Below are 55,184 nucleotides of genomic sequence, written 5' to 3'. Positions count from 1 at the left end.
GGCAGTTATCAAGGAACATTCCTTCAACATTCTCAGAAGCAGAACTTTTTGACAGGCATGTTCTGCGGTTTGACATCTTTATAGTCTACTGTGCCATGACACAGGGTTAGTAGTGCCTGGAAGGAGAAGCAGCATGATCCCTGTCACATAGTGTAGATGTAGATCACTGCCCCCCTCCAGCTAGTAAGCACCCTCCTAGGCACCCTTCAAATAGGGAACTACGGAAGTTTATGGCCGATTCCTCAGGATGACATTTTAAGTACTGTGAAAGACAAATATATTAGTCTACTAATGCAACCACCACCTGTGTCCTATTATCAATATAGGTTGGTAATGTGAGCATTTTAACAGTTCGGAATGTAGCTTAGAATGTGTTTGACAACATGTCATGACGTTTGTGAACTTGGGTTCCTGTGATAGTGAGTGACCTTGATGAAGTCGCTAGGTGTCTTCATTACGTCTTCAGAAAAGCACATTGTGTCAACATCTGTAGTCTTTCTGGTCTGTTGCACCAAACCTGGTACATCTCATGGGAAGATTGTTAACCTTTTCAGCTGGAGCAACCCCTCTTTCTCAGACACTTTTGATTTACGTCGTCGGGAGTTGCATGAAAACCCTTTCGGACATGTCTCTGTGCTGTGATGTTTCTTTCATATTGCAGTCATCCAGATGAGGTTTGGTGCTTGCTATTCTATGAACTTGTGGGGTTGCTACTTGGAGTGGGTCCAAGATGTTACTCAATGGTCATCGGTCAAGGATGTTTTCATCCTATTCCTTTCCTTTAACAGATCATTCACTCCATCCCTACACTCTTAGAAAAAAAGGTGCTATCTAGAACCTAAAAGGGTTATTCGGCTGTCCTCATAGGAGAACCCTTTGAAGAACCCTTTTGGGTTCCAGATGGAACCCAAAAGGGTTCTACTTGAAACCTAAAAAAATAGTTATCCTCTGGGGACAGCCAAAGAATCCTTTTGGGACCCTTTTTGTGCAGGAGTTGGGTGACCTACATGTACTCCAGACCTAGGTACAAATCATAACTGAAACTCTTGAGGTGCACATTACTTATTTAGTTTGACCAACATACAAGATGGGCCGAGTTTGCACTTTTGGGATTATTACATTGGTTTCATTTTAGGCTAGCCTACCGGGCAAGCTAAATCAAGTGCACCTCCAGTTTTTTTAAGTATTTGACTTACAGTAAGCATTTGATCCAGGTCTACAGTACTCATGTGTTTTAACCCGTAAGTCATATTTAGTGCCATATTGGCCCTGTTGAGTTTTAGTAGCATGTCGGTGACTCAATGGATCATGCTAGAAACTCAATAACTCTGAACAGAAACCTCTAACTTGATCGTTCAGATGAGTTAGTTGAACCATGCAATGAATGATGGATGAGTAGGTGCTCACATTAAAATCTTCAAAGAGCCCACAAAGGAGTAATAAAACCCTTCAGTTATTGGGGGATGGGGGGGAGGACAGAGGTTCATCATGACTGTCTGTGGGTTCAATGAGACTCAATTGCCTACAGCTATGAATATAAACATATACAGTAGTCCCACTAGGGTTATATATTTGATTGTAACATATTAATACCATTAGGTTGGGTGGGAAGGATGTTGAAGGTTGATAGGCCACAACATGCTTTGTGCACAGGGCCTATCAATATCTATTATAGACCAATAGTTGGCATGAATGATGACTGAGAAAACAAAGGTGGTCTGACCTCAATAATGTAGAGTGAAAAAAACGGAATTACTATTGATGTTATCAATATGAAAAATGTGCAATAACCTAAACTCGTATTTTTTTCCCATCAATCTGATAATAATCAGCCCTGTAGCTTTATAAAACACTGGTAAAGGGAGGCATCCCCGTGCCATTTGACAACAGTGCGATGGTAGGTGCGCTTCATAAATATTCAGTGTTCCCAGTGCAGCCCCCTCGTGCAGGTTTGAATCGATTCGTGCGGTTTGATCACCATTGCTCTCTCTTGCTTTAGGACTAAACCGGGGATAAAAATCTCGCCCACCGGATTATGTAATTGAGACCAAATGAGCTGACTATTACTGTGATTGATTGTATTTAAATGAGAATCAAGGTAAGTTTAAATTGATTTGAAACTATGTTATGTAACACATTCGTGTCAAGTGTAGGCTATTTAACATGTAGAGAGAACATTTTTGTAGACAAACCAATGACAATCGCATTTGTTGCATATTGTATTCCAGATTGAAATATATTTTTTAAATAAATAGTGATAATAATGATGAGTTCAGGGTTGTCTGCGCTATTAAATCAGTCAATCCGTTGATTTGAGAGCATTAACTAGTTCTCCGAATAATTATCAGGAATTATGCATTTATAATCACATATTTACAACGAAATATTTGCAGCTAAATATTATGAATAAGGCTGAGACCAATTCCAATTCAAATAAATCAATTGAAATGACCTTTCATTTTCTGAAGAAAAAATGGTGTCTGACCATATCCTGAAAATTTCTGCTATAAACGCAAAAGGTAACTGGCAATAACTTTGGTAAAATAAACAAATGATCTGAAACATAGAGCAGTGGTTCTGGTCCCCTGGGTAGTCATTTTGATGTTACACCTGCAGCTATTCCCTCACTGGAGGCTTCATGTGCACCCTGTTCCCTTTGCATGCAACCAAGTTATGATACCACATTGTCCCAAATGGATCTAGCGTCATTTATTGTTGTGTATTATGGTGTTGCTGCCCTCTAGTGTGTACAGAAGTCATAGCACTCTTACATTTATAAAAACATTTTTAGTCATATAGCAGACGCTCTTATTCAGAGCGACTTACAGTTAGTGAGTGCATACATTTTCATACTAGTCACTCTTCTGTGACTAGGCGTGTGTGTGTGTGTGTGTGTGCGTGTGTGTGTGTGTGTGTGTGTGTGTGTGTATGTGTGCATGTGTGTGTCTGTGTCTGTGTGTGCTGTGTGTATGCTGAATTAGGAGAAGGAGTCTCAAATTTGTGTTTGGTTGGTTCTAGGCTGAGCTGCTGGACAAGAGATCAAGATGAGGAAGTTTGTGGAGCTGTTGCTCCTCATGTTGGTACTAACACACACAGCCAGGGGCCAGAGCAGGAGGAGGAAGGGCCAGAGAGACGACAACCAGGTCCTCCAAAATGAAGGAAAAAGTAAGTGGGTTTCATTCATTAATTCATTCATCGATTCGTTCATTCTTTCATTTATTCATTCATTCATGCATTCATCCATTCATGTATTCATGCATGTATTCATTCATTCATTCACTCACCTTTAATCCTCTCCACCCTCTCTCTTTCCATCCCTCTCTCTCTCTTCCCCCTCCCCAATAGTTCTGATCTGCCCGGTGGAGATCATGTTCATCCTGGACAGCTCAGAGAAGGCCAAGGTGCTGCTGTTTGAGAAGCAGAAAGACTTTGTCCTGCGTTTCAGCACGCGGCTCATGCAGATCCAGGCAGCAGGCTGGAGACTGAGGTTGAGGCTGGCCGCGCTGCAGTACAGCAGGTTGGTACTGTAGAGGTTAGAGGGATGAGGCAGACTGTGCTGCAGTACAGCAGGTTGGTACTGTAGAGGTTAGAGGGATGAGGCTGACTGTGCTGCAGTACAGCAGGTTGGTACTGTAGAGGTTAGAGGGATGAGGCTGACTGTGCTGCAGTACAGCAGGTTGGTACTGTAGAGGTTAGAGGGATGAGGCTGACTGTGCTGCAGTACAGCAGGTTGGTACGGTAGAGGTTAGAGGGATGAGGCTGACTGTGCTGCAGTACAGCAGGTTGGTACTGTAGAGGTTAGAGGGATGAGGCTGACTGTGCTGCAGTACAGCAGGTTGGTACGGTAGAGGTTAGAGGGATGAGGCTGACTGTGCTGCAGTACAGCAGGTTGGTACTGTAGAGGTTAGAGGGATGAGGCTGACTGTGCTGCAGTACAGCAGGTTGGTACTGTAGAGGTTAGAGGGATGAGGCTGACTGTGCTGCAGTACAGCAGGTTGGTACTGTAGAGGTTAGAGGGATGAGGCTGACTGTGCTGCAGTACAGCAGGTTGGTACTGTAGAGGTTAGAGGGATGAGGCTGACTGTGCTGCAGTACAGCAGGTTGGTACGGTAGAGGTTAGAGGGATGAGGCTGACTGTGCTGCAGTACAGCAGGTTGGTACTGTAGAGGTTAGAGGGATGAGCTAACAACCAGAGAGTCTCCGGTTCTATCCCATGGCAGCCGGGACAAAAATCTGGGCGGGAGTGGGCTGGCAACTAGTGGGTTGCTAGTATTAGTATCCCACTGTAGATGTAATCTTCTGCCCTTGTGCTCTCCATCTAACTGCTCTAGATTTAACTGCTCTCCATCTTCTTCTTCTTCTTCTTCTTCTTCTTCTTCTTCTTCTTCTTCTTCTTCTTCTTCTTCTTCTTCTTCTTCTTCTTCTTCTTCTTCTTCTCCTAGCTCTGTTTCCCTGGAGCACAACTTCCGGGACTGGCAGGATGTGGATGTGTTCCAGAGCAGAGTGGCGTCCATGGCCTACATCGGACACGGAACCTACTCAGCCTACGCCATCACTAACGCTACACAGGTCTGCATATCATTATCTGGTAGTGCTTTATTTGGATAGTCCCCTACAGATGGTTGATGGATGTTAAACTAACCATCAACTAACCGTTCAACTAACTATCCACTAAACCTAACCCTAGTCCTAACCCCAAGCCAATAGGGTTGCATATGAAAGTTTGTTGATAGTTTGATTATCTATAGAGGACTATCCAAAGAAAGTAGAACCAATTGAGAACAAAGTGCACCATACAAAAAACAAGTATGAGACTCAATACCAAAGTACAATCAAATGATTATAACACCCAGATGTTTAGCCGTGAGACAGCGGCCAACAGCCTGAGGGTGATGTTGCTAATGACCGACGGCGTGGACCATCCCCGCAGCCCCAGTGCTGTGACCGCCGCGGCCGAGGCTAAGAACCACAACATTCGTCTGTTCACCATCGGGCTATCGGGTCTACCCTGGGACGGGCCCACCAATGCCAGGCTACGTTCCATCGCCAGTGCCCCGCCACAGCAGCACGTCCTCAGCCTTACAGACAACCTGCTGGAGGATAAACTCTTCAGAGAACTGGTGAGTGGTGATGGGAGTGAGCTGTCCTCAAGGATACCAACATGTCTTGACATTGCCATACAATTCTAGATGTTTATGTTTTCCTTCAGCCCCTAAATCCCGATTCAGTAGGGCTCATGCTGTGAGTTACCTGACCAGGATTAAAATGGCTCAATTTAAACATATACATTACTGAGCACCTGAGTGTGAGCTATCAAAATATAAATCACCGTTTTTTTTTGCTATTTCTTCTGTTTTTAGAACGCGCTTGTCAACACAGGGGTAAATATGTCCCTTTTTCTTTTCATTTGGAATGTAAATATGATTATCTCTGAGGTGTATACTCAAATGTTGCTTCTCTTGGTTTTAGTGCCCACAGCCAAAGTCCTGTCTGTGTGATAAAGGAGAGAGAGGTCCCCCTGGAAGCCCAGTGAGTCCACTTCTGTCTCATTGTCGAACTTGTTCTTGTTTTGGCTCAAAAGCATCTTCTAGTAGCTAGTAAACACTATACGCTATAACTCTTCTTCAGTTTTAATTTTGTTGTCTTTTGTCAATTCAGTCAATTCAGGAAGTACACTGACATTTAAATTCCAATTTTCCTCATTGAAAAGCACTGACTGGTTTGATGAATTGACCTCATGTGTCGAGGTTGATGTGTCCAAATTGACAGTGGTTTACTCTGCAGTACAGAGGAGCAGTAATCCTCAGACAGGCCTGTGTTATTGCTGGCAAGTTCACCAGTTGGACAACCATGGGCTGTAACCCCCCTACATATCCCTTTGTATGCAACCAGGGGCTTTCCCAGTCATAGCACCCAGTCCCTAACGCACCCTAACTGCTCAACGCCCCTCTAACACCCCTGCATACCCCACTGTATGCTCATAGCAGGTGCATCTGGCCTCTTTGTGAATAGGATGAGTTGTATCTGGCCTCTGTGTATACAAGAGGGGTCCTGGGCATCACATCAAAGAGTAGGAAGTGTTTCCCACACTGCAAGTGTAGCAGAGCTGTACTGTGCGAGGGGCGAAGGGTCATGGCGTAAAATAAAAGAATAGCATAGAGGGACTGTGTTTTGACTAGCAGGCCTTTTGAAGAGCGACTTTTGGCTGGAAGCAGAGGTCAAGGATAGGAGATTAGGTGTGGGCAAACACACAGGGAGGGGATGGGCCCCTGACACTATTGAGTTTACTGAGGCTATACGGCACAGTGGCCCCTGACACTATTGAGTTTACTGAGGCTATACGGCACAGTGGCCCCTGACACTATTGAGTTAACTGAGGCTATACGGCACAGAGGCCCCTGACACTATTGAGTTTACTGAGGCTATACGGCACAGTGGCCCCTGACACTATTGAGTTTACTGAGGCTATACGGCACAGTGGCCCCTGACACTATTGAGTTAACTGAGGCTATACGGCACAGAGGCCCCTGACACTATTGAGTTGACTGAGGCTATACGGTAAAGAGGCCCCTGACACTATTGAGTTTACTGAGGCTATACGGCACAGAGGCCCCTGACACTATTGAGTTGACTGAGGCTATACGGCACAGAGGCCCCTGACACTATTGAGTTAACTGAGGCTATACGGCACAGAGGCCCCTGACACTATTGAGTTAACTGAGGCTATATGGCACAGTGGCCCCTGACACTATTGAGTTGACTGAGGCTATACGGCACAGAGGCCCCTGACACTATTGAGTTGACTGAGGCTATACGGTAAAGAGGCCCCTGACACTATTGAGTTTACTGAGGCTATACGGCACAGAGGCCCCTGACACTATTGAGTTGACTGAGGCTATACGGCACAGAGGCCCCTGACACTATTGAGTTAACTGAGGCTATACGGCACAGAGGCCCCTGACACTATTGAGTTAACTGAGGCTATATGGCACAGTGGCCCCTGACACTATTGAGTTGACTGAGGCTATACGGCACAGAGGCCCCTGACACTATTGAGTTAACTGAGGCTATACGGCACAGAGGCCCCTGACACTATTGAGTTGACTGAGGTTGTATAGGCTACCACAGGGTTTGAGGCTGATAATACATAGAGAGGTCACAGGAACAGCATAGACAGGGACATGCACCGAACGACCACGGTCACCTACACACGAATCTACACACACTACAGGGATGTTATGGGAACAACCAGGGATGAAAATTGGCCCCGAAAAATCACATTCTGTCCAATAATCTGTCCATTCTGTCCTCTGATGGAATGATCTCTCCATTCCTGTGTAATCTGCAGGGGAAATCAGGCCAGCCTGGATCTGACGGTACTCCCGGTCCTAAAGGATTTAATGTAAGTTCTTCGTTTTGCCCTGAGATAATCCCACCAATGTTCGTTTGTTGTGACAGAAAGAATGCTGTTTTCTTTATATACGTTGATGTTCGTTGTAATGTTTTTATATATGTTGATGGATGTATGGATGTATTCACTGTCTGGTCTCTGGTGTCACTGTAGGGGGAACCTGGTATCAATGGAAGGCCTGGGATGGAGGGTATCGAGGTACTGTAGCATAGATGACTAAGCCAATCTATACAGGTATATTGTTGACTTATAACTGATGTATCGATTTTTATTGAGATCTCTCCCATTGTTTTAGGGTCAGCCCGGCACTAGAGGGGGAAAGGTGAGATACCAGTACTACTTGCTGACCATAAATGAATGACAGTACATTACAGCAAATCATTAATTACAGCAAAGAAAACTGACCCATGATGGATTGGATGCTGAATCATAGTGAAACAGCTCGTCAAGGTCCCAATGCTACTCTGACAACAAACACTAGCTAACACATGCTAGCTAGATACCATCAGTTTGAACCAGTGCCATCGTCCTCTGGCACGCCACGGTTTAAAAGGCTCAGTGCAGTCAAAATTCTGTCTTCTCTGCTTTTTCTGTTTTCCAGGGGGAAAGAGGCGAGTGCGGCACCCCCGGGATGAAGGGAGATCATGTAGGCACGCCTCTGCTCTGTTCATTGTAAATGGCTATCCCCCACGCTAACTGCTACTCAGTGAATTCAGATGCCTTGCTGACTTTGGATGAATTACATTGTGATGTGAAGAGATAAAAAACAAAAAAATGTATGCACTCACTAACTGTAAGTCGCTCTGGATAAGAGCGTCTGCTAAATGACTAAAATGTAAATGTAAAGAGATAGCTATACGCTAGACTCAACAGCTTGTAAGCTTGTAACTCTGAGTTAGAGTTGCACATGTCCTTTTTAAAGTTCTTGTGACTTTTGGCTGCACCCTCAATGGGTTGTTTTGTCCCTCTTCCCCTCCTGACTGTGACCTGTTCCCACAGGGGCCAAACGGACCTCCAGGCCCTCAGGGACCCAGAGGAGAGCAGGTGACTCAATAATATAATATAACTTTATTGTCCATATGTTACAGCGAACAATATGGTCAATATGGTGGTGGCATGGTCATTTTGGAGACATGCAGATCAATGTTTTTTCCCAGAGGCCTCAGACAATGTTTGCTTGGTTATTGTCATGTCGATACAGACTTGGGGCCCTACAAAATAGATCAAAATAGATAGCCAAGTCCCAGGGATAAGTCAAAGTCATTATTTCTGTGCTGCAGGAGTGACTGTTTTGTGCTTGTGAAACAAAAAGAAAACTCAACTTCGTATCGATTCTTTCTAACACACTTTATCACTGTACAGGGAAAATGTTATATTTGACTTACCCTGGAAACAAGAGGAGGCTGGTCGGATGAGCTATAGGAAGACGGCTAATTGTAATGCATGGAATGGAATCAATGGAACAGAGTCAAATATGTGTGATGTGTTTGACTCCGTTCCATTTATTCCATTCCAGCCATTACACTGAGCCTGTCCTCCGATAGCTCTTCCCACCGGCCTCTGCTGGAAACAGGAAAACAACTAGGTTTAATTGAATAAGGCCCTGAGTATCTTTAGAATCCAGTATATGTACTTACATGTGTTCTAAATTATAATGTCTTCGATTTACATACTGAGGAGAAATCCCCATGGCCATAACAATTTTGAAAAATCCCACTCCTCACACAACACTTTGCCCATTCATACCTGTGTGTGAATGAGTGAGTGGTCAAATTGAACGATTCCTGTGACTACACCCCCACATCCGACCCTCCACTGGAACCATCAGTATCTCATGGAGATGCACACTGAGTATGAAGCTTTTCTCCCAGTCTGCACTTATGGAATGTGAGTCCTGGATTAGTCCTTATCCCGTCCTAATGGAGCCTATCTAAAGAAGGGAATCCAAGCCTGCAGTTTATTGTCTTTATCTCCCACCAGACTATTGTCCTGCAGCATTAGTGTTTCTGCACATGTTATCCACCCCCCCTTAATTCCTCCTTAAACGCTTTTCACGCCCCTCCTGCATTAGCATGACAACAGCAGTCCATCGTCTGAATACGGTGGTGGTTTTTAGATTTTAGTTTTAGGCCTGGTCCAGACCATGTTCCCATGGGGACTGGGGAGTACCTATGCGAATAATTGTAGAAATATGGAGGATGATCAAACATAATTTGATTGACCACACCCTGACCCTCCAAAATATACATGACCTGTTTGCCATACCATAACATTGACCAGAGAATTTGAAACTAAACATTGCTGCTCACACGCATTTTTGTAAAAAAAAATTACAAAGTAAGCTTAGCGGGATATAGAGGGAATTTTAAAGAATTTAGAACATTCAGTTGATTTATTGATTTATTGGTTTTCTTGTTTGGGATTATACAGTATTTGTGTATGTGTGTGTGTGGTGGGGAGGGGTTCTAACAAGGAAAACTCAAGGCCCTGTGAATTTAGCCTACTGCAGATTATTTAAATTCAGGCATTGACCGAAGTGTTTGTCTTGTCTCTGTTGCAGGGTCTTATTGGAGGTCCTGGGGACCAGGGCTCTGAAGGACCTGTAGGACCCAAAGTAAGGATGACGCTAAACTTCCTATACCTCCAGAAATGTTCTAGATAAAGATACAGCTAAAATGTACTGAGGAAGTTGGGGAAAGGTGAATGATGCCCCTCTCTTTCCCAGGGTGACCGTGGACCTGGTGGAGTGATGGGACCTCCAGGGGATACTGGCATCGGCTTTCCTGGACCTAAGGTTAGTTTAGATCTGTTGTTAGGGGTGACTTCTACCTCTTTTCTGTCATACGATCTCTCTAGTGATCCCTCTAGTAATCCCTCTAGTGATCTCTCGGATTCTAATCCTAGTTTCTCCTGTATCCTAGGGCAATAAGGGAAATCAGGGAAGGCCTGGACCCAATGGTCCCATGGGTATGGGTGAACCAGGACTGCCAGTAAGTTCACAGTGTTTGTTAGGTGTTATGGCTAGATATCTTTCTTATGTCAATGCTTGCTTGACATAGCCCTCTTGTAGAATTACCCTGCAGTGTGTCAGGCTATCCACTAGGTGGAGACATATTGTAAATAATTGAGCTTTGCTCTATGCTGAGGAATATATGCTATTTTTATCCTCTGTATTATGTCTACTAGGGTCCGATTGGTTCTCCAGGGGTTCAGGGAACACAAGGGTCCCCAGGAGAGGGTCTACCAGGGCCTAAGGTGAGACACCATCACTAGCTGTTCAACCCACTGAATAGTCTAGCTTGAATATGTACTGTATGTGAGATATGACATGTAGGAATCACATATCTTTCTTATTTATACAGTAAAGTGTGTACCTAGCTAATGGCTCAGTGTCCTTTATGTGTTTCAGGGTGACAGGGGTTACGAGGGTCCTAAGGGCATCCGCGGCACCCAGGGTTCAGGGTTCAAAGGTGACAAGGTATGTTAGCCCTAACCCTGACCTTAAACTTAACCCTAAACCATCTCAAGATGGAAGGTATTGAACAGACATCATGAATTGCTGTGTGTCTATGTTGATGATGGTCATGAAAACATTGTGTACAGTAAGGCAGGGGTTCTCAAAGTGGGGAACTGCAGAGGGTCCGCGGCCAAATTATTTTGTCTGCCTCAAGGCAACATTTGTAGAATAGCAGGAAATGTGCTTTAAAACTTCAAAATTGTCTCTCTGATGTCAAGAGGGGGGCCTTTTAAATGTTAATTCCCAGGGGCCGAGACTTGATATGTCCGGCCATGCACTGCAGAAGTCATAGTAAAACTGCTTGTATGCTATTTTTATCACACTCTAAAGTAGGAGTTGTGTTCTGATATTATGACAGTCCCTTATGAAGTTGCTATCATAAAAGGGGTACCGACGCAAAAAAAAAAGTTTGGGAACCCCTGCACTAAGGGATTACCGCTTATCCCCTGATCCCTCTAACCTCTGACCTCCAGGGAAACACAGGAGCCCCAGGTTTGCCAGGATTGGTGGGTTTTCCAGGTGCAGGGATCCAAGGAGAAAAGGCAGGCCTATCAAATTATTCCATTATTTGTTCTACTGTTTCCACTCTGTTCCACTATTTCAATTTGTATCCCACTGACATTCTGTTTGTTGGATCACTCACGTATAACTGAACTGACTCTTCTCTGCCCCTCTCTCTCTTTGCAGGGAGACAATGGTCCATCTGGGTCTTCCGGCCCTCGGGGGCCACCAGGGTTGGGAATAGTTGGTCCAAAGGTGGGTGGAACTAAATATGGTGGTGGGTGACATGGTACATTGCCCCCTTACTCAAATCCAGACCTCGATGTCTGTAGTACTGCTGGTTTTCATTCAGGGACTGATTCAGTTGTCTTCTCCACAGGGTGACCAGGGTTTCCCAGGAGAGCATGGACCACAGGGAGAGAGAGGAGTCGGGGAGCCAGGGTCAAAGGTGAGTGGATGGCAAAAGTCCCCAATGCAACATACAACACAGGACATTATATACATGTACTGTATGTACCAGTGGAGGCTGCTGAGGGGAGGACGGCTCATAATAATGTCTGGAACGGAGTAAATGGAATGGCATCAAACACATGGAAACCATGTGTTTTATGTATTTGATACCATTCCACCCATACCGCTCCAGCCATTACCACGAGCCTGTTCTCCCCAATTAAGGTACCACCAACCTCCTGTGGTATGTGCAGCTGAGATGAGCAGGTGTTGAATGTGGAGGTGTGTGTCTGATCTTTGGTCGTCTCCAGGGTGAACCAGGACCTGACGGATCCTCTGGGATACCTGGTATACCTGGGGAAGATGGAGCGGTCGGACCTAAGGTAAGCAAGGGGTCAAAGGAGGTCAAAGTTAATTTAGAGGTCAAAGTTAATTGGGCCCCATTGTATATTTACTAGAGTGTAAAGTTAGGAATGATTTGCTCTAAAGTTTAAGTAATCTTTATTCGTCCAACTGCTTTAAAATGCACACGCAAATGCACAGAGCACAGCCATTTGAAATAGTTAACTTGCTAACTCGTTCATTAACCTTTACGGACCAAATAATGATGATCCACACTTCTTTGACAATATATATAATTAATGATGAACTCTGCAAGCAATTCAAGACTCTATTATTATGGTGGGAGATTATAATACAGTTTTAAATAGCTCAATGGACCGTAAAAGAAATCACACTACAAACAATCACCCTCATGCTCTTAAGGAAATCATGAATGTCATGGATACATTAGAACTAGTAGATATATGGAGGCTTAAATATCCTGATCTAGTGAGATATACATGGCGGAGACTCAATCAAGCTAGTCGTCTTGACTTCTTTCTTATGTAATTCTCGTTGGCACCAAAAGTTTAAAAAGTGTTGATAGGGGAGAGAATGCGGTCGGACCATCATATAATTGGCATATACATTACTCTTACTGAATTTCCACGTGGGCGAGGATATTGGAAATGTAATCAAAGCCTATTGGATGATAACTTATTTTTAACTAGGACAGAGGAATTTATAACTGATTTTTTCCGACATAACATAGGTACAGCAAATCCCCTTATTGTATGGGACACCTTTAAATGTGCCTTTAGAGGCCATGCAATTCAGTACTCATCTCGAAAACAAAAGCAATTTAGGTCAAAAGAGTCCACACTAACAAAGGAAATAGAAGGTCTAACAGAACAGATAGATAGCAATAAAAACTGTAACATAGAGGCTCAGAATAAATGAGAGGAAAAACAAAAATAAATGGAGAAACTTATTCAAGAAAGATCAAGTGTAATATATTATAAAAATAAACCAAACTGGATGGAATATGGGAAAAATGCACCAAATTCATTTTTAATCTTCAACATAGGAATGCTACCAAAAATAATTTATTGAAACTGGTTACAAATGACGGAGTCACCCATGATTCACCAAATTATATTTTGAAGGAGGAAACAAAGTACTTTAAGCATATGTTTTCGTTTCAGTCGCCTCCATCTCCTCTAACTGAAGCAAATTGTAGAGATTTTTTTTCTATTGATAATGTAAAATGAATAGCCATACAGAAAGACTCATGTGAAGGTGAAATTATAGAGGAGGAACTTCTGGATGCAATTAAAGACTTTATGTCCGGGATGGGTTGGATGGCATACCAGTCGAGGTATACCAAACCTTTTTTGATATACTCAGAGGACCGTTATTAGCATGTTTTAACCACTCCTATGTAAATGGTAGATTATCAGACACTCAAGAAGAAGGTCTGATTTCATTATTACTGAAACAGGATACAAGTAGAAAATATAAAGATCCAGTCCATAAAAAAAATTGGAGGCCCCTTACACTTCAGTGTTGTGATGCAAAAATTCTAGCAAAATGTATAGTGCATAGAATTAAAAAGGTATTGTCAGACATTATTCATTCTAATCAGACAGGTTTTTTACATGGGCGATACATTGGAGATAATATAAGGCAAGTACTGGAAACAATAGAACACTATGAAAAATCTGGGAAACCAGGCTTACTATTCATAGCAGACTTCGAAAAGGCATTGGATAAAGTATGACTGGGGTTTATATATAAATGCCTGGAGCATTAAATTTTTTGACAATCTCTTATAAATTGGGATAAAATCATGTATAGTAACCCTAGGTGTAAAATAGTAAATAATGGCTATTTCTCAGAAAGTTTTTAACTGTCAAGAGGAGTGAAACAAGGTTGTCCACTATCGGTATATCTATTTATTATTGCCATCGAGATGTTAGTTATTAAAATCTGATCTAACAATAATAACAAGGGATTAGAAATCCAGGGCATAAAAACAAAGGTGTCATTGTACGCTGATGATTCATGTTTTCTTTTTTTAATCCACAACTTGAATCCCTCCACAGCCTCACAGAGGATCTAGATATATTTTCTAACCTCTCTGGATTACAACCAAATTATGATAAATGTACTATATTACGTATTGGATCACTAAAAAATACAATTTTTACATTACCATGTAGTTTACCAATAAAATGGTCTGACGGTGATGTGGATATACTCGGAATACATATCCCAAATGAAATAAATGATCTCACTCCAATACATCTTCATAGAAAGTTAGCAAAAATAGATAAGATCCTGCTACCATAGAAAGGTAAATACGTGTCAATTTTTGGAAAAATCACCCTGATGAACTCTTTAGTATTATCCCAGTTTACCTACAGTGGGGAAAAAAAGTATTTAGTCAGCCACCAATTGTGCAAGTTCTCCCACTTAAAAAGATGAGAGAGGCCTGTAATTTTCATCATAGGTACACGTCAACTATGACAGACAAATTGAGGATTTTTTTCCCCAGAAAATCACATTGTAGGATTTTTTATGAATTTATTTGCAAACTATGGTGGAAAATAAGTATTTGGTCAATAACAAAAGTTTCTCAATACTTTTTGTATATACCCTTTGTTGGCAATGACACAGGTCAAACGTTTTCTGTAAGTCTTCACAAGGCTTTCACACATTGTTGCTGGTATTTTGGCCCATTCCTCCATGCAGATCTCCTCTAGAGCAGTGATGTTTTGGGGCTGTCGCTGGGCAACACGGACTTTCAACTCCCTCCAAAGATTTTCTATGGGGTTGAGATCTGGAGACTGGCTAGGCCACTCCAGGACCTTGAAAGGCTTCTTACGAAGCCACTCCTTCATTGCCCGGGTGGTGTGTTTGGGATCATTGTCATGCTGAAAGACCCAGCCACGTTACATCTTCAATGCCCTTGCTGATGGAAGGAGGTTTTCACTCAAGATCTCACGATACATGGCCCCATTCATTCTTTCCTTTACACGGATCAGTCGTCCTGATCCCTTTGCAGAAAAACAGCCCCAAAGCATGATGTTTCCACCCCCATGCTTCACAGTAGGTATGGTGTTCTTTGGATGCAACTCAGCATTCTTTGTCCTCCAAACACGACGAGTTGAGTTTTTACCAAAAAAGTTATATTTTGGTTTCATCTGACCATATGACATTCTCCCAATCCTCTTCTGGATCATCCAAATGCACTCTAGCAAACTTCAGACGGGCCTGGACCTGTACTGGCTTAAGCAGGGGGACACGTCTGGCACTGCAGGATTTGAGTCCCTGGCGGCGTAGTGTCTTACTGATGGTAGGCTTTGTTACTTTGGTCCCAGCTCTCTGCAGGTCATTCACTAGGTCCCCCGTGTGGTTCTGGGATTTTTGCTCACCGTTCTTGTGATCATTTTGACCCCACGGGTGAGATCTTGCGTGGAGCCCCAGATCGAGGGAGATTATCAGTGGTCTTGTATGTCTTCCATTTCCTAATAATTGCTCCCACAGTTGATTTCTTCAAACCAAGCTGCTTACCTATTGCAGATTCAGTCTTCCCAGCCTGGTGCAGGTCTACAATTTTGTTTCTGGTGTCCTTTGACAGCTCTTTGGTCTTGGCCATAGTGGAGTTTGGAGTGTGACTGTTTGAGATTGTGGACAGGTGTCTTTTATACTGATAACAAGTTCAAACAGGTGCCATTAATACAGGTAACGAGTGGAGGGCAGAGGAGCCTCTTAAAGAAGAAGTTACAGGTCTGTGAGAGCCAGAAATCTTGCTTGTTTGTAGGTGACCAAATACTTATTTTCCACCATAATTTGCAAATAAATTCATAAAAAATCCTACAATGTGATTTTCTGGAAATGTTTTTCTCAATTTGTCTGTCCTAGTTGATGTGTACCTATGATGAAAAGTACAGGCCTCTCTCATCTTTTTAAGTGGGAGAACTTGCACAATTGGTGGCTGACTAAATACTTTTTTCCCCACTGTATTTGCTTATGGTCTTGCCTACGCCTAGCGAACAGTTTTTTAAATTATATGAGAAAAAAATATTCCATTTTATTTGGAACGGCTAGCCAGACAAAATTAAACGGGCCTATTTATATAATGAATATGAATTCGGAGGAGAGAAATTATTAAATATTAAAGCATTAGACCTATCACTAAAAGCTTTAGTCATTCAAAAGTTATACTTAAATCCGAACTGGTTCTCTAGCAAATTAGTAAGATTGTCTCACCCAATGTTGAAGAATGGCCTTTTTCCCTTTATTCAGATTACAACCTCTCACTTTAAGTTATTTGAAAAGGAAATAATCTCCCAAATATCACCATTTCTAAAACAAGCCATAGAAAGTTGGTTGCAATTTCAATTTAATCCTCCAGAAACGACAGAACAAATAATGTAACAAATATTGTGGTTAAACTCAAATATACTAATTGATCAAAAAACTTTTTTTTTTTTACAAAATGTTTAATAAAGGTATAATCTTCGTAAATGATATTATCGGTAGGACTGGTGGAGTTATGTCGCACATGCAGCTGACAAAAACATATGGAAATGTCTGCTCTACCCAAAATTACAACCAAATAATTGCAGCATTACCGCAAAAATGGAGAAGGAAAGTGGAAGGGGGAAAAAGTAAGGAACTTGTCTGTCGGCCTTGCATTAAAGACCATAATTGGTTAAAGAAAATTGTAATAAATAAAAAAGTATACCAGTTTCATTTAAGGACCAAAGGATTGACAGCCGTCCCATATAGATTGCAAAATAGTTGGGAAGAGATTTTTGACGTACCGATTCCATGGCATAGTGTTTATGAACTGATACGCAAAACGACGCCGGATTAAAAAATTATTATACAAAATTCTTGCTACCAATATAATGTTATTTATATGGGGGATACAATCTTCCCAGCTCTGCAGATTTTGCTGCGAAGAGACAGAATCATTAGATCATTTGTAGCTTGTTTTTGGACACAGGTCCAGGAATGGTTAAAGGATTGCAATATTTACCTGGAGCTAACCCTGCTGATAGCACTACTGGGTGATCTGAAAAGTCATAGTCAATTGATCAATAATATAATAATACTTTTAGCAAAAATGTTTAGTTTCAATTTACCATCTGTAGAAACAATGAGAATAGAAAGATTCAGAACTTTTGTAAAACATCACAGTACAGTTGAAAAATATATGGCAAATAGAAATCCAATATGGATGGTGTTAAGAGATAGATGGGAGGTGTTGAATGGAGCTGAAGGATGGGACTAATAACAACAAGATAACTAATGTAAAGCATACTGTGTCCATAATAAGTATATAGGTTATAGGTTGAGAGCTTTTGTGAAAGAGCACAAAATATGGCATATAGAAGCAAACCAGATGGACATCATGAAAATGATCTAAGGAAGTTCAGGAGTAAAAACAAACAAAATATAGTTATTGTAGAATTTGACTGTGTCCATAAAATATATATAGTATGTATGGGCTGGAAGTAGAGGTCTAAGCGTTGTTGTTCACTAGTTTACTCCAATTGGGGAAGGGGTGGTGGGGTTGGAAAGTAATGAAGGGAAATATAATTTAAAAAAGGATATGTGTGTGTGTATGGATGTATGTATATATGGATGGATGGATGTATATATATGTGTGTGTATGTACAGTTAAAGTCGGAAGTTTACATACACCTTTCTGGATTTTGTTGTTGTTATTCTGTCTCTCACTGTTCAAATAAACCTACCATTAAAATTATAGACTGAGCATTTCTTTGTCAGTGGGCAAACGTACAAAATCAGCAGGGGATCAAATACTTTTTTCCCTCACTGTACACCTTAGCCAAATACATTTAAACTCAGTTTTTCACAATTCCTGACATTTAATCCTAGTAAAAATTCACTGTCTTAGGTCAGTTAGGATCACCACTTTATTTTAAGAATGTGAAATGTCAGAATAATAGTAGAGAGAATTGTTTCTTTCAGCTTTTATTTATTTCATCACATTCCTAGTGGGTCAGAAGTTTACATACACTCAATTAGTATTTGGTAGCATTGCCTTTAAATTGTTTAACTTGGGTCAAACGATTCGGGTAGCCTTCCACAAGCTTCCCACAATAAGTTGGGTGAATTTTGGCCCATTCCTCCTGACAGATCTGGTGTAACTGAGTCAGGTTTGTAGGCCTCCTTGCTCGCACACGCTTTTTCAGTTCTGCCCACACATTTTCTATAAGATTGAGCTCAGGGCTTTGTGATGGCCACTCCAGTACCTTGACTTTGTTGTCCTTAAGCCATTTTGCCACAACTTTGGAAGTATGCTTGGGGTCATTGTCCATTAGGAAGACCCATTTGCGACCAAGCTTTAACTTCCTGACTGATGTCTTGAGATGTTGCTTCAATATATCCACATAATTTCCCTTCCTCATGATGCCATCTATTTTGTGAAGTGCACCAGTCCCTCCTGCAGCAAAGCACACCCACAGCATGATGCTGCCACCCCTGTGCTTCACGGTTGGGATGGTGTTCTTTGGCTTGCAAGCAACCCCCTTTTTCCTCCAAACATAACGATGGTCATTATGGCCAAACAGTTCTATCTTTGTTTCATCAGACCAGAGGACATTTCTCCAAAAAGTACGATCTTTGTCCCCATGTGCAGTTGCAAACCGTAGTCTGTCTTTTTTATGGCGGTTTTGGAGCAGTGGCTTCTATAGGACTCGTTTTACTGTGGATATAGATACTTTTGTACCTGTTTCCTCCAGCATCTTCACAAGGTCCTTTGCTGTTGTTCTGGGATTGATTTGCACTTTTCACACCAAAGTACGTTAATCTCTAGGAGACAGAACGCGTCTCCTTTCTGAGCAGTATGACGGCTGCGTGGTCCCATGGTGTTTATACTTGTGTACTATTGTTTGTACAGATGAACGTGGTACCTTCAGGCGTTTGGAAATTGCTCCCAAGGATGACCCAGACTTGTGGAGGTCTACAATTTGTTTTCTGAGGTCTTGGCTAATTTCTTTAGATTTTACCATTATGTCAAGCAAAGAGGCACTGGGTTTGAAGGTAGGCCTTGAAATACATCCACAGGTACACCTCCAATTGACTCAAATGATGTCAATTAGCCTATCAGAAGCTTCTAAAGCCATGACATCATTTTCTGGATTTGTCCAAGCTGTTTAAAGGCACAGTCAACTTAGTGTATGTAAACTTCTGACCCACTGTAATTGTGATACAGTGAATTATAAGTGAAATAATCTGTCTGTAGACAATTGTTGGAAAAATGACTTGTGTCATGCTCAAAGTAGATGTCCTAACAGACTTGCCAAACTATAGTTTGTTAACAATACATTTGTGGAGTGGTTGAAAAACGATTTTTAATGACTCCAACCTAAGTGTATGTAAACTTCTGAATTCAACTGTATGTGTATATGTGTATGTGTATGTGTGTATATATATATGAATATGTATATATATATGTGTATATTTATGTGTATATATATATTTGCGAGAAGAAAAGCATATGGGGGATTGGAAGTGATGCAGACAATTACATTGATGGAAGTTACAATCTATCTGCAATATTAAAGTTGATCTACCCCTAAAAAAATAAAAAAAATAAAGAAAACTTGTTAATTGTCTGCATTTTTATATTCTCCTTCGTGTCTTGAAACAGGGTGAGATTGGTTTGTCAGGACTGCGAGGGACAGAGGGTGCGCCTGGGAAAGGAATTCCTGGAGAAAAGGTAGAGTTCTTTTTTTGAAGGTTTGGGATCTAGAATGTTTACCCAGACAACCACCCACAGTCCTATCGAAACCTTTGGCACTGTAGTGCTAGCACACCTGCAAACACCTACGTTAAACACAGTGTTACCTGCATCCAGTATAGGAGTCCGACCGATTATTAAATTCCACCTTAAGCAATACAGGCAAGGACATCCTGAATGGTCAACCTTCAAAGTACAGGATGGACATATATTGCGCTGGGCCTTACACAATTGAATTGAGTGAGTTTACTGGTCAAAGGGAGGGTGTGACGGCAGAGAAATCTGCATCATTAACGCCATATTGAACATGCCGTATACATCAGGCTGGATGAATAAACATTTACTGAACATTTTCACAAAGTCAATATCCAATACAACTAGACTCCCTGACCGGTGCTTCACCTTTGAAAGGAAATTCCAAGCAATATTATACGTCAAAATAATAAGACATGAATGGCACCTGTATTGGTAACGGAAGCTCAAACACAGTATTGGTGCATTCCAGAGAATCCTGACAGTGTCAACGTCCCAAATAGCACCCTATTCCCTATATAGTGCATTACTTTTAACCATAGCTCTATGGTATGCACATCACAGGTTGGTACATGCTGTGCTCTGTCTTTGTGTGTACAGTTCGTTTTTTGAAGGATTTCACGTGTGTTTGTCTACAGGGTGATCGAGGTGACCGGGGGGTGAGGGGACTACCAGGAATGTCAGGGGCTGTGGGACCTGCAGGAGCCAAGGTATGTTAAAGCCACACTCCTCAATTTGTGCATACCCTTAAAGAGTGGTCCACTGCACTCTCATCAAACTGGGTCCTTTTTATGACTTCTGCCGTGAAACGTTTTGACAATAAAGACCAAAATGGTCAAGAATTTCTTCAGGTCCTAGTTATAGCTTAGCTACCTGAGCAGGTAATATGGGGAATGTTAGGGTTAACGGCTGGCTGGTCACAACTGCTGTGGAAAAGTATAGACTGGAGTCTTTCAGCCAAGGTCCATGTTCACATGATTTCCTTTTATGATGCTTTAAATCAGGGATGGGCAACTTGGTGCCTGTGGACCCCCTTTTGTAGGCTCGCGGACAAATTTCAGCAGTCAGTCAATTAGCCCATGTCAGCTAACATTTTTTAGATTGGTAAGTTAGTCTAGTGGCCAGCTATCTAAACTTGTAGTAAGCATGGTCGAATTACCGACCGGGGTGGGGCCCATTGATAATCAGTTATCATATTAAAAACATTTGCCTCCACCCTATGGCAAAATGTGTAGAATTGCAGCAAATTAGCTGTAAAACTGTATATTTTGCTCTCCACCCCATGGCAAAATGAGTAGAATTGCATGAAATGTGTTATAAAATTGCTAAATCATATCACCTCCCCATGGCAAAATGTGTAGAATTGCAGCAAACTTGCTTTGAAATGGCAACATTTTCTCTATGTCCCATGGCAAAATGTGCAGAATTGCAGGAAATGAACTTTAAAACTGAATTGTATGGATGTGGGTATGCAGACCCACGAGTCACTGGGGCCCCTTATGATGAGTTCTGTTTTTTTGTGGACCCCATGTCACAGTTCCCTCAGCCAGAACCCAGAAGCAGACCAGGACAAGGAGAGTTGAACGAAAGTGAGGGTTTATTCAGATAACAAAAAGGTGCAGAATAATCCAGGGACAGAGCGGGCGGCGTGGTTGAGTAGTTGGGGGTGCAGTCTGGGTCCAGTGATGGCTCGGCAGCCGCCGACCATCAGGCAGAGGTGGGGTGAAGGTACCGGACGTGTGACTGCAGGTGGAACAAAAACGGAGGTAAGGACACAAAACTCAACAAAGTACAAAATAACAAAACTCACGCTAGAACGCTCAACTGATACACAGAACACCTACTGTTCATGGCTAACGATCCGGCAGGAACTGGATGTTGGGCCAGAGCCTAAGAAAGGTGCTGATTAGGCCCAGGTGTGCAGATTGCTAACAGGAATCAGGTGCGGAAACCAGAGCGCTCCCCGGAGCGTTCCCGAACCCTCGGGAAACTGGAGATTACGACCAGACCCCGACTCAGACAGCCGGGATCGTTACACCCCACCCTCATCAAAGTTGCCCATCCCTGTTGTAGTTAGTTAGATGTTAGGGAATGTTAGGGTTTAATAGAGGAGGCATTAGGGTTTATACCTGGCTTGGTTTTAAGCATTTTTAAAGGGAATTCTAGGGGCTAATGTTAGGGTTCGATTATATGGCTGTTATATGAGTGTCGTCTGAGGTTCTCAGTCAAGTTACATGAGTGGAATGCTGCTTGGAATTCTTCAACTTGATGTTCAGTCTGGGTGGTATTCTGATTTGAGATCTTCACACTTAACACACATTTTTAAGCAAGTCTCCCATTGACATTAAAGAAGTCTGAGTTGTACCAAGTATGTGCGCTGTTTCCTCCAGGGTTCCCAGAAGCATTGACAAGAAGCCAACAACCATTGTTTTCCATCAATGCATTTTACAGCCTGGTCTTATAGACTAGATGTAACACAGTAAATGTAAATCCGGGGACACTCAAATTAGTATGATATGTTACGTTTGGTATGGTTACATAAGAAAGAAGGTTAGTTAAGGCAAAAATGAAAGGAGGGTGGTTGGTCGGAGTGGATGGGTCGGCGTATAACGCGAACATCTAGCAATCCAAAGGTTGCGTGTTCAAATCTCATTTAGCATTTTAGCTAATAGCAACTTTTCAACTACTTACTACTTTTTAGCTACTTTGCAACTACTTAGCATGTTATGTAACCCTTCCCCTAACCCTAACCTTAACACTTTTGACTAACCCTAACCCTAACCCTTTAACCTAACTCCTAACCTTAACCCCTAGCCTAGCTAATGTTAGCCAGCTAGCTAACGTTAGAATTAGCCACCTAGCCACCCAGCTAACGTTAACCACAACAAATTGGAATTCGTAACATATCATACTAAATGGATGATGGACATCCACAAATTAATACATACCATACGAAAACGTAAGATATCATAATATACTGAACAAAAATATAAACGCAACATGTGTTGGTCCTATGTTTCATGAGCTGAAATAAAAGATCTCAGAAATGTCTCTCAAACTATTTGCACAAAGTTCTTTACATCCCTGTTAGTGAGCATTTCTCCTTTGCCAAGATAATCCATCCACCTGACAGGTGTGGCATATCAAGAAGCTGATTAAACGGCATGATCATTACACAGGTACACCTTGTGCTGGGGACAATAAAAGGCCACTCTAAAATGTGCAGTTTTGTCACACAACACAATGCCACAGATGTCTCATGCTGACTGCAGGTATGTCCACCAGTGCTGTTGCCAGATAATTTTATGTTCACTTTTCTACCATAAGCTGCCTCCAACGTCGTTGTAGAGAATTTGGCAGTACATCCAACCGGCTTCACAACCGGAGACCACGTGTAACCACGGCAGCCCAGGACATTCACATCTGGCTTCTTCACCTGCGGGATCGTGTGAAATCAGCCACCCAGACAGCTGATGAAACAGGAGTATTCCTGTCTGTAATAAAGCCCTTTTGTGGGGAAAAACTCATTGTGATTGGCTGGGCCTGGCTCCACCCATGACTGCACCCCTGCCCAGTCATGTGAAATCCATAGATTAGGGCCTAATTAATTAATTTCAATTGACTGATTTCCTTATATGAACTGTAAATCAGTCAAATCGTTGAAATTGTTGCATGTTGCCTTTATATTTTTCTTCAGTATAAATGGGGCATCTCGGATTTACGTACAAATTAATACGAAATGCTCTGAGACCAGGTTGCATTTTAGTGTCATCAATTCGCATCATGTCACTTCACTTTAAGGGTATGCACACTTCAAACACTGTTTTACTATCAGTGTTTGCCTTCATACCATAATCCTCAGATTTCAAAATACATAAGTATTGCTTAAATTACTTTACAAACTATTTGAGGGACTGATTTATTGTGGCTATTGTGTGATATGAGGTTGTTTGATTAAGGATAAAGAAGACAGATGAACAATATGCTTTATAACGACACCAGTAAGCTATCCCACCCATGACTGTATCTTACATCTCTTTTAGGCTTGTTAATCCTATGAGAGGTCTTTTTTAACAATATGTTTATAATGACAATATCAGTAAACTCCCATTACGCTCTTTTACAGTAGATTTGGCTCATAATATGAGATGTGGCTTTTGAATGCTGGTTCAACATATCAGAGGAACAGGTTGTGTGTGTTTGCTGTAGTTACCTGGCAATTGTTTCTTTGTCATCCGTGAGGTTCATGGTGTCATATATCTCACGTCTCTGTTCTTCTGTTCAGGGAGAGCCTGGCAGTTTTGGAATGATGGGTCTACCAGGTCCTCCTGGCAGGGGCCTACCTGGGTCAAAGGTAAGTGGTATACACACAGGTGCATACAAATACCTGCACACACGCATGCACGTGCACACACACACCATAGTGTCTTAGAAATATCAACTTTTGATTGACCTGGGTTCGAAACCATGGTCCCCTGCGCGCCATAAGCCTGCTAAACTAAAGCTCAGGCATTAACTCTAGGAACTAATTCAAGTCTTTAGGTCTCAGATAAAGTGACTACTGAGTTACACACCCATCCATTTAATGCTCTGTCATACACAGCACTAAAACCCTATTGTCCACATTGACAGGGCGACCTTGGACCAGTGGGGCAGTCAGGGCCTGTAGGAGACCCTGGAGTGGGCATCGCTGGGCCGAAGGTAACCTCAACGCACAGCTAGAACACAGCCTAGCTCTGATGCAATGGATTTATTACATTATTACCAAGGTTTTGCAGCAAGCTAGTACTGCAATGACACATATTTTTCTGTTTGTGTGTTTCTCTCCCATTCAGGGTGAGAGGGGGAACCCTGGACCTGTTGGACCACCAGGGTTGAAGGGAGACGGCTATACAGGACCTCAGGTGGGACTATTGATGTTGCTAGTTATTTAAAAACCCTAGTCTAGTTTGCCAGCCCTGTGTCTTTGCACCACCCTATAAGCCTGGCAAGCCAAGCTATGAAAATACGAATGGCAGCATTCATGGATTCAAAATAAGAAAATTCCTTGAATATCTGAAGTTACTTGCAGATGCGTGGGAAAAATATATATATATATATATATATATATATATATATATATATATATATATATATATATATATATATATATATACATATATATATAAAACCTGCAAATTCCATTTGCCAGTATCACTTGTTTATTAAGCTTACATAGTATCCCCATAGCCTTCATCAGAGCTTTAGTATGCATTGAAAATGAAATCCCAACACATTAACCCAGCCTTGTTCTTGTTGATAAGCAGGGCCTCCCAGGGTTGCCAGGGCAACCAGGAGAGTTGGGACCTGAAGGGAAAGGATTACCTGGCCCTAAGGTAAGCTCTGAACTTACCTTATACACACAATGTTAACTCTAATCCTTCACACAATGAATCACGGTTTTACATACACGGTTTTACATACTCTCTCTCTCTCTCTCTCTCTCTCTCTCTCTCTCTCTCTCTCTCTCTCTCTCTCTCTCATGAGTATATATACTGCACTGTATGTGTACAATGAAACATTAATTCATATTATTTGCCATGTGTTTCAGGGTGACAGAGGTTCATCAGGACTTCCAGGGCCAACAGGACCACCTGGCATTGGTCTGCTGGGACTTAAGGTCAGTGATGACTGGAAACACAGGATTAGTCCAGAAACAGCCTGCATCCACTTGCTCCTAGCCCCTACCCCCTAGCCCCTACCCCGGCATAGACCCTTCATCTGCTGTAGATCTTATTGTATACACTTTTTGTCAACATCTCGTTTCTTTTCAATACCAGTGTCCTTTTAAAAATGTTTATTTTTGAAAATTGTAATGTGGAACTGAACTAATGTTTGTGTGTTTTGCAGGGTTCTGTGGGTCAGCCAGGTCCACCTGGCCTCTCAGGAATCCCAGGAGAGGGCATCCAGGGGCCCAAGGTAGGGCCTCATTATCACACTGGACTGGCTTGGTGGGGCCTGTGATAATGATCATAATGATGATAATGGTGTGATATTTATTGAATACTTATGTCATAGTGACAATATATCAACTGCAATTCTAATTAAATGCCAATGTAATTATAGTACAGTATGTCATTCATGGCCCCAGAAACAAAAGACTGTGCTATGTTCAAGTGGGGAACTACAGGTAACTTCCAAAATAAAGGAAACACCAACATGTGTCTTAATAGGGCGTTGGGCCACGACGTGCCACCAGAACAGCTTCAATGTGCCTTGGCATAGATTCTACAAGTGTCTGGAACTCTATTGGAGGAATGCAACACCATTCTTCCACAATACATTCCATCATTTGGTGTTTTGTTGATGGTGGTGGAAAACGCTGTCTCAGGCGCAGCTCTAGAATCTCCCATAACTATTCAATTTGGTTGAGATCTGATGACTGACACACACACACACCCTTTAACCCCCCTATGCTTCTTCTAGCCATGGTAGCCAAGACAATGGGCAACTGGGCATATTTATACATGACCCTAAGCATGATGGGATGTTTTAATTGCTTAATTAACTCAGGAACCACACCTGTGTGGAAGCACTTGCTTTCAATATACTTTTACTCAAGTGTTTCCTTTATTTTGGTAGCTACCTGTATGTTCAGAGGGAAGTTGGTTTTGGTACTGTCAATCTGACATGGCACAATATTCTGTACGCCGCTGTATACAGTGTTGTGAGCTGTTACAACATTAGCCATGATTAACCATGCTAAACATTAGTCTTGTCTTTTTGCGACCTTCAGGGGGAGCCTGGGTTCGAGGGGCCAATGGGCCCTCGGGGTCCTCCAGGGGACGGCTTTCCAGGTGAAAAGGTACAAACGTAGCCAACGCTTTTGATCCCTGCGGGAATTGAACCAACAACCTGAGCCACACAGGACTGTAACTGCCAAACAAACACACACAGACCGGTTCAATGCCAACATGGACACACACAACCATTTGCTGTTCACTATAAATGTTCTTCTTGATGTGCTTAACAATACTGTTGTCATATCACTGTACACAGGGAGACAGGGGGATTGGTGGAGACCGTGGGAGGAAAGGAGACAAGGGAGAATTTGGAGAGCCAGGTTCTACAGGACCCATGGTATGATAGTCTTCTTGTCCCTTCATGGCCATAAAAAACATATTTCATGGTTCATGTATATGTTGATTGCTAACATGTGTTCAAACTTGCAGGGGAAATCTGGTGAGAAGGGGGAACCTGGCTTGACAGTGAGTAGAGCACAAAATGCATACTGTTTCACAATGGTACCTTTGTTATGTCTCTCAACCATATTTTTTATATCTTAATAATGTTTTCCTGTTCCACCCACAGAGAGAGGAAGTCATCAAAATTATCAGGGAAAGTTGTGGTGAGTTAAAACAGCTCATTGACTATACAGGTGTACAGAACATAAACACTACTGACTTAAAGTGTTAGCCAACGTTTCTTCCTTCTAAGGAACTGTGCACAGAGCTCCCTGGAAAACAGTGGCAATTGTTACTATTGCTGGACAATCCTTTGCTAAATAGATAAAAATGAATAAATTAAATGTGCTTCTGTTTGCTCTTTGGGTTCTAGGCCAGGTCACTGTAAAACACTTTGTGACAACTGCTGATGTAAAAATGACTTTTTAAATACATTTGATTGATTGATATAGACGGTCTCTCTGTTTATGTTCTCAGGCTGTGGTCTGAAGTGCAGAGAGAGTCCTCTGGAGCTGGTGTTTGTGATTGACAGCTCAGAGAGCGTTGGACCGGAGAACTTCGAGGTGGTCAAGGACTTTGTGAATGCCCTGATTGACCGTGTGTCTGTGAACCGTGAGGCCAGCAGGATCGGTGTGGTCCTCTACAGTCATGTGGACATAGTAGTGGTCAGTCTGAAGCAGCAGTCCAGCCAGAACGACGTCAAGGTCAGTAGTTTTAAAGAAGATGAGTACCTGTCACAGACTGGGTTCGAATCCCGGGTCTCCTGCATGCCACAACTGTGTTAGTCCTCTGAGCTAAAGCATAGACATTCTTGAAGCAGATCTGTGTTTATTCTGCTGTATCCTTTTTCTGTATGATGTTAATTAAATTCACTCTTTCATCCCCTGGTATCTATATATCTGTCTGCCTGTCTGTCTGTCTGTCTGTCTGTCTGTCTGTCTGTCTCTATCTGTCTATCTATCTGTCTATCTATCTGTCTATGTAATTTCTCTCAGGCTGCAGTGAGGAAGATGCCGTACCTGGGGGAGGGCACCTTTACGGGTAGTGCCATTGGGAGAGCCAACCAGCTGTTCCAGGCCTCGCGGCCCGGTGTTCGTAAAGTCGCCGTGGTACTAACCGACGGGCAGGCAGACCGGCGTGACGCAGTGCAGCCCGAGGACGCCGCCAGGGAGGCCCACGCCGCCGGCATTGAGATGTTTGTCATCGGCGTGGTGAATAAGAAAGACCCGCTGTACGCAGAGTTCCAATCTGAGATGATCGCTATCGCCTCCGACCCAGACGAGGAGCATGTGTACCTGATCGATGACTTCATGACGCTGCCCAGTATGTGGTTCTAAATGAAGTTCAAGACGAGATGAAGGCCCCGTGTAGCTCAGTTGTTAGAGCATGGCACTTGCAACGCCAGGGTTGTGGGTTCGTTTCCCACGGGGGGCAGTATAAAAAAACAAAAAACAAAACATGTATGCACTCACTAACTGTAAGTCGCTCTGGATAAGAGCGTCTGCTAAATGACAAAAAATAATAATATGTAAGACTAGATGAAGTTCATGACTCTAGATGAAGTGCTAGACTCTGCCTAGTATATGGTTCTATTTTGGTTTTATTTACATCCACACTCATAGCAGTCAATACAAAATGATATCCATGCAAATGGCATTGGCCTATCTAAATACATATGTTTAAATTGATAAAAGAACAGACAAGGGATCTATTCCAACAAAACTGATGAAGAGCCCCATTAAGGGGTTTGTGAAGGGGATATCTTGATTTCTGTAGATTGGCACGGAACAGTGCCAAAATTGCTTTATAACAATAATATATAAAGCAGCGATTATTTAAAATTGAAGTATTTGAGTTTAAACAAACAGTGTGAAAATGCATTGCACGAAACGGAGTCACTATAGTTGCAGTATTGTAAACTCTTTAAGCGTTATAGATAATGTCTCATCACATCCCAACTATGCTCACTGCGTGGCCTGTTTAAAAATGACATTTGGGAAAATGCCTGCCATCACTACTATGCTAAGATATTTTAAATAACGGCTGACTTTAAAAAGCAACAAATCCCTTTGAAAACAGCCTATGTGTCAACAATATAAATCAGAAACAGTTATTCTAGTTTCAAAATTGACTACAAAGTCTAAATAGGATAATTTTGGTCATAAAGCCAATCTCGTCTAAAACGGAGTTTGGAACATCCGTGCATCACAACGGGTAAATGAAGGTTGGGTTTTGATTAGACGATGTCCATTTGCCCTCTAACATGGGGTGAATAGCTGCAGTGATTGCTCTCTATCCAATAGCATAAACTGTGAGACAGACCTGCCCAGCAGCTCCGACTTTGTTTACATAAGACAACACGTCACGCATTTAACTTGAGAAATACTGCACCAAACACCTTAGTTAGATGTAAAATTGTGCAACTAAAACATCCTTGGTAAAAATGTCCAAATTAATTACAGATTTATTGAGTTACTGTATCTTAGATTCATTCTGGGGATTTTGAGGAAGTGAAATAGGCTTCCACGTCTACACTGTCTCATGGGGGACAAACATCATTAACCAAATGCAGAATCGGTCAGGAAACACATGTACAAGACTGAAATCTCATTTTTCTAATGAGCAACAGAAAAACACACGTGCCAATCGGTGTGTTCAGTCGCTCTTTAAAGTTTAAACCAAAGGTTATATAAATAACCAAGTGGTGGAGTTCCCGTACACTAGCTAGAGAAACAGGCCAGTGACATTATATTATGACTGGTGATGATTGATGTTCTATGTTTTGAAACTCCCTGGATGACTATTTAATCATTTAATAGCTTGAAATGAGTTTGGGGTTGATTACAGTCTTTTAAACTGTGTGTCTTGGCACAGCCCTGGAGAGTAAGCTGCTGAATCAGATATGTGAACACGACGATGGAACCCTCTTCATCCCCAACCCCATACCCACCCCCGAGGTTTACAGAGCGCTTCCAGACAGGGGGGGCATACCTGACTTTGAGGACGATTACAGAAGAGTAAGAGAAAACACTTTTAGGATGAACTTACGGGATGAACTTACTAAGACATTACAGTAAACATTACAAACAATGGACAAAACCACATGAAAGTAGACATTACAAACAATAGACAAAACCACATGAAAGTAGACATTGCACATTATCATACCACTACCAATACACAAATTACACTCTAACCAACTATGTATTACACTCTAATAAACTACATATGACTCTAAAAAGCTACTTAAGACTCTACCATCCAGTCTGTTACCATGACCGCTACAGCAACCACTATGTCTGGAATGCGTAGTCACTTTATATTTCTTCCACTGTATATTTCTCCCTCTCCAGCCTGGACCACCAATATTTGAGACTGAGAGACCTCCCTCCTCACAAGCCCCAGAGTCGCCCGGCTTCAAAGAGAATGAAATTGACACTGGCAAGACGACATCGGTTTTCAAGGTACCCCTGAACAAGCTCACAGACATCATGACAGCAGCATCAGGGGGCAGAGGGGGGAAGCAGCAACCCCCTGTTATCTCTATGGTGGGACCCCAGACCCCCCAGACACCCACCAACTGGCTGTATGTCCCCAAGACCACACAGGCTCCTCCCCCCCGAACACAGCCACCTCCACCCCCACTCCCAGACATCTTTGTACCAGGTGAGTCTCTTTTTTTTATTGACCATTTGAGAAAGTACATTATGTAGGTTACATCTCGAACTGTACGAACAAGTAATTCTGAAAGATTTCCTCATTACATCTTATTTATTTGTAACACCATATTGACGACTTTTTATCACGTCAAACATGTGTATTGTTTGTCTTTGTGTGGCTTATCAAGCTCCGCCGTCTTATCTACAGATGGATTTCTTCACACGTTTGCTTACACCATACACCCACTAGAAATGTTTTGTCTATGGTAGACTCAGATCTGTTTCCTTGTTCATGGTATGTCATAATGTTACAAAACCAGTTGTCACATCTTCAACAAACAGATGGTATTAACCCGTTTGTCTCTCTGTTAGTCTATGTGTGTTAAAGTATAAAGTCCTATAAGCATTTATAAAACAAGTGTAATGCTTTTAACTTGTTATAAGGATGTAGAAGTCTTTATAAAGTCTTACAAAAACCAAAGAGAAGAGACAGAATCATTAGATCATTAGTTTTGGTAGCACTGCTGGGTGATTTAAAAAGTAATAGTCAATCGATCAATAATATAACAATATTCTTAGCAAAAATGTTTATCTTTAATTTAGAATCAGTAGAATCTATGAGAATAGAAAGGTTCAGAACTTTTGTGAAACATCACAGCACAGTTGAAACATATGGCAAATAGAAATCAAAACTGGATGGTGTCCAGAGATAGATGGGAGGGGTTGAGTGGCGCTGAAGGATGGGACTAAAAACAAACAAAAGATAACTATTGTAAAATATACTGTATCTGTAAAATGTATTTAGTACACTGCTCAAAAAAATAAAGGGAACACTTAAACAACACAATGTAACTCCAAGTCAATCACACTTCTGTGAAATCAAACTGTCCACTTAGGAAGCAACACTGATTGACAATACATTTCACATGCTGTTGTGCAAATGGAATAGACAACAGGTGGAAATTATAGGCAATTAGCAAGACACCCCCAATAAAGGACTGGTTTTGCAGGTGGTGACCACAGACCACTTCTCAGTTCCTATGCTTCCTGGCTGATGTTTTGGTCACTTTTGAATGCTGGCGGTGCTTTCACTCTAGTGGTAGTATGAGACGGAGTCTACAACCCACACAAGTGGCTCAGGTAGTGCAGCTCATCCAGGATGGCACATCAATGCGAGCTGTGGTTAGAAGGTTTGCTGTGTCTGTCAGCGTAGTGTCCAGAGCATGGAGGCGCTACCAGGAGACAGGCCAGTACATCAGGAGACGTGGAGGAGGCCGTAGGAGGGCAACAACCCAGCAGCAGGACTGCTACCTCCGCCTTTGTGCAAGGAGGAGCAGGAGGAGCACTGCCAGAGCCCTGCAAAATGACCTCCAGCAGGCCACAAATGTGCATGTGTCTGCTCAAACGGTCAGAAACAGACTCCATGAGGGTGGTATGAGGGCCCGACGTCCACAGGTGGGGGTTGTGCTTACAGCCCAACACTGTGCAGGACGTTTGGCATTTGCCAGAGAACACCAAGATTGGCAAATTCGCCACTGGCGCCCTGTGCTCTTCACAGATGAAAGCAGGTTCACACTGAGCACATGTGACAGACGTGACAAAGTCTGGAGACGCCGTGGAGAACGTTCTGCTGCCTGCAACATCCTCCAGCATGACAGGTTTGGCAGTGGGTCAGTCATGGTGTGGGGTGGCATTTCTTTGGGGGGCCGCACAGCCCTCCATGTGCTTCGCCAGAGGTAGCCTGACTGCCATTAGGTACCGAGATGAGATCCTCAGACCCCCTTGTGAGACCATATGCTGGTGCGGTTGGCCCTGGGTTCCTCCTAATGCAAGACAATGCTAGACCTCATGTGGCTGGAGTGTGTCAGCAGTTCCTGCAAGAGGAAGGCATTGATGCTATGGACTGGCCCACCCGTTCCCCAGACCTGAATCCAATTGAGCACATCTGGGACATCATGTCTCGCTCCATCCACCAACGCCACGTTGCACCACAGACTGTCCAGGAGTTGGCGGATGCTTTAGTCCAGGTCTGGGAGGAGATCCCTCAGGAGACCATCCGCCACCTCATCAGGAGCATGCCCAGGTGTTGTAGGGAGGTCATACAGGCACGTGGAGGCCACACACACTACTGAGCCTCATTTTGACTTGTTTTAAGGACATTACATCAAAGTTGGATCAGCCTGTAGTGTGGTTTTCCACTTTAATTTTGAGGGTGACTCCAAATCCAGACCTCCATGGGTTGATACATTTGATTTCTATTGATAACTTTTGTGTGATTTTGTTGTCAGCACATTCAACTATGTAAAGAAAAAAGTATTTAATAAGATTATTTCATTCATTCAGATCTAGGATGTGTTATTTTAGTGTTCCCTTTATTTTTTTGAGCAGTGGATGTATAAGCTGGAAGTAGAAGCCTAAGTGTTGTTGTCCATTAGTTTACTCCAATTAGGGGAAGAGTTAGGGGAAAATAATAAAGGAAAATATATTTAAAAATATATATGTAATTTATATACACTACCGTTTAAAAGTTTGGGCTCACTTACAAAAATTCCTTGTTTTCGAAAGAAAAGCTATTTTTTTGTCCATTAAAATAACATCAAATTTATCCGAAATACAGTGTAGACATTGTTAATGTTGTAAATGGCTATTGTAGCTGGAAACGGCTGATTTTTAATGGCATATCTACATAGGCGTACAGAGGACCATTAAGAGTAACCATCAGTCCTGTGTTCTTTCGAAAACAAGGACATTTCTAAGTGACCCCAAACTTTTGAACGGTAGTGTATATTTACCCCAAAAAATATGGGGGATTGGAAATGATGCAGACAATTACATTGATGGAAGCCACAATCTATCTGCAATATTAAAGCTGATCTACCCCCTAAACATAAATAAATACGAATCAAAATTCTTACAAAATCCTCTTGTCTGTTCCAGTGGTGGGGTGCAGACAGCCGTTGGACCCTGGGCCGTGTCGTCAGTATGTGGTCAGGTGGTACTACGACCCGGAAGCCAACTCCTGCGCCCAGTTCTGGTACGGAGGTTGCCAGGGTAACGGAAACCAGTTTGAGTCGGAGGCCGGGTGCAGGAGCGGCTGCGTCCGCACGTAACAGACAGTTGTGCTTTGTTTAAAGAGAGAAGGGCCGTGTGCAAAGCCTGCACATTCCCCAATGATGATGTCAGAGGGATGCACTGAGGACATGGGCTCCTATCTATCTATGGCTGCGTCCCAATTCTCCCAAGGATGGGGAGTTTGTAAGTGTATACTTTGCAGAAGGGTGGAGAATTGTGACATAGGCTTTCTATCACTTACAGTTTGACCAAAGCTCAGGCAAACAACAGCACTGCTACACTGATGCTCCAGAGAGGACCTGTATACTGTCTCTTTATTCTCTGTTATGTTCTTTATGTAGTCTGTGACCACCCCCTGTACTGTACAAATGTTCAACCTGTTTTTATTTTTTATATTTTCACACACCCTTGTTTTTACCCATTGTGTTGCTTAAAATAATTGTCCATTAAAAGACACCTTAATAACTTCCAAACCATAAACCTGTGAACTGAACAGATTCTCACAGGTCAGGATTCTCATGACATAAAATTATCTATCTACTGTATGTGTGTGCTGTGTTGAGTCCAGTTTTATCTCAGTTTCATCTTTAGCTAACAAACTGAATGTGATATATCGCGCTAGACCTCCAGAAACCTGTAGAAGACATAAAGTAAATACTTCTATTTTCATATTAACAAACCATGTTAACCTTTGTTTTACTGTAAGTTGTAAAAAAGGAACACTTGACTCCAAAATATATTTTGTTTAATAGCAAAGAAGAAAATGTGAAGCTCACACAACAGAATGAACTTGTTTGTTTTAATAAATATATAATAAAATAAAATACAAAATATAGAGTGCCTAAATCAAAAGCAACGTCAGCTAGAATAAATATCATAGGTACTTTGGAATGACATAAACAGGGGAAATGATTGACACTTGTGGTCAGTAGTGCAAACCTACAGTTAAAGGCACAGTCTACTGTTATACAATGAATAGTAAATGCCTTATGAGCTTAGAACAACTGTCATTTCCCCAGTCTCATCGCTCAGCATACCAAACAAAGTGGCAGGGTCAGCTGTTGTTTCTGGCATTTAAACATGACACAGTAATACGTGATTTCTTCAGTGTAGTAGTCTGTCTATGTTATCTCTGTGTTTAGCAGAGACAGGTGTGGTTGTGTTACTTTCAATTTCAGTTGCTGCAGCATCAGAGTTGTACCTGTACTGGTATCCATAGGGCCGTAGATGATAGGTGAGGTATTCCAGTGTGTACATCTGTACATTGTAGATGTAGTGAAATGATATGGTGTGATCTGAACAACATTCTGGGCCCTGGGAGAAAGAAAAACGACAGTCTGATTGAGTATATTAATAATCGTTTAGTTAGTGTACAAAGCCTGTATAAAACATTCTAGAAGTGTTTATAAACTGAACAAAAATATAAATGCACATGCAACAATTTCAAAGATTTTACTAAGTTACAGTTCATATAAGGAAATCAGTCAATTGAAATAAATTCACTAGGCCCTAATCTATGGATTTCACATGACTGGGAATACAGATATGCATCTACCTGTTAGTCACTGATACCTTAAAAAAAAGGTAGGGGCGTGGATCAGAATACCAGTCAGTATCTGGTGTGACCACCATTTGCCTTATGCAGCCCGACACATCTCCTTCACATAGAGTTGATCAGGCTGTTGATTGTGGCCTGTGGAATGTTGTCCCACTCCTCTTCAATGGCTGTGCAAAGTTGCTGGATATTGGCGGGAACTGGAACACGCTGTCGTACACGTCTGTCGATCCAGAGCATCCCAAACATGCTATATGGGTGATATCTCTGGTGAGTTTGAAGGCCATAGAAGAATTGGGACATGTTCAGCTTCCAGGAATTTTGTACAGATCCTTGCGACATGGGGCTGTGCATTATCATGCTGAAACATGAGGTGATGGCGGCGGATGAATGGCACGACAATGCGTCTCAGGATCTCATCACGGTATCTCTGTGCATTCAAATTGCCATCGATAAAATGCAATTGTGTTCGTTGTCCGTAGCTTATGCCTGCCCATACCATAACCCCACCTCCACCATGGGGCACTCTGTTCACAACATTGACATCAGCAAACCGCTCGCCCACACGACGCCATACACGCTGTCTGCCATCTGCCCGGTACAGTTGAAACCTGAATTCATCCGTGAACAGCACACTTCTCCAGCATGCCAGTGGCCATCGAAGGTGAGCATTTGCCCACTGAAGTCGGTTACGACGCCGAACTGCAGTCACCCTGGTGAGGACGATGAGCACGCAGATGAGCTTCCCTGAGATGGTTTCTGACAGTTTGTGTAGAAATTCTTTGATTGAGCAAACCCACAGTTTCATCAGCTATCCGGGTGACTGGTCTCAGACAATCCCGCAGGTGAAGAAGCCAGATGTGGAAGTCCTGGACTGGCGTGGTTACACATGGTCTGCGGTTGTGAGGCTGGTTAGACGTACTGCCAAATTCTCTAAAATGACGTTGGAGGCAGCTTATGGTAGAGACATTAACATTAAATTATCTGGCAACAGCTCTGGCTGACACTCCTGCAGTCAGCATGCCAATTGCACACTCCCTCAAAACTTGAGACATCTGTGGCATTGTGTTGTGTGACAAAACTGCACATTTTAGAGTGCCCTTTTATTGTCCCCAGCACAAGGTGCACCTGTGTAATGATCATGTTGTTTAATCAACTTCTTGATATGCCACACCTGTCAGGTGGATGGATTATCTTGGCAAATGAGAAATGCTCACTAACAGGGATGTAAACACATTTTTGCACAACATTTGAGAGAAATAAGCTTTTTGTGCTATTGGAAAATGTTGGGGATATTTTATTTCAGCTACTGAAATATGGGACCAACACTTTACATGTTGCGTTTATATTTTTGTGTAGTATATAAGGCTCTGCGATAGACTAGCGTCCTGTCCAGGGGGTGTACTTGTACATCAAGCTGCCTCACGCTACAGAAACAAGATATAGGCTCCTGCTCCTATAAGCCTTCCTGGCTCACACAAACCAAGGCTTGTGCAAGGCTACTTACTTATAATAAGTACAAAGCCATGAGTAAATCCATGAGTAAAGATTGACTTTAGCTAGTCAGTCATAACACTGTGAATGCCAAACCCTAAGCACCTATGACAACTCTCCCATAATACACATGATTGAGAGAGCATCACAACCACACAGAGAGTTGAGAATAGAATTGAATAGTATAGAATGGTATGAGTATACTTGACGTAAGTGAACAGTTGATTAGGGGTAGGCTATGCTTACCTCTCTGGGTTTGTAGTAGTCGTAGGAGAGAAACCAAGGCCGTTTTCTGGGTGGCTTTTTGATCAGGTACTTGTCTGGTGGGTAGGGATGAAACGTCTGCCTTCCCTTCACATCTCTGGAGTCCCCTGGCTCCACACCCATTGTCTCCATACACTTCCCCAGAGCCATGTCTTCTATGATGGAGAAGTGGGTACATTTCCCCGTGTCGAATCCCTCGATGAACCTTCTGACGGCTTCTTTACTGAGGACATAGCCGGCGCCACCACTCATGTAACCCTGGTGGACGAACGGGCGGAACCTTCGCCCAAAGTACACAGGCTTCTCCGGGTCCTGTTTGGACAAGGTGTAGCAGAGGTTTTCGATGACCACGAACGTGTCATCATCAGCTTTGAAGACCCAGTCGTAGTCATTGCGGTGATGTTGGTAGATGTACTGGAAGGCTCTGATGGTCTTCCAGTAGAGCTGGGCTCGTCCCTCAGTTACGTTGAGCCCCACCGTGGGGAATTCTGTCTCCACTGAACTCATGTAGAGGATTTTGTTGCATCGCTTGGCCCAGGTGGCCCGGATATGCTTGGTTCTAGACTCCAGGTTCTTAGGCCCAGTCATGATCCAACATAGCAGACGCACCTTCTGGGACAGGTTGGCTGCCACACTCCCGTCCTCATCTGGAAGAGATCATTTAAAGATAATTCATGAAAATTGTAGTCATTTAGCACAGTGGTTCCCAAACTGAGGGGTCGGCCACCCTGAACTCAGTCTGGCTTTCAACTTACTTTTGAAAGTTGTAATAGTAGAATGCACAAGGTGCAATTTTGAAATTGGGTAGTACATCATCAGTTTTCCTCTTGTCATGTCAGTCATTGCCTACCTTAGAGAGCTATTTCTATAGCCCACGTCAACTAATGTTTTTTAGCTAGGTTTTTTAGCCCATAGATTAGATGTTCGAGTCACTCAAATATCACATGAAAACACATTAGGCATGGCAAAAAGTACAGAATTGCAAGACAATTTGCTTTAAAACTGCAACATTTTCTTTGCACCCCATGACACAATGTGTAGAATTGCAGGAAATAAGTTTTAAACCTGCAAAATGTTCTCTCTGCCAACAAGAGGGGTGTGAACAGTTTGTGTCATGAACAGTGCTTGTGCCCATAGAAATAGGCGTGGCACAGGGGGACCGCGAGATGTACCCCAATGCTGGAAGTGGGGCCTGAGTGAAAAGTTTGGGAACCCCTGATGTAGCAGAGGCACTTATCCAAAGTGTTTGGTTGTGACACGTATTCAGTACAATATGTGGAAGGTTTGGGGTCAATTCCATTTCAATTCCAGTCAATTCAGGAAGTACAATGAAATTCCAACTCCAATTCCAATTATCTTCCAATGCTTTTCAATTAGGAACATTTTGAATTGGAATTGGAATTTGGTTTACTTTCTGAATTGACTGGAATTGAAATGGAATTTACCTAAACCCTGATATCAAACCCCTAGTGTTTCCAGCACTGTGCTCTCTAACCCACCGGCTTCTTGGAATCACAATGCCTTCAGGAATCACTGATGTTTGAAGATTCTCTCACACACATCCAATACAACTCCAGGGTAAAAAACAACAACTTCTACTTAGACTTAAGGCTGGATTACACTTACACTGAGTGCATAAAACATTAAGAACACCTTCCTAATATTGAGTTATACCCCCACAATGTAGTGTAGTTTTCATATACAAACTTTATACGTCAAAACTCAGAATCAAAGACACTTCCCAAAAATTACAAGGTCGCTGTGGTAGAACGTTTCTTTTGATTGGCGATTTTCTGCATTTATTAGAGTGCCATCAGGTAGCCTGATTTCAGATGTTTATGTAACCGTATAAGGGATCATAGCTTTCACCTGAATTCACCTGGTCCGTCTATGTCATTGAAAGAGCAGGTGTTCATAATGTACACTCTGTGTACATCTCCATAGCAAGAGGAAAGAGACCCAATAACCTAGTTGTTTCAATTACATTCGTTTTTGATAACTGAATTATATTACATTGTAATAAAAAATAGATTACAGCATTTTGTAATTTATTATCAATAATAAGTCATAATTAATTACCTGAGTGTATGTGTCTTGGAACCCCCCTGTCATACTGAACTCCACTGGAGTTACCCAGTGAGAGAACAGCTGGGTCTGCAATGCTAGGGTCTGAGTATACAAAGTATTGGATAGACAGAAATCCTATACACAGCCCAGACACAAAGAATACAGTTGAAAGATTGATCCTCATTCCCCTCTTTCAGACCAAACCTTGTGAGTGATACAAAAAAGAAGGAGAAGTGAGTTAGGGCAGATGAACAAGCATGTTACTTCCAGCCTATCAAAATAATATGCAAACATGCAAATATACTGTATACAGTATACAACTAACATTAATTGTGCTATCATTTTCAAGATCAGTTTACAAGGGGGGAAAGTATTTGAAAAAGAATGTGTTGTAATAATGAATCTCAACCATAGTCATTGTTGCTTTTAAAGTTACAATAACGCGTTTGAATATTTTTATATTTTCGCTGGTTATTTTTACTGGAAAAAAATTGCTTACCTGTTCACACAAAAATGTCTTGAAAGATTGGTCTTATTCTCCTCTGATTGTGGATAATGCCACAGTGTAGAAAAATGTAGCTGTCAGGAATAATTGATTTGCTCAAGGTGTGAAAAAGGCTGTACCCAAACAGAAGGCGAACGACTTCTATATTTAAAGGTTTAATAGACAAACATATGGGGAGACAGACATGTTCTTCTGAGAGGTTCATAGCAATCTGCCAACCTCCTCAAGGACAGGCAGGCATAAATACTCTTGCTTATCTGTTTGTTCTCCAAGTGTTCCGGGACCCTGGTCAAAACATTCGATCAGAGCTGAGACCACTCGGGTCAAAGTAGCCTATACATTTGAACATCTTAATTGCTTGGGAGTAACCCTGGCTGGATTACAGCTAAGGGCCCAGATACCAAGTTACCAGGTTCTGCTTTATGGTGACCTCTGACCCTAGAGAGTTTACCCAGAGGCTAAATACCGATTGGGAAAAAGCAATTTAAAAAATTGAATTCTTAACATTCCACACTTTTTCTTTGGAGAAAAGAGACTCTTTTCCTCCATTCTATCAGGGCATTTCAAACAGTGGGAGAACGAAAGCAGCTTCCGCGTATTGGATCACTAAAAAACAAAACATGTACATTACAGTGTAACTCTTTAGTAATATCCCAGTTTACCTATTTGCTTATGGTCTTGCCTACGCCTTGTGAACAGTTTTTGAAATTATATGAGAATAAAATGTCGAATTTTATTTGGAACGGCAAGCCAGACAAAATTAAACGGGCCTATTTATATAATGAATATGAATTCGGGGAACATAAATTATTAAATATTAAAGCATTAGACCTATCACTAAAAGCTTCAGTCATACAAAAGTTATACTTAAATCCGAACTGGTTCTCTAGCAAATTAGTAAGATTGTCTCACCCCATGTTCAAGAATGGCCTTTTTTCCCTTTATTCAGATTACAACCTCTCACTTTCAGTCATTTGAAAAGGAAATAATCTCCCAAATATCACTATTTCTAAAACATGCCATAGAAAGTTGGTTGCAATTGCAATGTAATCCTCCAGAAATGACAGAACAAAATTTATAATAAAAAAAAGGTATAATCTTCGTAAATGATATCATGGTGGAGTTATGTTGCACATGCAGCTAACAAAAACATATGGAAATGTCTGCTCTACCCAAAATTACAACCAAATAATTGCAGCATTACCGCAAAAATGGAAAAGGAAAGTGGAAGGGGGAAAAAGTAAGGAACTTGTCTGTCTGCCTTGCATTAAAGCCCATAATTGGTTAAAGAAAATTGTGATAAATAAAAAAGTATACTAGCTTCATTTAAGGACCAAAGGATTGACAGCCATCCCATATAGATTGCAAAATAGTTGGGAAGAGATTTTTGACGTACCGATTCCATGGCAAATGGTTTATGAACTGATACGCAAAACGACACCGGACTCAAAACTTAGAATTTTTCAATTTAAATTATTATACAAAATTCTTGCTACCAATAGAATGTTATATATATTGGGGATACAATCTTCCCAGCTCTGCAGATTTTGCTGCGAAGAGACAGAATCATTAGATCATTTGTTTTGGTACTGTCCATTTGTAGCTTGTTTTTGGTCACAGGTCTAGGAATGGCTGAAGGATTGCAATATTTGCCTGGAGCTAACCCTGCAGATAGCACTACTGGGTGATCTGAAAAGTCATAGTCAATCAATCAATAATATAATAATACTTTTAGCAAAAATGTTTATTTTCAATTTACAATCTGTAGAAACAACGAGAATGGAAGGGTTCAGAACTTTTATGAAACATCACAGTACAGTTGAAAAATATATGGCAAATAGAAATCCAATATGGATGGTGTTAAGAGATAGATGGGAGGGGTTGAATGGAGCTGAAGGATGGGACTAATAACAACTAACAACAACTAATAACAACAAGATAACTAATGTAAAGCATACTGTGTTCATAATAAGTACAGTGTGGAAAAAAAGTATTTAGTCAGCCACCAATTGTGCATGTTCTCCCACTTAAAAAGATGAGAGAGGCCTGTAATTGTCATCATAGGTACACGTCAACTATGACAGACAAATTGAGATTTTTTTTCTCCAGAAAATCACATTGTAGGATTTTTTATGAATTTATTTGCAAATTATGGTGGAAAATAAGTATTTGGTCACCTACAAACAAGCAAGATTTCTGGCTCTCACAGACCTGTAACTTCTTCTTTAAGAGGCTCCTCTGTCCTCCACTCGTTACCTGTATTAATGGCACCTGTTTGAACTTGTTATCAGTATAAAAGACACCTGTCCACAATCTCAAACAGTCACACTCCAAACTCCACTATGGCCAAGACCAAAGAGCTGTCAAAGGACATCAGAAACAAAATTGTAGACCTGCACCAGGCTGGGAAGACTGAATCTGCAATAGGTAAGCAGCTTGGTTTGAAGAAATCAACTGTGGGAGCAATTATTAGGAAATGGAAGACATACAAGACCACTGATAATCTCTCTCGATCTGGGGCTCCACGCAAGATCTCACCCCGTGGGGTCAAAATGATAACAAGAACGGTGAGCAAAAATCCCAGAACCACACGGGGGGACCTAGTGAATGACCTGCAGAGAGCTGGGACCAAAGTAACAAAGCCTACCATCAGTAACACACTATGCCGCCAGGGACTCAAATCCTGCAGTGCCAGACGTGTCCCCCTACTTAAGCCAGTACATGTCCAGGCCCGTCTGAAGTTTGCTAGAGTGCATTTGGATGATCCAGAAGAGGATTGGGAGAATGTCATATGGTCAGATGAAACCAAAATAGAACTTTTTGGTAAAAACTCAACTCGTCGTGTTTGGAGGACAAAGAATGCTGAGTTGCATCCAAAGAACACCATACCTACTGTGAAGCATGGGGGTGGAAACATCATGCTTTGGGGCTGTTATTCTGCAAAGGGACCAGGACGACTGATCCGTGTAAAGGAAACAATGAATGGGGCCATGTATCGTGAGATTTTGAGTGAAAACCTCCTTCCATCAGCAAGCGCATTGAAGATGAAACGTGGCTGGGTCTTTCAGCATGACAATGATCCCAAACACACCGCCCGGGCAACGAAGGAGTGGCTTCGTAAGAAGCATTTCAAGGTCCTGGAGTGGCCTAGCCAGTCTCCAGATCTCAACCCCATAGAAAATCTTTGGAGGGAGTTGAAAGTCCGTGTTGCCCAGCGACAGCCCCAAAACATCACTGCTCTAGAGGAGATCTGCATGGAGGAATGGGCCAAAATACCAGCAACAGTGTGTGAAAACCTTGTGAAGACTTACAGAAAACGTTTGACCTGTGTCATTGCCAACATAGGGTGTATATAACAAAGTATTGAGAAACGTTTGTTATTGACCAAATACTTATTTTCCACCATAATTTGCAAATAAATTCATAAAAAATCCTACAATGTGATTTTCTGGATTTTTTTTCTCATTTTGTCTGTCATAGTTGACGTGTACCTATGATGAAAATTACAGGCCAATCTCATCTTTTTAAGTGGGAGAACTTGCACAATTGGTGGCTGACTAAATACTTTTTTCCCCCACTGTATATAGGATATAGGTTGAGAGCTTTTGTGAAAAAGCACAGTTAGAAAGTATTCATCCCCCTTGGCATTTTTCCTATTTTGTTGCCTTACAACCTGGAATTAAAATAGATTTTTTGGGGGTTTGTATCATTTGATTTACACAACATGCCTACCACTTTGAAGATGCAAAATATTTTTTTATTGTGAAACAAACAAGAAATAAGACAAAAAAACTGAACACTTGAGCATGCATAACTATTCACCCCCCCAAAGTCAATACTTTGTAGAGCCACCTTTTGCAGCAATTACAGCTGCAAGTCTCTTGGGGTATGCCTCTATAAGCTTGGCACATCTAGCCATTGGGATTTTTGTCCATTCTTCAAGGCAAAACTGCTCCAGCTCCTTCAAGTTGGATGGGTTCCGCTGGTGTACAGCAATCTTTAAGTCATACCACAGATTCTCAATTGGATTGAGGTCTGGGCTTTGACTAGGCCATTCCAAGACGTTTAAATGTTTCCCCTTAAACCACTCGAGTGTTGCTTTAGCAGTATGCTTAGGGTCATTGTCCTGCTGGAAGATGAACCTCTGTCCCAGTCTCAAATCTCTGGAAGACTGAAACAGGTTTCCCTCAAGAATTTCCCTGTATTTAGCGCCATCCATCATTCCTTCAATTCTGACCAGTTTCCCAGTCCCTGCCGATTAAAAACATCCCCACAGCATGATGCTGCCACACCATGCTTCACTGTGGGGATGATGTTCTCGGGGTGATGAGAGGTGTTGGGTTTGCACCAGACATAGCGTTTTCCTTGATGGCCAAGTAGCTCAATTTTTGTCTAATCTTACCAGAGTACCTTCTTCCATATGTTTAGGGAGTCTCCATCATGCCTTTTGGCAAACACCAAACGTGTTTGCTTATTTTTTTCTTTAAGCAATGGCTTTTTTCTGGCCACTCTTCCGTAAAGCCCAGCTCTGTGGAGTGTACGGCTTAAAGTAGTCCTATCGACAGATACTCCAATCTCCGCTGTGGAGCTTTGCAGCTCCTTGAGGGTTATCTTTGGTGTCTTTGTTGCCTCTCTGATTAATGCCCTCCTTGCCTGGTCCGTGAGTTTTGGTGGGCGGCCCTCTCTTGGCAGGTTTGTTGTGGTGCCATATTCTTTCCATTTTTTAATGATGAATATAATGGTGCTCCGTGGGATGTTCAAAGTTTTTGATATTTTTATATAACCCAACCCTGATCTGTACTTCTCCACAACTTTGTCCCTGACCTATTTGGAGAGCTCCTTGGTCTTTATTGCTTGGTGGTGCCCCTTGCTTAGTGGTGTTGCAGACTCTGGGGCCATTCAGAACAGGTGTATATATACTGAGATCGTGTGACAGATCATGTGACACTTAGATTGCACACAGGTGTACTTTATTTAACTAATTATGTGACTTCTGAAGGTAATTGGTTGCACCAGATCTTATTTAGGGGCTTCATAGCAAATGGGGTGAATACATGTGCACGCACCACTTTTCCATTATTTATATTTTAGAATTCTTTGAAACAAGTTATTTTTTTCATTTCACTTCACCAATTTGGACTATTTTGTGTATGTCCATTACATGAAATCCAAATAAAAATCCATTTAAATTACAGGTTGTAATGCAACAAAATAGAAAAAACGCCAAGGGGGTGAATACTTTTGCAAGGCACTGTAGAAGCAAACCGGATGGACATCATGAAAATGATCGGAGAGGTTAAGGGTAGAGGAAGTTCAGGATTAAAAACAAACAAAATAGAATGATTGCAAAATTGACTGTGTCCATAAAATGTATATATGTTGTTCACTAGTTTACCCCAAATTAGGGGAGGGGTGGTAGGGTTGGAAAGTAATAAAGGGAAATATATTTTTTTAAAGGATATGTATATATATGTATGTATATGTATTTATATGTATGTATGTGTATATGTATGTGTATGTACAGTTGAAGTCGGAAGTTTACATACACCTTAGCCAAATACATTTAAACTCAGTTTTTCACAATTCCTGACATTTAATCCTAGTAAAAATTCCCTGTCTTAGGTCAGTTAGGATCACCAATTTATTTTAAGAATGTGAAATGTCAGATTAATAGTAGAGAGAATGATTTAGTTCAGCTTTTATTTCTTTCATCACATTCCCAGTGGGTTAGAAGTTTACATACACTTAATTAGTATTTGGTAGCATTGCCTTTACATTGTTTAACTTGGGTCAAACGTTTCGGGTAGCCTTCCACAAGCTTCCCACAATAAGTTGGGTGAATTTTGGCCCATTCCTCCTGACAGAGCTGGTGTAACTGAGTCAGGTTTGTAGGCCTCCTTGCTCGCACACACTTTTTCAGTTCTGCCCACACATTTTCTATAGGATTGAGGTCAGGGCTTTGTCATGGCCACTCCAATACCTTGACTTCGTTGTCCTTAAGCCATTTTGCCACAACTTTGGAAGTATGCTTGGGGTCATTGTCCATTTGGAAGACCCATTTGCGACCAAGCTTTAACTTCCTGACTGATGTCTTGAGATGTTGCTTCAATATATCCACATAATTTTCCTTCCTCATGATGCCATCTATTTTGTGAAGTGCACCAGTCCCTCCTGCAGCAAAGCACCCCCACAGCATGATGCTGCCACCCCCGTGCTTCACGGTTGGGATGGTGTTCTTCGGCTTGCAAGGAACCCCCTTTTTCCTCCAAACATAACGATGGTCATTATGGCCAAACAGTTCTATTTTTGTTTCATCAGACCAGAGGACCTTTCTCCAAAAAGTACGATCTTTGTCCCCATGTGCAGTTGCAAATCGTAGTCTGGCTTTTTTATGGCGGTTTTGGAGCAGTTGCTTCTTCCTTGCTGAGCGGCCTTTGAGGTTATGTCGATATAGGACTCATTTTACTGTGGCTATAGATACTTTTGTACCTGTTTCCTCCAGCATCTTCACATGGTCCTTTGCTGTTGTTCTGGGATTGATTTGCACTTTTCGCACCAAAATACGTTCATCTCTAGGAGACAGAACGCATCTCCTTCCTGAGCGGTATGACGGCTGCGTGGTCCCATGGTGTTTATACTTGCGTACTATTGTTTGTACAGATGAACGTGGTACCTTCAGGCGTTTGGAAATTGCTCCCAAGGATGAACCAGACTTGTGGAGGAATCTTGTCCCTGACATCCTTGGAGAGCTCTTTGGTCTTGGCCATGGTGGAGAGTTTGGAATCTGATTGATTGATTGCTTCTGTGGACAGGTGTATTTTATACAGGTAACAAACTGAGATTAGAGTGTGCTCCTAATCTCAGCTCGTTACCTGTATAAAAGACACCTGGGAGCCAGAAATCTTTCTGGTTGAGAGGGGGTCAAATACTTATTTCCCTCATTAAAATGCAAATCAATTTATAACATTTTTGACATGCGTTTTTCTGGATTTTTGTTGTTGTTATTCTGTCTCTCACTGTTCAAATAAACCTACCATTAAAATTATAGACTGATCATTTCTTTGTCAGTGGGCAAACGTACAAAATCAGCAGGGGATCAAATACTTTTTTCCCTCACTGTACTCATACCGGAGGCACATCAGATAATACAGGGTCCCATTTTACTTGTAATCTTATTGTCTAGACTTGTTGCATTGACGTATGGCTACGTTCTGTACTTTCTGTCCCTGGGAGATCAAATAGTCAAAATATGAACCTTGTTGTTTAATAAATCTTCTAGGTCCTGCAAAAGTTGGTGCCAGCTTATCAGCTATTTTGGGTTCACTTGTACTAAAAACATTCCTATGGATCTACTTAAATTTATTTTGGACAGTGTTCCACGTAATGGAAACATATTATTTTTATATTAAAATTACTGTTTTACTTAAATCACTGGCGTTATTTAAACTCTATCGAATTGAGAAATTATAATTAGAAATCATCATGTCAGATTGACACGTATCCTATTCAATTATTTATATTGCCTACCTCTGTTCCAATTTCTCCACTGTGTCTCTTACATCCTGTTTGAGTTCACAACGTCAAGGGCACAGCTTATCTTTAGCCCAAACACCAGATATGCTGGGGAGGGAGAGGAATGGCACCTATGATTTAATATCAGTCCTAAACTCGATCCCTCTGTTCACTTAGGAGCGTAATAAAATCAAACAATAGGAAGCAAATGCTGTCAACACTCGTATTTGTCGTGTGACCTTGTATTCAAACTTTAGCTTCAAATTACTAAGATATTGCATTATTAGAATGCTTGCTGAAAGACATCAATAACGTTACTATGAACCATACTGTCAACACTCATTACACTTGACTTCAACTGATAGACCATGAGTACCATGAATCAAGTCTCTGTAAAAAACGTGTATAATGTATTTTCCTGCTATACGCCTACATCTTTATTTTACTAACCCGTGTTAATCAAATGAGTTATTGCAATTAAATTATTGATTGACAGTTTTCCTGGCTTGTCATTAGATATCATTCAAGATAAACAAATACACCTAATATTACCTTTTAAGTAGCCTACTTTGCGCCTGGCTGTCATCTGTATTTCTATAGAGTACCACAGTATGAATCATAATACCCATAAAACCTAGAGATCAAACAGGCTTACCCTGGCGTGACGTTTTAATAACTGTGTAAATGTCTTTAGTACAAGGTGACTTTTAACAATATATTCCCCCCAAAATGAAAATTCTAATTAGCTGCTAATGTGGCTATCATAAAGAACTACAAATGCCATGATGATCTGGACGAGACTGCTGAATCGAGGCAAAGGTAAGAATCTCTGGATTAACTATCTAATGTTAGCTAAATGTAGTAATGAATAAATGGGCTACATTTCTTCAGTGGTGTAAAGTACTTAAGTAAAAATACTTTAAAGTACTACTTAAGTAGTTTTTTGGGGTATCTGTACTTTACTATTTATATTTTGGACAACTTTTACTTTTACTTCACTACATTCCTAAAGAGAATAATGTACTTTTTACTCCATACATTTTCCCTGACACCCAAAAGTATTGGTTTAGCAGGACAGGAAAATGGCCAATTCACACACTTATCAAGAGAACATCCCTTGTCATCCCTACTGCCTCTGATCTGGCGGACTCACTAAACACAAATGCTTCATTTGTAAATTATGTCGGAGTGTTGGAGTGTGCCCCTGGCTTCCCGTAAATAAATAAAAAACAAGAAAATGGTTCTGTCTGATTTGCTTAATATAAGGAATTTGAAATGATTTATACTTTTACTTTTACTTTTGATACTAAAGTATATTTTAGCAATTAAATGTACTTTTGATACTTAAGTATATGTAAAACCAAATACTTTTAGACTTTTACTCAAATAGTATTTTACTGGGTGACTTTCACTTTTACTTGAGTCATTTTCTATTAAGGTATCTTGACTTTTACTCAAGTATGACAATTGGGTACTTTTTCCACCACTGCATTTCTATAAATGGACAATTCTGTGAACTGTCTTGTGCAAGTTTTAAACTGACACAAAACCTGTTAGCAAAGGTGTCAGCTAGAGATGACGTGCAGGAGCTTGCAGGGATTTGTAGTTTTGCATTATGTCTATTTTGATGCTAATTAGCGTTTTCGAATCTGAGAGTAAATAGAGCCTAATAATGAATTTATTTCATATATATTATATATATTATATTATATATTATATTATTTATTATTTACATATTATTTCAATTGACTGATTTCCTTATATTAACTGTAACTTAGTAAAATCATTGTAATTGTTGCATTTTGCGTTTATATATTTTTTCAGTATAACAATCTCAACCATTTATCTTTTCCAGTGATGAAGACATGCATGTCTAATGGTATGGTGAGGTATGCAAAATGGGTCAACTTTGAGCACCTTTATCTCTTGAATGTTTTGGCATTCCGGTCCAAAAAGTCACTTACTAAGTGAGTGCTTCTACAATGGAGAAATATGTATGGAAGGTTTCATTCAAATCAAAAGGGGTGCTGTCAAAATGTGATTGAATTCAAATGGATTTACCCAACTACTCACTGCCTCAGAGTTTCATGCATTTAAATAAGGATTTTTTCCCTCACTTATCTTTATAAATATATATACAAAATACAAAACTGAAATATCATAATTGAAAAAATCTCCACCCGCTGAGTTAATACTTGGACGAATCACCTTTGGTAGCAATTACAACTGTGAGTCTGTTCGGATAGGCCTCTACCAACTTTGCACACCTAGATTTGGCAATACTTGACCATTCTTCCTTGGGGAGCATTGATGGGCAGGATTCTTCAAGTCATGACACAAATGTTCAGTTGGATTTAGATCAGGGCACTGACTGGGCCCCTCCAGGACATTTACTTGTTTATTCCTTAGCCACTCCACTGTAGCTTTGGCTGTGTGCTTCGGGTCGTTGTCATGCTGAAAGGAGAACTTCTGTCCCAGTTTTACATTGCTCTATTCATTTCCCCTTCTATCCTGTTAAGTGCCCCAGTCCCTGATGATGAGAAATATCTGTAGCTCAATTGGTAGAGCATGGCGCTTGTAACGCCAGGGTTGTGGGTTCGATCCCCGGGACCACCCATACGTAAAAATGTATGCACACATGACTGTAAGTCGCTTTGGATAAAAGTGTCTGCTAAATGGTATATTATATTGTATTTATAACATGATGCTGCCACCACCATGCTTCACAGTAGGGATGGTGTTCTTTGGGTGATGTGCCATGTTGGGTTTGCGCCAAACGTAATGCTTTGCATTTAAACCCAAAAGTTCCATTTTAGTTTAGTCAGACCACAACACTTTTTGCCACATGGCTACAGAATCTCCTGAGTGTTATTTTTTTCGCATACTTCAAACGGGATTCAATGTGGGCTTGCTTGAGTAATAGCTTCCTTCTTACCACCCCACCATACATGCCAGATTTGTGAAGTGCTATTATTGTCACATGCACACTTTGACCAGTACTGGAGACAAAGGCCTATAGCTCTTTCAAAGTTGCCATTGGACTCTTGGTAGCCTCTCTGATCAGTCTCCTACTTGCTCGTTCATCCAGTTTTGAGAGACGGCCTGATCTAGGCAGGGTCTTGGTGGTGCCATAGACCTTCCACTTTGTAATAATTGTCTTGACCGTGCTCCAGTGGATATTCAAGGGCTTTGAAATATTTGTATACCCATCCCTTGATCTGTGCCTTTCCACAACTTTTTCCCAGAGTTCTTTGGAAGCTCCTTGGTGCTCATGGTTGAGTGTTTGCTTTGCAATTCACTACCCAGCAGAGGGAACCTACAAAAACTGCTGAATTTATTCTGAAATCATATGAATCATTACAATTTAACACATGTGGTGGCCAATTAACTTGGTATGTGATTTTGAAGGTGATTGGTTACCCCTGAGCTAATTTAGGATTGCTATTATAAGGGGTATGGACACTTATCCAACCAAGCTATTTTATTTGTAATTTTTCAAAAGAAAAATCCAGAATCTTTTTTTCACTTGGAAGTTGTGGGGTAGGATGTGTAGATCAATGGAGAAAAAAAATTATTTTGATTCCTAGACAGCCATCTTGGTAAACAACTCCAGTGTATATTTGGCCTTGTTTTTTAGATTATTGTCCTGCTGAAAGGTGAATTTGTCTCCCAGTGTCTGTTGGAAAGCAGACTGAACCTGGTTTTCCTCTAGGATTTTGCCTGTGCTTAGCTCTATTCCATCTATTCCAGTCAAGGGGTGTGAATACTTTATGAATGCACTGTATTTGAATCAGCTGTGTAGTGCTAGGGCAAAAACCAGGACCGAGTTTGGGAAACCCTGATTTAGCAGATACTCTTATCCAAAGTATTTGGTTGTGACATGGAAACAACAGTATGTGGCCTATGTGGGAATCAAACCCTTAACACTAGTGTTCCCAGCACCGTGTTCTAACCCACTGGCCTCTTGGAACCACAATTATTTCAGGAATCACAAATGTTTGAAGATTCTCTCACACACATCCAATACAAGCTTTCTAATTAGACTTAGACCTTACATCATCAGGGCAAGAGGAGAAAACCTCAAAATTCCTTTGCTTACATTACATACGTTTTTGATGAATAACATTTTATTATAATATTGGGATTTAGAAAGCCACAAATAAAATGCAGTGAATTGATATTCACAAGTCAATTACCTGGGTGTACATGTCTTGGAACCCTGCTGTCATAATGAATTCCACTGGGGTTACCCAGTGAGAAAACAGCTGGTTCTACAGTGCTAGGGTCTGAGTAAACAAAGTATTGGACAGACAGAAATCCTATACACAGCCCAGACACAAAGAATACAAGTCAAAGTGTGATCTTCATTCCCATCTTTCAGACCAAACCCTGTGAAAAAAAAAGAAGGAAAAGTGAGATAGGGCAGGTGAACAAACACATGTTACTTCCAACCTTTCAAAATAATATGCAAACATGCACATATACTATATACAGTATACAACTGACATTGGTTGTGCTATCATTTTCAAGATCAGTTTACAAGGGGGAAGTATGCATTTAAAAGAAAGTATTGTAATAATGACTCTCAACCAAAGTCATTGTTGCTTTTTAAAGTTACAATAACACGTTTTGGAATATTTTAGTCTTACAGTATCTTAAAATATTTTTCTATTATCGTTGGTAATTTTTACAGGAATTTATTGTCACACAAAAATGTTTTAAACGATTGGTCATCTTGTCCTCTGATTGTGGATAATGCCAAAGAGTAGAAGTATGGAGTGACTAGGCAAAGAGCACAGCTGTGGGAGTGAGTTTTATAGGCAGGTGAACTCTTATCGGGTACCTCCTACCTGCATGCAGGGGATGTTACCAAGCAGGTTTGACTGGATGTTTCCTTGCCTGATACATCTGATGATGAGACTATACGTATCTAAACTACTAGGCTATAACTGACCGATTTTCAGTCTGTGCATTCATCCATTTACCTGCAGTCACAAGAATGTTCTAGGAAACAAAAATAGATTTCGTCAGTGTCACCTTGTTTTCTCCTCTTTATTTGTATGGAGGGAGCTCAAATAAAAAAATCCTGATTTATTAATAACAACTTCGCAACAATTATATAACAATTTCATAACCATTCTTTATAATACTTGTGTCTTAGGTTACGATGGAAATTGAGAATCTTAGTGCTGCATATCATTTGGTGCAAGTCATTTCCAATGACTGTACTGTATATATGAATTTCAGGTCAATAACGTTACATCCAAAGACAAATTCACCGCTAGAGGACACTAAAAGAAAACATAGGCATCTTGAGGTTTCTCATCCAAGTCTATGGTCAAAGAAAATTCAACTTCCGGAATAAACATTACATTTACATTACATTTTAGTCATTTAGCAGACGCTCTTAACCAGAGCGACTTACAGGAGCAATTAGGGTTAAGTGCCTTGCTCAAGGGCACATTAACGTCATTTAGCAGACGCTCTTAGCCAGAGCGACTCACAAATTGGTGCGTTCACCCTATAGCCAGTGGGATAACCACTTTACAATTTGGGGGGGTTAGAAGGAATACTTTATCCTATCCCAGGTATTCCTTAAAGAGGTGGGGTTTCAAATGTCTCCGGAAGGTGGTGAGTGACTCCGCTGTCCTGGCGTCGTGAGGGAGCTTGTTCCACCATTGGGGTGCCAGAGCAGCGAACAGTTTTGACTGGGCTGAGCGGGAGCTGTGCTTCCGCAGAGGAAGGGAGCCAGCAGGCCAGAGGTGGATGAACGCAATGTCCTCGTTTGGGTGTAGGGACTGATCAGAGCCTGAAGGTACAGAGGTGCTGCCCCTCACTGCTCCATAGGCAAGCACCATGGTCTTGTAGCGGATGCGACCTCCAACTGGAAGCCAGTGGAGTGTGCGGAGGAGGGGGGTGACGTGAGAGAACTTGGGAAGGTTGAACACCAGACGGGCTGCGGCATTCTGGATGAGTTGTAGGGGTTTAATGGCACAGGCAGGGAGCCCAGCCAACAGCGAGTTGCAGTAGTCCAGACGGGAGATGACAAGTGCCTGGACCAGGACCTGCGCCGCTTCCTGTGTAAGGCAGGGTCGCACTCTCCGAATGTTGTAGAGCATGAACCTGCAGGAGCGGGTCACCGCCTTGATGTTGGCGGAGAACGACAGGGTGTTGTCCAGGGTCACGCCTAGGCTCTTCGCACTCTGGGAGGAGGACACAGCGGAGTTGTCAACCGTGATGGCGAGATCATGGAACGGGCAGTCCTTCCCCGGGAGGAAGAGCAGCTCCGTCTTGCCAGGGTTCAGCTTGAGGTGGTGATCCGTCATCCATACTGATATGTCTGCCAGACATGCAGAGATGCGATTCGCCACCTGGTTATCAGAAGGGGGAAAGGAGAAGATTAGTTGTGTATCGTCAGCGTAGCAATGATAGGAGAGACCATGTGAGGATATGACAGAGCCAAGTGACTTGGTGTATAGGGAGAAAAGGAGAGGGCCCAGAACCGATCCCTGGGGGACACCAGTGGTGAGAGCACGTGGTGCGGAGACGAGCTTCCCGCCACGCCACTTGGGTAGGAGCGACCGGTCAAGTTAGGACGCAATCCAGGAGTGAGCCGCGCCGGAGATGCCCATCTCGGAGAGGGTGGAGAGGAGGATCTGATGGTTCACAGTATCAAAGGCAGCAGACAGGTCTAGAAGGACAAGAGCAGAGGAGAGAGAGTTAGCTTTAGCAGTGCGGAGAGTCTCCGTGACACAGAGAAGAGCAGTCTCAGTTGAATGACCAGTCCTGAAACCTGATTGGTTTGGATCAAGAAGGTCATTCTGAGAGAGATAGCAAGAGAGTTGGCTAAAAGACGGCACGCTCAATAGTTTTGGAAAGAAAAGAAAGAAGGGATACTGGTCTGTAGTTGTTGACATCAGTGGGGTCGAGTGTTGGTTTTTTGAGAAGGGGAGCAACTCTCGCTCTCTTGAAGACGGAAGGGACATGGCGCAGCGGGTCAAGGATGAGTTGATCAGCGAGGTGAGGTAGGGGAGAAGGTCACCGGAGATGGTCTGGAGAAGGGAGGAGGGGATGGGGTCAAGCGGGCAGGTTGTTGGGCGGCCTGCAGTCACAAGTCGCAGGATTTTATCTGGAGAGAGAGGGGAGAAAGAAGTCAAAGCATAGGGTAGGGCAGTGTGAGCAGGACCAGCAGTGTTATTAGACTTAACAAACGAGGATCGGATGTCGTCAACCTTCTTTTCAAAGTGGTTGACGAAGTCATCCACAGAGAGAGAGGGGGGGGGGGATTCAGGAGGGAGGAAAATGTGGCAAAGAGCTTCCTAGGGTTAGAGGCAGATGCTTGGAATTTAGAGTAGTAGACGGTGGCCTTTGCAGCAGAAACAAATGAAGAAAATGTAGAGAGGAGGGAGTGAAAAGATGCCAGGTCGGTAGGGAGTTTAGTTTTCTTCCATTTCCGCTCCGCTGCCCGGAGCTCTGTTCTGTGAGCTCGCAGTGAGTTATCAAGCCACGGAGCTGGAGGGGAGGACCGAGCCGGCCGGGAGGATAGGGGACAAGAGAGTCAAAGGATGCAGAAAGGGGAGGAGAGGAGGGTTGAGGAGGCAGAATCAGGAGATTGGAGGGAGAAGGATTGAGCAGAGGGAAGAGATGATAGGATGGAAGAGGAGAGAGTAGTGGGAGAGAGCGAGCGAAGGTTGCGGCGGCGCATTACCATCTGTGTAGGGGCAGAGTGAGTAGTGTGGGAGGAGAGCGAGAGAGAAAAGGAAACAAAGTAGTGGTCAGAGACTTGGAGGGGAGTTGCAGTGAGATTAGTAGAGGAG

The 55,184-nt window shown here is 41.9% G+C and overlaps 2 protein-coding genes across 2 annotated transcripts; one reads left to right on the top strand and one right to left on the bottom strand.

Moving 5' to 3' along the window:
• The first annotated feature begins 1,890 nt into the window (after positions 1–1,890).
• col28a1a (collagen, type XXVIII, alpha 1a) lies at positions 1,891–34,443 on the top strand. Its single transcript, XM_045226065.1, has 38 exons — positions 1,891–2,098; positions 3,019–3,165; positions 3,346–3,517; positions 4,443–4,569; positions 4,854–5,120; positions 5,361–5,381; positions 5,470–5,529; positions 7,349–7,402; positions 7,565–7,609; positions 7,707–7,733; positions 8,013–8,057; positions 8,411–8,455; positions 9,972–10,025; positions 10,137–10,205; positions 10,333–10,401; positions 10,598–10,666; positions 10,821–10,889; positions 11,402–11,470; positions 11,616–11,684; positions 11,809–11,877; positions 12,191–12,262; positions 19,894–19,962; positions 20,655–20,726; positions 24,302–24,370; positions 24,649–24,717; positions 24,852–24,920; positions 25,323–25,391; positions 25,607–25,675; positions 25,906–25,974; positions 26,792–26,860; positions 27,055–27,135; positions 27,228–27,263; positions 27,367–27,403; positions 27,717–27,943; positions 28,235–28,562; positions 30,114–30,256; positions 30,593–30,905; positions 33,836–34,443. The coding sequence occupies exons 2-38, from the start codon at positions 3,045–3,047 to the stop codon at positions 34,006–34,008; spliced, it is 3,555 nt and encodes a 1,184-aa protein (XP_045082000.1). The 5' UTR covers positions 1,891–2,098; positions 3,019–3,044; the 3' UTR covers positions 34,009–34,443.
• A 460-nt stretch (positions 34,444–34,903) lies between these two features.
• On the bottom strand, positions 34,904–37,886 carry LOC121585618 (glycoprotein-N-acetylgalactosamine 3-beta-galactosyltransferase 1-like). Its single transcript, XM_041901942.1, has 2 exons — positions 37,266–37,886; positions 34,904–35,284 (listed from the first exon to the last, which is right to left on the bottom strand). Exons 1-2 carry the CDS (start codon positions 37,869–37,871, stop codon positions 35,075–35,077), a joined length of 816 nt encoding a protein of 271 aa, XP_041757876.1. The 5' UTR covers positions 37,872–37,886; the 3' UTR covers positions 34,904–35,074.
• Positions 37,887–55,184: the final 17,298 nt, after the last annotated feature.

Source organism: Coregonus clupeaformis, chromosome 17 (genome assembly GCF_020615455.1).
Source record: "Coregonus clupeaformis isolate EN_2021a chromosome 17, ASM2061545v1, whole genome shotgun sequence".
In the NCBI taxonomy this organism is placed as follows: Eukaryota; Metazoa; Chordata; class Actinopteri; order Salmoniformes; family Salmonidae; genus Coregonus; species Coregonus clupeaformis.
This window is presented reverse-complemented; position numbering and strand designations above follow the sequence as displayed.

Bases quoted from the DNA above. Each gene is read 5' to 3' on its own strand.
- col28a1a (XM_045226065.1), top strand. From the start codon at position 3,045: ATGAGGAAGTTTGTGGAGCTGTTGCTCCTCATGTTGGTACTAACACAC. The intron at 10,890-11,401 runs GTATGTTAGCCC...TCTGACCTCCAG, and splicing joins CAGGGTTCAAAGGTGACAAG to GGAAACACAGGAGCCCCAGG. The intron at 27,404-27,716 runs GTGAGTTAAAAC...TTATGTTCTCAG, and splicing joins AATTATCAGGGAAAGTTGTG to GCTGTGGTCTGAAGTGCAGA.
- LOC121585618 (XM_041901942.1), bottom strand. From the start codon at position 37,871: ATGACTGGGCCTAAGAACCTGGAGTCTAGAACCAAGCATATCCGGGCC. The intron at 35,285-37,265 runs GTAAGCATAGCC...TCTTTCTCCCAG, and splicing joins ACTACTACAAACCCAGAGAG to GGCCCAGAATGTTGTTCAGA.